Source organism: Salarias fasciatus, chromosome 22 (genome assembly GCF_902148845.1).
Source record: "Salarias fasciatus chromosome 22, fSalaFa1.1, whole genome shotgun sequence".
Lineage (NCBI taxonomy): Eukaryota > Metazoa > Chordata > Actinopteri > Blenniiformes > Blenniidae > Salarias > Salarias fasciatus.
Genome location: NC_043765.1, coordinates 23,930,336 through 23,991,283, shown reverse-complemented (window position 1 = coordinate 23,991,283; position 60,948 = coordinate 23,930,336). Strand labels below are relative to the sequence as shown.

Sequence of the window (60,948 nt, the reverse complement as noted above, 5' to 3'; positions counted from 1 at the left end):
GATTTTTTTTAAACACAGTCAACGTAAACATCATGATACTGTATTATTAGAGTATGTCAGTTAACCCAGCAAAATCACTCATATTTCACTATTTAAGGTTTCAGGGGTTAAATGAAATGTTGATACAATTCGACATTAGAATAAAAATTAAGCTAATGTTGTTCACAATGTGATCAAACATGGTGAAAGCATCAGTCTGGTGAATAGACTGGAGGTAATTAAACTAAAGAAGCTTAAAGTCAAAGTGTCGCGTCAACGCTGTCAATGACATCAATTCACCAGAGGTGGTTTGAAAGAGAGAGGAAATGATGGGTCAGCTACTGAATATGGTCTGCTTATGAAAATGTTATGAAATATCCAGATGAATTTTGACTTTGCACTAATTAACTTCATGTCTCTGAGATACTTTTATAACCCCAGTTTGACGTAAATCAAGAATCCTTCATTGAGGGGGTGGGAGTGGTCTCATGCATGCTGGACTGGATCTCTACACACTAGTGTTACATCTCGGAGCTGAGCCACACAGATGTTTGCAGCGGGGTGGATCAGGGACAGCAGAGAGGGTGAGAGCAGGCGTGTGGTGAAGGACTTTGCTGTCTGGTGAAGGGAAATGGTGATTGTTCTGAAGACTTCAGCGAGTCCAGCAGGACGTCTCCACATTGAACATTTGATGTAAATGTGATTGGTCCAGCACGTCACGTGACCGCATCACGTGGACAGAGTCGGCGCCGTGATAGGGCGATTTAGGCAAAACTTGAACTCCTAATATAAAATCAACAGATTATTTAAAATGATTGAAAATCAGAGTCTGGTGAAGCCAACAAGGTTGTAGAAACTAGTGATATAGACCAAAACATCTTCTGAAACCGGGCGCTTTATATATTTATTTTCACTCTGAAAATCAGCATTTTTGAATGGGTTCCAATGACACCGGGGCTCTTTGTAAAACCAGCATCATCGCCCCCTGCTGGAATTTCCCCGGAATTACAGCTTTTTTGCACTTCCGCATTATCTTCATGTTTTATGAGCGGAGGTTGGCGCTTTGTTTTTAGCATGTTGAGAACTACAAGTATCTTAGATTTTCAAATTCCCTGAGGTACTGACCAAAGGATTAATGAAATTCTATCTTTCTGTCTATTTATTGATTTAGTGAAATAAGTTATTTGCTACTCCGTGGTGTTGAATTTTCCATTCCTTCCAATATGTTTTAAGGACTCAACGTCTGATGTTAGTTTGTTCAATATGCTTCTCAGTGGTATCACTCTAGATGACGCCTTAAACGATCTCTTTTGGTGTTTAGAAATTGGATACCGATTGCATTTCACTCCTCTAACCACATGATGCAGATTAGTTTTTGACGCAGTAAGGCTACATTGAAGCGTGTACTGTGTGTTTGATCTCAACCAGGAAGGAAAAACAAATGGGCTGTGCATCGCAACGCCATGTGACTCTATTCAGTGTTTCTTCTGTTTGTCCATGGGAGAAAGAAAAGGATTCTAGAGCAAACCAACCATGGCAAGAGAAACGTGCCAGTGTTCTTTTCTTTGTGTGCCCAGAGGTTACATGAGAAAAATTTGTTTTTTTACACTGTAGGTGTGTTCTGTAATGTTAGATGTACAAACACATAAGTTGATTCAGCTTTAATTGTTTTTTAACAGGTAAAATAGACCCAGGTGAAATACAAAAATCCAGCATATGTATGTCCAGAGTCTGAAGACAAGTTTCAGCTTGTTCGTCTTCTCAAACACAACATCCACCATTTTTTTGTGACTACAATGAATACATGTGACGTATCTGGTGCCCCGATTGGTTATCAGTGAAACCTGTTTCCATAGCAACAAGTCCAACTTTCCTTTTATTGATACGGAGACAAATCCAACAAGTGGAAAAACTTTTTTTCAAATTTTCAGCCTGTTTTTTTTTTTGTTAATTTCTGAAATTTCCATTAATGTTTATTTTCACTATTTTTGAAAGTTCGCAAAAGAATAGGTGGATGGAAACCCTATTATTGTAAGAGTCTCTAGTTTCAGAAAGAACATAGTCTCCTTTATCCACCTTGTAAAAATGTGCGGAGGTTGATTCTCCCAGCAAAGCTGAATAATCCTTCTGGCAATAAGTTGCAAAGGAAAAGACCTCACGGGTGTTGGCATCCGTCCATACGAATCTCTGTGTACTCCCCATTGTTAAAGGTGCTGTAGGCAGGATTCCGCATCTCCGCCATCTTGCTTAGGGTTACCTAAGCAAGATGGCGATTTGACCCATCCAATATGGCGATTTGAAAACCAGCGCAGCCAATCCTGTCCTGTTTTCTCTGACATTACGCTCTTATGCAAGTTAAGCCCCTCCCACAAGAACGCGCAACGAACGCCCCTCGACCAATCATGGTTAGAGCCTCAGGGGCTCTTCTGATTGGTCAAAGATACCTGGAGCTGTCAAGATTCCTTTTCAGCTCAGAACAGAGACAGATGGAAACGCTGCGTCCTCGCGGTAGTGCAGTTATGCTACACTCCTAAAGGATTATCAATGGATGCTCTAACATTTAATCCAAAGAAAACACAGAAAAATTAGCATTGACTAGCAAAAACCTGCCTACAGCACCTTTAATGTATATGGCTTGTAAACACCTTTTGAGTAAACAGACATCGTTTTCAGAAAGTCGCCGTGTGAATACGAATCATGATTGTGGTTTTTGTGTTGTTGTTTTGTTATTTTTTTGCATAAATGTGCTAAAATGCTGCCTCAAGTGAGGGTTTTGATATGAAGTCTCATCTGAGGTCAGACTGACATCCACTAAACACTTCATGCTAACGGGAAACACACAGCCAGTCTGCTTCATCCTCCAGGATCTGAAACACACGAGGAGCTCATTCAGGAGCTTCCGGTAACGACTGAGAGACAATCTGAAGAAAAGTGAGAGCGCCGAGGACGCGCGGACAATCACGGGCCAATTACTGCCACAAATGGACTTCTCTGGGATTTGGAAGTAATTAGCCGGGACTTCCCCTAACCAGACCCAGGCCGTCTGATCCCTCCATCCACAGAGAGCAGGAGCAGCCCAATTTTCAAAGCAATCTCCTCCCTCTATCATAAGCCAGGGATTTTCATTAGCATCTTGTTACCGCTCAACAGCACTGCAATTACTTCCTAATTGAGGCTCATTTTAAACTTACTTATGGAATAATCGTCCTGATCGCTTTGCCAATGAGCCAAAAAAGCAGAGGAAAATGGGAACTTACTTGATTGCCAGTTGCCAACTGAGTGTGAATGAAACCCTTCTGGTGAAGAAACTGCTTGATGTTTATCTCAGGCAAGGACGATCTGGAAAAAGTTTCAAAGTAAAATGTAAAATTGTCAAGAGGACAATTTGAGCGCAATGCGCAGCATGACAGAAGCTAAGACACCGACTTCCTGATAGTTCCATCCCAAGATGATCTAAGGAGATCAAATTCTTCAACTGATGGTTTTTGACATTAACTGGAAATCGAGAGAACAATACATTTCGTTCCACGATGTACATTTTCAGATCCTGATTTGAGAAATTCAATGTCATATTTTCTGAAATGAGCAAAGGATGCTTCATCAACATGATTACTGATGATGATTACAAGAACAGACGGTTCCTTAGGAGAGTAATATTAGTTACTCTTCTTAAAAAGACACAAATTGTTTGGATGAGATCGAGTCTATTGCTTGTTTTGCCTCATGACTCTTGCATCCTTTCTTCATCCTCAGTTCACCGACTGAAGTATTTGAATTTAAACTGTTTATCAAAAAGCAAACTACGGCATGTTTCCAAATACATTAACAATTCAAATCGTATGTGTGAGTACTGTATTTTCTGCACTATAAGATGCACTGTTTAGCTGATCCTGCGACTTATAGTCAGGTGTGACTTATATTTCAAAACAGATATAATTTAATATGTTTATTTCATGCTGAAGACATGAACCAAGATGTAAACATTACTGTCTACAGTCGCAAGAGGCCGCTCCAGGGTTGTGGCCACGATATGCTGACGTGCTGAGACAAGCGAGAAAGACTGAACACCAACAAAAAGAAAATCTGATTCTGCAGGCCACAAACTGCAGGCAGTAAAAATACATTTCTAAATAAATGCGCCTTACAGTTGGATCGTGATGTTCAGTAACATGTTGTTGTTAACAGAAATCCAGTGAAAAATCTATCCAATTTAGAGTGTTTTTAGTAATAAAAAATGACGAAACCTGTGCAGTGTTTCAGCATGGTCAGACTTTGTGGCATTTAAAGAGATGGACATGATCAAAACAGCCCAGCACCTTTCACCTGTATACAAACAGGAGGGCCACTGCATGGTCAAAAACTTACAATCACAACTGAACTTTAACCTGAATGACTCGGTTTTATTTCTTTTCAGAACAGGGTGACGCACAAGAATTACACATGTACGTAACTTCTCTCTTAAAAGGTAAACATGAACTTTGACTCTGTCATTATATCCCACATTAAATGTATGATAATCATTTACCGGGGTTATATTTCGTTTTTTTATTTTTTATTCTTATCATTTTATAGACTGAACTGAAGCGGAGAATCAACCAATCCCCAACTCTCACACGAAGTATTGCTTCAGAGTGTGATAACATACACTTTAATCGCTCAGTCTAAAGAACTGTTACTTCTTCAACGGCAGTACGTGGCTTGAGAGTGATACATTGGACCAGGAAGAACAGGCGAGATCCTCGCTTGGCTCTCTTCTAAATGCGTCCCATAGATCAGGTCGACGGAGCCAGAACTAATTGAGCACGGCCGGTTCTCCTGCTGGCGAGTCTCCCTCCATGACTGATGGATGAGTCTCGGACGACGAGCCGGGCCCTGCTGCCTCCGTCCCACCGCCTGATAATATCTGCTGGATCAATGTCCAGATTGTCTGATTTTCCCCTTCTGTGGCCAGACGGGATGCTTTATGTGCCGAGACGGCCGCCGGGTCCTTCGCAGCACAAACCCTGCAGCTTCATCCGCTGACCTTATCAACTCAACCGCAGCCACAGAGTTCCTGTATATCAGCTGTGAAATCACCTGACCTGTTAGATTAACCGTCTCACGCTGGTGACAGCTGCCAACGCAAGGCGCTCACCTACAATTAGGAGATGGAACTTTTATAAAAATGTTCCGGGTCCGTATGATTTCATGAAACACTCTGCGCCACGGTCAATCAATCCGCAAGGAGAATAAACCAGATCGAACTGCTGGTGGCATCAGGAGAGCCAAATAGCAGAAAATTAACATTGATCCCTCTTTCAAACCGGCTTCGTCTGATGTAGACTTACGAGGACCTGCAGCCCCAGAGAGGAACTGCCCTGCTAAGAATTAATAACCCCCTCTGTACAGATGACACAACCCAGGATAAAGGCCACACAGCCAGATGCACTGAGCTCCACAATGGCCTCACTGATGGATTAAGTAATGTCTTAAGTGAAATAGTTATTTCAACACGCTTTAAATCCACACATATCCTACCCGGGACAAGGAAATCAAACAAATCCTGATCCTTGGCACAATAACCATTCCTCACACGGACAGGAAAAGCTTCTACAACATTAAGAAATGTGGCAGAAAAACAAACAAGGCTCCAAAGTTCATCATAAAAACTCAAGACAAGTTACTCAGCGTCCCTTTCAAAGTCACCCCTCATAAAAAGCTAAAGACTCACAGAGGCACTCAGCAAAGTGCTCCTCCTTGAGGCTCTTTAGCTTCCTCTGCACAGTTGTTTTGATCTTCTCCACAAAGGCCGGACAATTTCCTCTCTGCGCATTCTGCAGCCCTGGGGGAAAATGAGGCAATGAGAAGGGTGCAGAAGAGTTGTGATCTTTTTGTTGGCCAAAAGCGGCTTTACTCTGAAGAACACTGAAAAACAGTGAACAAGCAGAACGTCCGTCGGGTTTTGGGCGTCCCAACCCTATCCCTAAACACAACCTAACCCGAGGAGGCTCACCCTCCACCTGACAGCGTCCAGACTCCCAGTCCAGAGTCTCCTGGGACCTGGTGGTTTTATAGTAGAGTCTCCCAGAATAACAATCCATCTCTGCCTTCCGTCTGTACACATGTCCGCGTTCTCCCACCGTCAGTGTTTATAGCGTATTCTTCCCTGCACACACGTGAGCAACTGTCATAAATCAAGAGCCGTGAATCCAACGGCAAAGTGGTGCATTGTGTGAAACAGCAGGGAGATCCCTGGTGTCTGGCTCTCCTCGACATCTGCAAGTCAGAAAGCATTTTAAGACACCGATATCGAGGCAGACGCGAGCGCCTCGGAGGCGTCTCCTTCACTTTCAACATGAACCATGTAGTGAAAATTTTAACCTTTTTCGACAAGACATTGAGAAAAATGATATCGGCTTTACACAATTCAATAGATTTTTATCACATATTATTAATATTTAACTGGAATCAGTGTAAAATTTCTAAAACTTTTGACATATTCCTGCGATCTCCCTACTCTACATATGCACGTACACATATATTATTCCTCTCCCTTACAGTCAGCTGCTACTTAATCTTGTTACTAGGAGTCAGTGATATTGTTTTTAATAAGCACACAAGATAAGAGACTGCCACAGGTTCAGCTCCGAGCACTCGATCTCGATCACAGCGGCGGAGATACGGAGCAGACAGGAGCCCTTTGTGTGTTCAGATACAGGTGGAGGAAGTCAGAAGGTTCACACAGGGAAACACACACACACACACACACACACACACACACACACACACACACACACAGGTCAACATATGTGTTTGAGACACACACACACATATGTGGCAGGGAGGTGTCTTCGCGTCCCTCATGTCATTCAAGAGGAATCGGCAAAAATCAAAGTCAGGGAGACGATCTACCAACAAAAGACGGTCCAGTCTGAACGCCGGCCGCTCCCCATCGATTTCACCAACTGTGTTCTAGTTCTTTGTTCTTTTTCGCCGATAAAACTTACTAAACACAAGAATCCATCATCCATTTCTGAGAGGCCGGTTGCAGATTAGCGGCTTTATGGCTGCAACTTCCTGAACTGAAATGGACCTTGTACATGTTTCTTCAAAAAAATCCAATAAGTATTGACATAAATGTTGAAAGCTGACAATGTATCGGAGACGATAGTTGGTCATGCAAAGCAGGAATGAGAGGAGATGCGTCTGGCTGCTGCGTGGCTAAACATCAGGCATGTGTGACAATGAATGGCTGTACTAAAAAAAGAGCGACACCTGACTGTCAAAATAAGATTAATTACCTTTTTTGATGTAACTGCTTCCAATTGTGGGAGAATTTAACAACATCTAGGAACAACAACATGGTGCAAATAATAAAATGTTGTACATTCAGTCACGTACTTTAATCTTGATGCCTGTTCAGGTCGTAAAAGCTTCAGGGTGAGGTTCACAAAAGACAAAATAAACTTTCCTCTTTGAATTGAACCAGTTAATTATCAACATTCAGATCATACAAACAAGAGAATGACTGAATGTCTTTCCAAACGTTGTTAACATTGAGCCAAACCTGCAGTCTGTGGTTTCATTCTCCCCTTTATACCGTCTCCTCAGCTTGCTCATTTTGAATGGTTGAATTTTTCTCTGTAAAATTGCCTTAAAATTTCATATTTGGCGCCACAGAAGTAAAATCAAGGTATAGTCATTTTCTGAATGAGCTCTAGAATAAAACTAAACACACTCTGACTTTTTCATGCAGGTGTTTGAGTCTCTGCTTCCATTTAGGAAGGTGAGAAAGTGGAAACTTTTTCCAGCTCATGCAGCTGTGTGGAAGCAGCTGATCAGAGTAAAACACAAACACAATTCCACCATAATAAATGAAAGAGGAAAGGTGAGAATCATGATAAATATGGAGCCACCGATATCGAAGCACACGTGTGTGGCTGCTAATGTACTTTTTTTTTTTCCTTTTTCGGCTGGATGTCTGCAAAAAGGCGCTTGCTCCCCAGTGACGGATGGTGACGGGATCGCAGCGACTGATGGAGTCGTCGGTGTGGTTTAGTGAACGCAGCCGTCTGTCTGCCCGCCGCGGCAGAGCCCCATTCTTCACACATGTGCAATGACAAGTTTTTATCGGGTGATGAACAAGCTTTTCGCTGACCGGAAATTTCCTGCAGGGAGTCACGGCCTGCCTGTGTGGGCTGGATTAGTTTCTGTGGAGGTTCTGACCCATGAATCACTGGAATTGTGTCCAGAGGTCCAGTTTCACATTTCTGAGGCGTCGTATGTCGAGTCGTCAGGATTTAGGTCAAGAAAGTGCTGAAAGAACATGTCGCTGTTTCTGTAAGTTTGATACTTTTTCCCGACTTCTTATATTGACATTGTAGCAGTGGCCGCCATGACAGTGGTGCTGCAATGCATCATGGGAGCTTGGGATGGGATATTTAGGATTTAAATGTTGTTTTTTGTGGTTTGTTCTCATAGGTCTGTTAATCTAGCTTAGTTCATGTTCATTTCTGATCGGCAGCGAAAAGTGTTGGTCCTGCTGCTGCTCCTGTTGTTAGAGTTCCAAAATAAAAGCTCCTGATTTCTGTGGGGTGCACATAAAAGTTCACGACTGCCTCCGTGCTGATTCTATCCTACACAGGCCATCATAATAATATTGAATGATTAAGGCCTGGTTTTTAGTTGTTTTTAGTTTTAGTTGTAATTAGCATGGTGGGCCAGACAGGAATACGGACAAAACGCGGTCAAAGTACGTTTCTCAAATCCGTCTCTCAGTGTCCTGCTGAAGTTCCTGATGTTTTTTGATTTTATAAGGCGACAGCTTCTTGTGTTGTGTTGTCTACAAAATGCAAGCGGAGTGTCTTCTTCTCTGGTGTATTTCTCTAGCAGAGTTACAGCACCACCTATAGGCCTGGCATATGAACTACACCATTTTGAGTCATTTTCACGATGCCCTCTGGATGCAGACACGCTGTTTTAGTCTGAAATTATTCATAATCCAGGCAAGTTTAGGCTTCAAGCTAGCTTAATCAAACCAGAATGTTTTCTTGACCAGAAATGACCCAGACTTCTTCCAAAAGGTAATAAGATGATGTACAAGAAGCACCATGGAAAAAATATTTTTTCAGCTTTTATTTACTTTGGAACAAAAAGTAGCATGTCCAGAATTATTCACAGCCTTCAATCAATCAATAGAAAAGCTTCATACAACAATCAAATGCTTCCTATAATTGCTGAGCAGTTTTTTTTATGTCTCCACTGTTATTTTTGACCATGATCAGCAATGAGCTCCAGCTCTATTGTTTTTGAACATGTCCTTCATTTAGTCCTCATAGTGTGCCTCTCAGAGGGGACACCTGTCTCCAGGGGACACTACCACTTGGACTTTAAGGTGTTTCCTCATCAGAGGCCTTGCTGTATTTGACAACGATGCTCAAAACTTCTTGAAAATGGCTTCCAAGGTAGAACTTTAGTAGGACAATGGGGGAAATGCCACTCATTTGGCCATACTTGTGTGTTGTGTGTGTGTGTGTGTGTGTGTGTGTGTGTGTCTAAAGATGTGCCTTAAAAACCACACAAACCAAACCTCTTATACACACAGGACTGCAGATGTCAATCTTCTCACAGTAACAGTTGCATAGTTTATTACACAATTTTTTTTTCTCAATCTCCGGAAGGAATTTTTATGACTTTATGGTTTTATTGCATTCAGTTCTGTAAAAGACAAACCTGTTTGAATCACCTCAATGATTTAATCGCTCACACTGTTAGATAACCTGTATTCCTGAGAATGACTGCATGCCAAAGACTCAGGGCTGTCTGGGTTTTTCAGGTCATTAACTCATTTGAGAGATCATTTCCAAAAGTTAGCTCTGGCAAAAAAGAAAGAAAAAAGAAATATACCTGAATAATTCATAGGGATGACTCAGAACCTTTGAAGCAAACAAAGTTTACGATCGTCCATTTCTTTCTCACGCTATGACTCTCCACTCATCTGTAAACGACCTGAGAACAAAACACCCTCCAACACTCATCAACAGTCTTGATTAGAAATTGCTTTAGGCAGATTAGCATAAAAAAAAAAAAAAAAAAAAAAAAAAAAGCTCAGAAGAAAATCGCTGCTTGTTTTCCACCACGTGAACGTGAGGTGGGTTTAGACACGCGTGAGACGGGCCGGTTGCACCCGACGGTTGGCGTGTGGTTGAAACAATAAATGGGTGCTGGTGGTGCCTCTAACCACCACAGCTGACTCCAAGTGACCGCAGCTTGTTGAGCTCACCTGCACGTTTAATCAGCCCATAGAAAGAGGCTTTCAATGCATCAAAAGTGGAAGAACATTAACCACAGACAATGTGATGACCTTGAAAAGCGTACATGATATTATTCAAGCAGTAAACTAATATGCTCGGGGTTTATTTGATCCCATACCAGTGCAGTGTGACATTATCGAACAGGTATATTTAATCTGGTGTGACACTGAGAGGCATCGAACTACTCTTAGAATCACAGCGCTGCAGGCAGCAGCATGTCAGCTCCACACTACTTTTTCTCATTTTTCAAATGTGGAGTCATGGAAGGCAAATCTTCCTCGCTGTGGCTTTATTTGCATTTTTTGAAAATGCCTCTGGCATGCAAAACGCCCGAGGAGGAAATTTGGCACTTCGCTCGTCCTCCAACAGGCTTGGATGTGATAAGACTCACAATATGTATCTGGAGGAGTTGTGAACTATTTCCTGGTGATATGAATGGAATGCATGATCAGATCAGAACTGACGGCAGCGTGGGACACAAATCGACACATTTGCATACATCTGGAGATATTATCTGCCGCTGCCAGTTTCAGATGATCGTCACACCTCTGTCCTGTTTACCTGGAAATGTTTTCAGTGTCCGTAAGAAATTGTCCGCCTGCATTTGTTCTGACTGTCTGTGCATGTGTGTTTGATTTCATTACAAAACCAATGAAAGGCACCAACTAGTGGCCAAACACTGTAATTGCATGATTTTCAACATTTCTTATTTAATTGCATTCATCGTGATTGATTAATGTAGGACTGCTGAAAGATGAAAATCTTTTAATTGTGATTAATCACATAATTAGAGTTAGGGCTTTGTTTTCAGCCTGAAAACTGTATTTTTATTAATGTAGATGTTGTATTTTGCTGGTCTACATTAGCCTCGTAAACCAGACCCGCTCACTCCTCATCCATATTTGGATTTGGAGTTAAGCTCAGTCGGGATAGGAGCCCACAGAAACCTCTTGCAGGGGGTGTCGGTTACTCCTTTGACTGACAGCGCACTTCAGCTAATCAGCGCTTCAAAACAAATACATCATCAAAATGCGTTCGCTTCTCTAAGGGTTAGCATTAGCTCATTAGCTCTCGCTTCCTTGCACGCAAAGACACGCGAAAACGTCTTTTCCTGTTAGAAAGCACAGACTCGTGCTCTTGCTTGATTGTTGTGATTCTTGGTATTTCGGCTATAACTTTACTGATTGCAGCCTTCAGACGATGGTTAAAGTTAAAGTCCGTCATCTACACGCAGCGATAGCGTCACTTCCGGTTTAGCCACCGGAATTCGCCAAAAAAATTTGAAAACAAAAAGCGACAACGCTGATTGGCTCGGCCGTTTCAGGACTGCGTGAAATCCCCCTCTATGGGCTCCTACCCAGACTGAGCTCATCTCCAAAATCCAAACGGATGAGGAGTGGGCGGGGCTGGTTTACCAGGCAAGGTCTACATGGCACTTTATTTGAAATAAAAAATCCATCCAGGTCGAAAAGGAAATTGTTTCACTGTGTTCAATTCCCAATAAAGACGCTCTGGTAAGAAATCAATTGCTCCTTCATTTTCTGAACCTTCTGCAGGAAACTGGCATACTGAAATTTCACCACGTGGTGAATGAGTTGCGTTATGGGCTGAAAACTGCCGTGAAATGCAAAGCAACAGAATTTTAAAAAATGTAATTCAAATCATGATTAATCATGATTAACTGCTGAAATCCTGCAATTAATGGCCATTAAAAAAATTTATTCTTTTTTTTTTACAGCCCTGGTTTTCATTTGAAGCTGTTACGGAACCACAGCCAGCTGCGTTTGGAGAGGAGAGTGGTGGCCGTAACGCCGTAACACCCAGAACGAGGGCCGTGGTCATAACGCATGACTTCCACTGCGTGAAAGGTATGAATGTCATCCGTTGAGGACACATTAAGGTCATGAATGGACTGAATGGCTCTTCACAATGCGGGGAGGGGGCGTCACGCTGCTCGTCTCCTCACAATGGAGGAGGTTCTTGGCTGAACCTGTTCGTCAGGCTTTTTGTGTGGCTTACCTCTGCTGCTCAGGTGTCCTTTGTTGTTGTTGCCCTTGTGATGTGGCGTAAGATTGCAAAAAAGATTGTGTCCTCGCCGCTGCGGGCATCGTCCACCACCCCCCATGCCGTGTGCGCATTGAGACATACTTTTTATAAAAACAGTCATCATCCGTGAAGCGAGAGAATCAACATGGCTCAGCGATGTTTGTGGAAGGAAGAAACAGTTTCCACCTGCACTTACAGTTAGCGCCCCGTACATTTATCCAGCCACACTGATGGCTGTGCAAGGTGCTTTGTACACAAAAGACAGCTATCAGGGTTTCATTCTGTCCCCCACCCCAAGGACATTTCCACCCTGAAAGAGGCGTCTGATGTTCAACATGTTTATATTAGCTGGACATTGCAGAGACACACTGACTGAATGCATGTTTAGCTGGGCTGATGTCAACAAAAGTTCCTGCTTTTGTTTACTGCTGTTTATGGATTTTATCATTGAATTTTAGATTACTATTAGTTAATTTTATTGTAATTTTTGTGGATTTCAGAATACCTTTAATGGACTTCAGAGTGCTTGTAGTGGATTTTAAAGTGCTTTTAGTGGGTTTCAGAGTACTTTTAATGACTTTAAGAGTACTGTTAGTGGATTTGAATGTGCTTTTGCTGGATTCTAGAGTAGTTTTAGTGGATTTCATAGTGCTCTTAGTGGATTTCAGAGTACTGTTGATGGATTTTAGAGTACTTTTGATATATTTTATTGTGCTTTTAGTGGGTGTCAGAGCACTTTTAATGGATTTTAGAGTCATTTTAGTGATTTTAAAGTGTTTTTGCATTGTGTACAGATGACACTGAAAAAATTGTTGTACTGGTTACAATGGCAATAAAAATATCTATCTATCTATCTATCTATCTATCTATCTATCATTAAGATTTGGACTGAGATAACCTCAGAACTGAAAGATGACCCGCTCAGCCAGCTGGGCTACAGCCGCCCCAACAACAGGTTGAGCAAGAGGACTGGTCCTTTGTCGCCAGACAAGCGCTGACTCGTGGCAGATAGAAGAGGGCTGTGAAAAGGGTTTTCTCTCTTTCAGAGACAGTGTGTGGTCTCACCGTCTGACAGACAGACAGAGTCTCTGCTTTGCATCGCAAATCAGTCGTCTATACAAATGTCTGCTGTTTTCTTTACCAATGCACTGTCTTTTATATCAAGCTGCAATTTCTTCTATGGAATTGCACTTCTTTAAAAAAAAACTTTCAATGACACATCAGTCGCCTTCGGGTTCCTTCACCAATCTCCCTTTGTTAGCTTAAGGAGATATTTCAGAAACAAGTCATTGTCAGCGTTGTTTAAGACGGTTAGAGTCCTCCGATCTGAAGATTCTCTCTGTCTGCCACATCTTTAGCAGATTAGAAAAAGCTCCTCCTGAAGGCATAAGGAAACTTCTAGATGGAAGAGTGTGATCTTATTTATAGCTCAGATGGGCGTCAGTTTGTTTGTAAATGCTCTCTTGGAGGTAATTCCCTCAGAAGTTCACACAATGGGACTTTATTTCCTCACGCTATGCTCCAACTTCTGCCCTGTCCCCAGATGACCTCAATTTTCCCACTGATGATAGTTCAGAATAAACTTTTTGCAAGTCATTGGGCTACATTCAGTTTATTGATTATTTTCTGGGATGGCTCAACAACAGAGGCCGAGGAGAGGCGACCCGCCTGTTTTATGACTCAACATAGGCCGGCCGTTCATTTGAGTTGGCAGCTTGTGCCAGTTACTGTATTTGCTTTGAAGGGACGGTTTGCAAGTTGTGTTTAAATGACAGCTGAAAGTAGTTTTAATAGTTGAGAGTCACCTGGAATAACAGTCCAACTTCCTCGTCTGTCCCAACGAAACTCCTCGTACTCGCCATTGTTCATGTTTATCAAGTATTGTTCTCTGCATGCATGTGTGTGTCTGTCTGTGTGTGTGTAAACTGTTAGTTTCTTCGAAAACCAGTTCTTTCACTTGCTATTGGAGGAATTTCTCATTGCTTTCAGCATCAGTCTGATAATAGCTTAATGCAATTGCTGCAGTTTTTGTGATCTTGTTAAGTGTTCATTACTTTAGTTCTAAATAAAAGCAGAGCTGCTGTTCTCTTCCCTAAGGCCACTGTTAGCTTTAGCATTAGCCTCCCTGTATAGTACATGTGGTATTATGGAGGGAGGCTAATGCTAAAGCTAACATGAAAACTTCACTTAAACAAGTGCTTGAAAGTTAACCAAAGTGAGTAGAACACAATGCAGACTTAAAAGACTAGTAACATAAATAAAATCATGCATGAGAAGACCACCAAAATACTGAAAGACCACAACACACACTGAAAGACTGCTCAAATACAATACAAGACCACCAAAACCCTAAAGCCTTGTTTCCATAGCGCTGTTTGTGGTGTTGCGGCACTGTGGAGACGAGGCTTAAAAGACCACAGCAAGCACTGAAAGACCACTAAAATGTTAAAAGACAACCAAAACACAATAAAAACCACAACGCACACTGAAAGATATCAAATCAAACACTTAAAAGACCACTAAAACAAACATGATGAAGGTGCTACACATTTAAACATCCACTCCTTCCACAGTTGGCCATTTAAAGGTATCTAACACATTAAATTTAAATCATTAATCAACATTAAGAGATGGTAAATTGAGTGATTTTTTTTAGTGTTATAGGCAGAGGGAGCAGAGGACCTGAACGCCCTCTTCCTAAACTCAGTCCCTGTTCTGGGAGTCGAGGCAGACAGGAAGTCCATAGAGAGCAAACTTACTGTGTTAGTCACCTGCATACAGAAGCTTTGAGTAACGCTGCGGTTTGGAGACACTAGAATACGTTCTCCTTTCCAGTGAATCAGTATTCAGGGCTCATGCTGGAAAGCAATGCGTTCTTCTGAAATCTCTGCTTTCTCAGCCTTCAGACCGGTCGACATTTAAAAGTCGGCGTCTCTCACGCGGGTGTAGGGAAAGGAGCATGCAAATATGGCCTCCGTGATTGACGACCTGTGAGCTAAGGGCTGATCTCTTCTGCTTGATATCACTGTGCCGTGCACACCCAGACACATTTCAGGCTGACTGCAGATCAGTCTGACAGGATGACTTGTTTTTGAAAGGCTTGATAATAATCACCACACCAAGATGCTGAGATTGTGTGAAACACATCAGATAACATCTTAAAGTAGATTTGTGCTTATTGGAGGGAGATTAATCACAGTGCTGCTCCTATAAAGACAGCCTAACCTGCCCTTTTCTGGTATTTAAAAAGCTCCATCCTGCACCGGGAAGTGTGTGAGAGTGGTTTTGATCACCGACTTGATGTTGACTTTCAATAAGTTTCTCATTAAGGCAAAAAAAATAAATAAATAAATGAATAAAAAAACAGAAACAAAAGGATTTGAAATTTAACCTCGGGGCATCATGTCTTGGAGAAGTTTCAAAGCAGCATGGAGAAGGAAAACCTTTTTTGTAATAACCGCCTTGTGAAAGGTTTTCTTAAACATCGCCGCCAATATCCATCCATCCATCCATCTTTCACAGCTTATCCGGGGCCGGGTCGCGGGGGCAGCAGTCTAAGCAGAGATGCCCAGACTTCCCTGTGCCCAGACACTTCCTCCGGCTCTTCCAGGAGGATACCGGGGCGTTTCCAGGCCAGCCAAGAGGCAGAGTCTCTCCAGCATGTCCTAGGTCTTCCCGGGGTCTCCTCCCGGTGGGAGAAGCCACCCTACGGAGGAAGCCCATTTCAGCCGCTTGTATCCGGGATCTTGTCCTTTCGGTCATGACCCAAAGCTCATGACCATAGCTGAGGGTGGGAACGTAGATTGACCGGTAAATCGAGAGCTTCGCCTTTCGGCTCAGCTCTTTCTTCACCACAACGGACCGATACAAAGACCGCATCACTGCAGATGCTGCACCGATCCGCCTGTCAATCTCACGCTCCACCCGTCCCACATTCATGAACAAGACCCCAAGATACTTAAACTCCTCCACTTGGGCCAGAGTCTCTCCACCCCCAATAGTCCGACTTTGAAATTTAATATGAGTCACACAGCAATGGTAGAGCGTGACGAGACATGAGAGTTGCTGATCAATACAGAGGCTTGGAGTGTTTAATTGCATGCTGTCAGTCTACTTTAACATGAACCTGACATAAATCTAGAGAAAGATCATCTCCAGTCAAGTTTCATGAAAGTTTCTGGATCTGAAACCTGAACCCCAGCAGCTGATTACCTGTCTCTGATCAAGCAGTGGAAAAATAGAAATCCATTTAAACATATACTGAAAAGATGCTGGATGCAGGACAGAAAATCCTGAGTTTGAACCTTTTGAGTTGGGCAACAGTAGACTGAATGTCACTCAGCAGGTTAAAATGACTGAGCAATCAGGCAGATGTTCCAAACACACTTCAAGCTCTTTATGTCACTTGATGTTGTTGCTGATCTCCCTTACGGGCGTTCGAGTGTTATTTATGGCGATGGGACTTATTTTATTCTCCCCATTAGTTTTATGCCTTTATGGGGATTTTTACGAGTTGAATTCCACCTGTTGGGTCGTGCATGGGGGTTTTTGGGGGGGGGGGGGGGGGGCGTTCTATATTGAGCAGGTGAAAGATTAATGTGTAGTCCCTGCCAACCTAACGGTCGATCCCAGCAAGAGGAAATGTCAGCCGATAAAAACGTGTTTGGAGGAATATGTAAACAAATGTGACATTTTCCCCTGGTGGTTTCCACATGATTGCCTTCTTCCCTGCTATAAATTAAGTTTTTTTTTTTCGTTTTGTTTTCGTTGTTTAAATACAGGATGATATCGCCAGCTGTTCATCGCAGTGACTTCTGTTTTCAAACACACACATCATCCAGCTGTAATCGCCCGAAAGCGTTCCAGGTTCTTTCTTTAGTGGACAGATGGACCGGATTAATAAATCTTCAGTATTATCACAGCACAACTGACATTTGCTGTTTTACTGTCATGCCTCCCTGCCAGTGACAGATGCAGTCGGAGACATTACGATTCGGGCTCGTCCATCTGTCTGTCCCTTTCTTCTTATCACCAGTTCTCAAAACAGCATCGAGGGGGATCTCGACCATTTGGACACCGAGAGACGTTCACACTCTGTTGGGAAAGTCATCAAATGCCTCGAAACTCTCCAAACACCACGGATTTAACAGCCTCACGTACCGCCAAAGCTGCTTCTACTTTAAGACGCAGCGTACGGTACATTAAGACTCTGCTTACAACTTTTTCAAGTGACAATGGAAAACTTTCGGAGCAATTTTGGGTGTCCACTGTCCGCTGACATCTCACTCATGTTCTGCACAACAAATTTTAAAGTTCATAGATAAAGGTTGCTTAGATACTGTTTCATCAATTTGGCCCATTTACGATGAAATCAGGTTGAAGTAAAGTGTGTTTGAGTCAGTGTTGAATCAGCATTTGTGCAGGAATACTGTGAGGAATAGAATCAGCCGGGATGAATGGGGGTTGACTTACTGGAAGCTGACTTAAATTTGTCCTCCTGAATAAAATTTTACTAAAATGACAGTGACAGTAATTTGATGGAATTCAGTAAAAAAAAAAAAAAAAAAAAAAACTGCAGCAAGAATGATGCACACACAAACACACACACACTCTTTTGTTATCACTTTTTCCTTCTCCGAAATGAGCTGGTCATAGCATAAGTAGGGGCTCGTCAGGGAACCACATCTGTTAAAAGGAGAGCTGGAAACTAAAGTTATTTATGTATTAAAGTAAGACTTATTAAGTTGTAAAATGCCATCACTTGATTTGAAAAGTTTCTTGGCTGCTCCCTCATTTGGTTTAATTAATAACTGCAGAGAGGATAATTTAAAGGAAACAGCTGCTCACCTAAACATCTCTGTACGGTTCAATGTATGCTGAGACCTTTAATTACGAATTATGTTGTGTAAGTTGTATAAGAATTATACAACAGTTAGGTCACATAGGTAGTAGTGAATCCAGATGTTAGATTCAATGGTGTAGAATTTGTGATCACATGATTAGACTCCTTGCAGGGCAGAGCTTAATATACGAAGGTGGGGCTGTGCAACAATGAGCTGAGCTGCTGTATTGCATGGAAGGGCTCCCAGATCTGCAAACAACAAAGACCACAAAAAGAAGTCTTCAGTCTCCGGATCCTTCTTATCAAAGCAAAGAAATCCACCCATCAGTCTCTTTTAGAAAAAAATGTTTTGAAGAGAGATTTAAAAACTCTCGTCGTTGGTGGAATTGGGGTAAGTTGTGTTGCCGGTGCTTCCTGATTCTCCTGTGTGTTTAGGCACCTGAGACTGAGGTGGCTGGTAGCCACAGACCTGCTGCTGATCATGCTGCACCCGGGGAGATCATTGCACATGAGAGTAAATCGTCAGGACGTTTGGGAGTTAACAAAACTTACAACCTCATTCTCAAACATTTCTTTTGGCCTGGGTTAAAATCTGATGTAACCAAGTTTTCTGCTGTCATGTGTGCCAGGTAGCGATTAAACCGAACCAGAAAATTCCTCCTGCTCTACTCTGTCCCATCCCTGCTATAGGGGAACCCTTTGAGCGTGCGATAATAGACTGTGTGGGTCCACTGCCCCACTCTAAGTCAGGAAATCAGTGCCTGCTCACTATTATGTGCACCGCCACCCGTTATCCTGAGGCCACAGCTTTTAAAGCTAGTCCTCAAAACAATAGAAATTAAACACTTTGTCTCTAGTCCGTATCACTTTGGCATCAGATGTTGAAGTCTATGCTCCGCAAACACTGCTTGGATACAGGTAAGAGTTGTGGATGAAAGAATTCCATTTGTTTTATTAGCTGCTGGTGATGCTGTTTAGGAATCCTGAGGATTCAGTCCTGCAGAGCTCATCTTTGGCCATACGCTGCGTAGTCCACTGAAGCCCTTGAAGGAAAAATTCCTTTCCTCTGAAGCCTCTAGTGAGGAAAATGTGCTCACTTCTGTGAGCAAGTTCCGGGAGCGGTTTCACTGTGCAAATTCGCTCGCTAAAAGTGTCTTCTGTCCTCCCAAAAACTGATGAAGCGTCATTATGGCACAAGTGGAATGTTCTTCTCTGAAACGAGCTGGTCGTAACACCGTATCACTATCAGTGGGTGAAATTGTAATTCAGATCACCAGTTAACAGCAACCTCAGTTCCTTTGCTGGACAGAATTGCCGCCGTTCTTGTCTTTGACCAACCAAAACAAACAACTGAAGAGGTTGAAATACGTCTGATAAAAGAGTAAGTGAAAGGCACCGCAACCGCAACTTTCTGTCAGCTGTGACTAACACATAATCCGTGATTAACATATGGTAAGATGTTTTTCCGAGCCGTCTTTAAACGCACCATGAGAACATCCTGGCTGAAGCCGGTAGGTGTTCATCACTGTCTGAATGGAAAACAAAACATTTTGTTTTACAAACCCTTTTAGTTCCATGCAGATAATAATAGCTAAATTACGGTATACTGCATTACTACATGTCTACTGCATATTTGTGTCGCCTGTTATCTGGTCACTCACTTTGTGTGCTCAGTAATAGTTTTCTCGGTGTTTTATTGAACATTTCATGTTCGACTGATGTGACTTCTTCCCCTGTAGATGTTTGATGGTGATTTTATTAACCCAGCCAGAGACTTCCACATAAAACTTAGTTAAATAATTACAGAAGTAGCTACTGTTCGTGTGACTGTTAGTGATTATGAATTATATGGCCACTGTAGGTTCAGTTGACTGTGAGAGGATGATAAATCCTCCTCTGGCCACACCTTTCTCGCTTTTTCTCTTTCTTTTTTTAACGCCACTTAATTCCTCAAGAAACTTAAGATGTGATGTATTTTCCGTAGAAGTGAAGTCTTGCGCGGACCGTGCGCTCTGGCCACTCCTCTCTGCGCCGCGGGCGCTCAGGTGAGGCTCCCGGCAGGCAGCGCGAGGCGGCGGAGCGGCGCGGCGCACGCGGATCAGCCTCCCTCCGGTCACTCAGCGACGGATCAGACAGGTAAGAAACGACCGGAGCACCTGGTGAGAGGAGTTAAAAGATAAACCACCACCGGAGAACAGCAGCAAGCTGAAGGAAAACGGCGCAAAGAGTTCAAAACTTTGTTGTTTTAATATAGTTAATAACTTCTGCACAGCTTACATTGTCTTTCTATTGGCTTTTTTGAACCACATCGACCTATTTATCTTTATAATGGACCATTTTACTTCTTAGACTCGTTGCTTTTAATTGTGTTTATGCAATTTAAGAGTGATATTAAGATGGCACAATGCACCGTTTTTCTGAATAAAACTGTAAACAATTTAGTCCAACCAAAAGCTTACAGATCCCGCATTGTCCTTGTTGTAACCACAGATGTATACTTATATGTTCATATATGTTTAGAGCCATCCAAATACAGTTTTTTATGCCTAATTATCACCATGTTCATTTAAATAAACTTATAAATCAACCAGTTTTTTTTCGATATCTATGCCTAATTATATCAATGCCTATTTATGCTCTCCTATAAATAGATACATTTATTAATATGAATATAATCATGCTTTGTTCATATTCCTGAAGGAATGATGTGCTTTTCATTGATTGAAACTTTCTGCATAAAAAAACTCCTCAGAACCCAAATTTGAATATTCCCATGTATCCAGTCTTTTTCTTGTTATTGTTGTTGTTAGTAATGATTTGAAAGGGTGTGTATGTTGACGTTAATGATGTGGGTAATTAAAGCCAAAAGCTTTTGATAAACAGGGATGTTAACCATGTTAACAATGTAAATCTGGTAATAATAATATTAGCTAATAATGATGATTGTAATAGACGTTATAATGGAGACGTAATAACCGTTGAATTCAAACTTTAACCTTTGTTGTGACCCAGGTATGTGATGTAAATATCTACACTGAAAACCAAACAATTACTGCTGAAAAAGACTAAACTCACAACAGAAAGCCATGATTTCATGACATCTTTTTTTAAAATACAGTAAAATGTCTCAAAATCTTTTCTTGAAGCTGCTGCATGATGCGTGTTTTTATGAACACAACTGTCTCAGCCTCAGGTCTCAGAGTTGTCTTGTGTCTGCTGTGTTTAAAACAAAAAAAGAAAGTAGACTTTGAAATTTATCTAATTTGATTTCCGGTTTGGCTGATCGGATTGGAGCCTCTTGCGAGCCAGTTTTGGCCCACAGGTCTTATGTTTGACACCTCTGGTCAGGGCAGAAACCTACAAAATGTGGCGAGTGGATTGAAATCAAATGTTCATGAAACATCTTATTTCAGCAAAGTAGAGTAAAAAACATGTTTAAAGCATTAAACTCATGTGAAAAAGGCCTTTTTTAATTTTTGAATAATAAAAAAATGCTGTTCTGACGCTGCCGCCTTGCGCATTGTGGTTGGAAACAACTGTCAGTGTTTTACACGGCAGTCAGCAGAAATGCTCAACATAAACAGAAGCTGGTTGAACGAGCGGATCAGTAAGAAAACCACAACAAACCACGAAGGAGGAGCTTTTCTCACCTTACCAGCTGATTTATGATCACAGAAAGAAGGGCTTGTAAATGCAGGAGCTTATAGAGCTTCATGTAAATGTACACAAATGTGGGGCGTTGTGTTTGGATGAGTGTAGCATCACTGAAGTGCTGTTTGAGCCTCGTTGTTCAGCGTTTGCTGCTGACAGCAGAAATACCTGCCGGCTGGTCGGACGGGTTGGAGGACATGGACAGGTCTTTGTTGGGCCCACTTCACGTCTGCTCGGGGGTCTACGTTGACATTTCAGGCGAGCCCCTGTGTGTCAGGGATGTCAAACATAAGGCAAGAGGGCCAAACCCAGGCCGCAAGAGGAATTGACTTTATCTTGAGGTTGCTGTCGTTTTCAGTCGGAAGTGTTTGGTTTTGTGAAAATATACATATTTGTCACGCTTGCTCTGTGCCACAACAAAGAAAAACTTTACAATTTAAATTTAAAAGTTATTACAGCAGTTTTACAGGGCTATGTGAGATCCCTGAACAGTAAGGTTGTTTGTGTATTTGTACTTATTGCGACCCCATACATTTTTCTCAGCATGTCTGCACATTTCAACCACAATTTCTTGTTTACAGATGCATGTATACATCAGTGTGTATAATCCAGTCTTGCACGTTTTATACAGTTTTAGTTTTTTTCTGAAATATATTTACGGATGTTCACACTTTTGACACAAGACCGTTATTCTCTAATATCTTTGAGAAAAGTCCCGTTTATTGTTGATTGTTAAAATGGGATGAAAAACTGCATTCCTCTATTAATACATTTGCTACATAAGATATGTTTCATGGAGAAAACTTTTTCATTTTTCGCTCCTTCCAATGTCACGGCGTGGCCTGGATTTGGACCTTCGGCAGGCTGGCATCGCTGAATAATTGACACCCGTACATCACGTAGACATTAAAATTAATGTGACTTTACCTGACTGTGTTTTCCTGAAGCTTTACTCAACACTGGACAAATGGAGGAAAAATCCTCTTAAATATTTTAAACGCTGCTGTCTTGGTTTGGTGGTGCTTAACCATGAAAGCATCAACAACGTTATATTCAAAAATGTGTCCCCACATGTGATTCAGATGAATGTGCCGTAAATATTCCCTTTAGAGTTTTGATTATGCGCTAGTCATTCAGAAATACCTCCATTTCTAAATTTGGTCTGATGTTTTGTTAACCCCTCCATCTACCCCTCACCTCCTCGCCACCCTCACCTTTGTTGGGATGTGGAAGTGTCCATCCGGCCCCGATCAGGTTTACCCTGACATACATAATGCATTGAGAGCTAACACCTGCACTGCAGCACAGTTTAATCAACCTGTGCCAACTCCGAGCAGCTCCATTGAGAATATTTTAAATAAAATGAATCTTTCAGTTCCTCCGAGGTCACTTGAAGCATTCGGGATCAAAGCTGGCAGTGACCTTCACCCACCAGGATGTTTTACCGTGAGAATAGTTAGAAAACAAGAAAAAAAAATCTAGAAAACTGAGTATTCCTATTATGTAATCAATGAATATGGTGTATTGTTTGAAAGCTATTTTTTTGGTTTTGTTCCTGTTCATGCTGATAACAGGCCTGTTCGTTAGGCCAGTGGACCCCTGCTGGGACTAAAGACAACCATCATCAGATAATCTCTCTTGTTTGTTTTGATGGATCTGAGATCAATGGCTGACTCAAAGAGGAGGAAACGGGTGCAGCTTCCTTAGACTTGTCCTACTTTATCATAATACCTCTTTCTTCCAGCCTCAGCTTTGTTATACCGGCAGTATTTGTTCCCCAATCAATCTTCCACCACGGCACACTGGAAAAATGTCTATTGAATCGGTTTGAGCTTTGAGTCTGGATAAAGCATTCTGTTTATTCAAAATGAGAGCAGCAAATCCAATTACCTACACCAAATCACAGTGTTGTTGATTTTAAAAATAGTTCAGATGAGGGCCACTTCTTGCAATAAAGGACAGAAAATTGACAGCCCTTCTCATCTGCATAGATATCAGCCATGTATAGACCAATGGAAAAGGTGTCGCTGGAGCAAAAGCTTGTTAACTGCTGTCGTGCGTTGCTTCTACAATATCTTATCCTTGATCAGCACAAATAACCAGACACCTTTCGTGTCCCCTTTCAGACATAACATCGAAGTAGCTACAAGAGGTATTTGGTCTAATGAAGTGGTTTTGGTTTAGGTTATTAATGCACCGACACTGATATCGCTGATACCAGATCAGTTATTGTCCATCTGCTGGTGCACAAGAAATATTTACTACGGCAATGGTGCACATGCACAGTAGCAGCACCCCCCCCCCCCCCCCCCCCTCAAAAAAGTAGGATTTTTTTCCATCTACTCAGAAACAGAGTCAACATGATTTCAAAAAGTTTCCAGGGAGACTTTAGAATTGGAGTGTTTTTGTGTACTTTGGGAGCTGTTATCAAAAAGTTGTGTTTTCATTGGCTTCGTGCACAGACACCCAAAACTTCACAAGAATGTTCTGCTTCCATCTGAAAATGTCGTTTCGTTCTGACCTTTATGTCTGAATGTCATAAATGTTTTGAGTTTAACACAGTCTTTTTTTTTTTTTTTTTTTTTTTCTTGATGGATTTTAAATGTTCCAACTATTCTGCCACTGGAATATGATTTATGGAGTCACCATGATTCACAAATAGAGGTATCAAAGTCTAAATATTATGTATTATTATGTCTTTACATCTGAAATACCCCTGTGTGCATCATTGGGAGAGTAATATGGCCGAAGACGACACAGATTGTCGTTTGTGACGTTCAGGAAACCTGAACATGCTACGATACAAAGGTCTTTGGAATCTTTGAGATGTTGAAACTCTGGATTTTCAACAGGAATGCTGCTCCTCTGTTCTTTGGATTTTGGTGCAGAGCCCCCTCTCAAACTGGTTCTATTTCCAGCTGCATTGGAAGTGACACCGCCCCTCTGTCTTCTGTCCACAGGGTGGAGCTGTGTGCCGATGAAGCGTCCACCATGATGCCAAGAGTGAAGGTCTTCCTCATCCTGCTGTGTCTCACTGGGATCGGAGTACTTTTCAGAACATATTCTGTCTTTTCCCTCAACTGGTTCCAGAAGCCGAACGGGGACCGTTCGTATGGTTACACCCCCTTGTGGGCAGACTCCACAAAGCTCCAAAATCAGTCCCATGTGACTCCAGTACCCAAGAACCAAAGCTTGTGTTCTTGTGTGAAATGTTTAACAGAGGACAAACAGCTGCGTGAGCATCGCTTGGTTTTTATCCAACCTTTTTTGTCAAAAGCGTACAGTCTCTCAGAGGGTAATTTTAATTGGTGGAAGGTAGGTACTTTCACAGCGGCGTCTTCTCGTTCTCGAGGTGAGGTGCTTGTTATGCGGTCGTCTAACACATTTTGTTTGGTGCCTCTATCAGCGCCTGCAGCTTGAAAGATGCAGCTATAACACTTATCAAGCCACAGTGAAGAGTCTGTTTGAGATGTTTCCGCCCGATCCAGACCTTGTAAAACCTCGTCCGGACCACTGCAGGACATGTGCCGTTGTGGGAAACTCTCATAATTTGAAGGGAGCGCGTTATGGAAAGCTGATAGATTCACAAGACGTTGTCATAAGGTAAACTTTTTGCGAAACTTTTTAGTTTTTTTTTTTTTTTGTGAAAACAGATTTATCATAAAGTGTTTCTCCCATTTCTGCCTTTAGAATGAACTTCGGTCCGACAAAAGGCTACGAAGAAGACACGGGAACCAAAACGACTCATCGAGCACTGTATCCAGAGAGCGCTGCGGATTTAGGGAGTACGACTCACCTTGTGCTGTTTCCCTTCAAGTTGCTGGATCTCCAGTGGCTCATGAAGGCTCTCTCAACAGGGTTCGTTGGAAGGTGAGCTTTTCACTCAGACCTGATGCTTTAAACTGCAGGAGTTTAACCCTGCTTTATATAACTGAGGCTCACAGAGAGCTGGAGTCAATCAACGCAAGCTATGTGGACAAAGGGAGCCTGCGCCTCGGACAAGACACTGGTCCACCACAAGGAAAACACAGGGAGACATTTACAGCCCATTTATGTGGCAATATTTCAAGTGAAAACACAAAACTTAGGTGATTTACCTATGGAAATGCTGCTACTGCGCATGCATTCTATGGCTGTGGTCAGTGGGGGAATTTTTTGGTAGATGTTAGCTTGAAGATAACCAACACCACCTGCGGGGAAAAGCCCGCCAACAACCGGGCCCAGGTTGATGGTTCAGGACGGGCCTACAGAGGCTGGAGGTGTGCTTAACGACAGCCCAGAGGTCGCTGATGACCAGGACTCCACCTGCATGTCTCTCCTGGTTAACTCCACCAGCCAGCAGTGGAGAGAATGTCTGTTAAGGATGGAAATTTTGGATGCACAATTTGTAGGACACAAAATTCCTCTGCTTTTGAAAAGATAACTGGCACACACTGATCAGAAGAGTGGAATACTAGAGCTGTAAGCAGCTTCATGCAAAGACCAAACAAAAGGAGATTCTGCCAAACAGAGTTATGTGCCCGAAAGATTTGCACTTCCACGAGGAGCTTATAAGCATAAAGCTCCTCTTGTTAACGTGCTTTCTTACTTTATTTTATTTATTTTGAGTACTGATACATGATATTGCTGGACCTGACAAGGGTACAGAAAGACAGGTAGAGAGACAGAGAGTAAAAGAAACAAAAAATGAACAGGCAAGCAAACAAAAAAAAAAGAAAAGAGTGGAGAGAAGGAAGAGAATCCAAAGATACGACGGTCTTTCAATTAAAGGTGTAATATAGGATTTTCTCGAAAAGACGAAACGTCTTACTCGCTTTTTGAAAAATGCGCATGCGCCAGACAACCGAGGAAACGCCTATCAATGGCAAAAGCGCAGGGAAAAAAAATCCTGAAATGAACAGATGCTATTTGTTCACCTCCATAGCTCATCTTCTCCGGGCGTGCACGGCTCTATTTACAGTTTCTGCGATCGGCCTCGCTCATAAAGCTTATTTTCCGAAACAGTTAGTTTCATTATGTCAGACTCGCCATCAGTAAATACTAGCTGGAACCGAAGCTCACCGGCGAGATAAACACTCTGAATGCGCATGCGCAATAAGTAGAATCTTATTGGCAGCGAGCACGTTCAACGGCTTTACGTAAGCAGCTCGTCAGAATGATTGACAAACAGACCCACCAGTTATTTTGATGATCCACCCGGAACTCAAAGCAAATAGAACATCCTATATTACACCTTTAATATCGACACTCCAGACGACCGGCTACTGCACCTGCATAAAGATATGACAGAGGGCATATCTTGTTGGAGAACATAGCTGGTAGTGACCTGGGACATGCAAGACATCACACAAGAGCATCAGGAGAGACCTAGATCACCATCGGCCTAACCCACCACAAGACAACAGGGTGACCGAGTCCACATGCAGAATAAGAAGATTGATAAAAGATCAGTGTGATCATGTAAATATGACAGTGATCATGCATATATGACCTCTGACCCCTGAGAAGACCAAAAGCAGGCCAGAGAGGCCCTCAGGACCCAGGCATCCGGCGGCCATCCTAGAGCCCAGATCCAAGCCACTCCCCCAGGCAGACATCCACGCACCGGTCCAGAAAGGGGCAGAGGAGAGCCCCGGCGGCCACAGGACACATGTCCCAGGGAGCCAAGACCGGCAGGAGCCGGCCCCACCAGGCACCAGACGCCCAGGGCAGACAGAGCCGAGAGCCCAGGGCCCAAGAGCCCAAGAAGCGATCCCCCCACTCAGGCAGAGGGCCATGACCACACCTAGGAGAACCGGCCCATATGGGCGGCTATCCCCCCCCCCCCCTCCCCCCCCCAGCATTCCAGCTGCATACCCTGAGATCCAGGGTTTCACAAACCCCCAAAACCCTGCCATCCCCTTCCCTGAACGGTACTACACATCCCTGGGCTTGTTTAAAGACGTTCAACTTGTTGAGGGCAGGGGGAAGATCAGCTGTTGTCAGTTTTATCAGTCTGTGTATTGACACTATTTAAAAAAACTGGGCGAGTTGGTTGCAGAGGCAGAGGACGAGTTCTGTGGCAGGAAGTTAAAAGACAAATCACCACAGCAAACATTGGAAAAGCTCCGTATGGCAGGCAGGACATGTCTGTCCACCTGATCAGAGTGTGTGTGGTGGTTTTCGGGTGTATTTGACGTTGTTGAGGACTGGATCAAATTCACATCCATCTTTCTGGACTGATGGAAAAGACCAATGGAAAATATAAACTCCACTCAGAAAGCTTTATTCTGTGAGACTTTCACACACAACATACAAACCGCCATGCAAGAGGAAAGAGATGGTTTTCGGTTTCTAACCATTGTTTTGATCATTTATGCCTTGTGTTTGTGTGAATCAACGGTAACAGTTGAAGTGTAATTAAATGTCTCTGCTCCGCTCACTTTACTACTTAGCAGATCATGTGACAAAATCCCCCGTTTCCCACAGGTCATATGCACCCATCAGAGCAAAGATTCAAGCCAACAAGACCTTGGTGAGTATTATTTCAAACACAAAGAACCTTTTTTTTTTTTTTTTTTTTTTGAATGTAAAGGAAATCATCGCTGAAAAATAAGCATGAAGGCTCATTGTGATTCATAACAGGTGATGGTTGTCAACCCAGCTTTTATGAGGTACGTCCATGACTACTGGCTGGACAAGAAGGGGAGTTACCCATCCACCGGCTTCATGACTCTGGCCCTGGCTCTGCACATGTGCGATGAGGCAAGTTTTAAATAACTTCTCTAAATCCAGATGGATAAAGAAGGTTTACAGGAATTCTGATCTTGATTTGTGCTGGAAATTCATAAACGTTTACCTGCTGTGAATGGCTTTTTTAGAGTTTGGTTTCAGTAAAACTTCATAGTCTTTGGAGAGGAAATAGTTACAATGAGGATGGAAGAAAAGCTTCTTCAATAAAGACACAGCTGGCCAGCGTCTCTGAAGTCTAACTGAACAAGACCTTTTCTTTTTAACCTGAGTTGCACGTTTCCTCTTCCATTCAAGTGAGTGAAACCTGATCTGTTTACCAGTAGATTGATATTATAAAGACTGGCCCTGTCAGTGAAAAGAACATTTGGCACACACCTGCTCTCACACTGTGGTAATCCTGAGGTAAACAACACCTGTAATGGTTTGACTGAAATAAAAATGGTGTTTCCAAATTCACCAGAACTTCAAAATGATGGACTGCCACACTTTTTGAAACCTACAATGAATCTAAACACACTGGATTTGGAGCTGGTACCAGGGAGAAGTAGATAGACGCAGGTAGAACAGGCAAACCCCTCATATAAAGATCCCAAAACAGGAAGTGAGCAATGTCTTCGAACCATTCTCTGCTAAACACAACATTCGAGTTACGCTGAGGCACCATTTACACAACTTGTTTAGTGAAAACTGACTGTTGCTTGGAGTCACAAAAAATGCAACTTTTTTAAACTGACACCCGAGATAGACCTTTTTGAAAATGCTCCAACTCTGTCTCGCAGAAAAGTGTGAAAATGTGACTTTTTGAAACCTCTCCTACTTTGCCTCTGTGTGGAATGTGTGCAACTTTTTGAAAATGCTTGCCATCTGTTTCCGTGTAGAAAGAAAAATGCAACTTTTTGAAAATGCTTGCCATCTGTTTCCGTGTAGAAAGAAAAATGCAACTTTTTGAAAATGCTCTGACTCTGTGTCAGTCTCGGTGTGGACGGGAAAAAAAAGGCAACTTTTTGAAAACGCCCATCTCCATGAAAACAAGGGCAATGCACTTTTTAAGAAGTGCTGCTAGCTAATGCACGTGTGCACCGCGGTCTCAGTAAACAGTAATCTACCAGTTTATCCTTTCATAAAATGGATGCAAATGCTGATAACAGAGAGGAACATAAAGGCAGCTTCTTCCTATACCATGAGACAAATGTATCTATTACAGTCAGTTATAATTCTTGTTAATCACTTTATTTAAAAAAAAAAATAAAATGAAAATTATGTAATAATTGTTGTGGTAAAAGGATCAGTTGTGATTTACCCTCAACCCTTTAAACTGAACAGCAGATGGCAGCATTGTCCTTGAATGATCCATCAGTGATGTAGTAGTGAAAACTGTGGCTTCACAGTCGACCTGTGAAGGTCAGTCCGCTGCTGAGGGCTGCAGAAATCACAGACACACTGAGAAGCTCCTGGAAGCATTCAGAAGAGAAATGCTGTGGCAGATAATAGCGATATTTCAATTGCTTTTGCAGATTTGGAGTGTTAAATAAATCACAAACTCAAAGAAATTCTTGTGCTTTATAAGGACAGTATAGGCTTGTTTGTTTTTTAATTGGTTTGCAAAACTAAGAATTACTACATTTTTTTATTTTATCTTATTTTATTTTATTTTATTTTATAACTAGAATGTGGGAATTTATACTTTATGAAAGATTTCTCAAGGGTCAAGCTTTCCTCAACAATCAAACATCAACACCATTTTGCACAATTTATTTTGCCTGTTACCCATAAGACAGTAGTAAAATGATCAAATTATTGCACATTCTGCATTTTATGATTTACAGCTGATATATCTGATTATTGGGACAATCACATTGTGAACAATATTTTTTTGTCATGTTTAATTCAAAAAACAAACAAAAAAACAACATCGCCCTCTAGTGGCCTAATGTTGAAACTCCGTCCTCTTCAGTGTTGTGTAAACAGGTATTGATGGAGCTTCCATGTAAAGCGTGCCGTTGTTGTACAAACAGGCCCTCAGGGACTGAGATTATAACAGGAGCTGGAACTCATTCAGCCGCTCCGTCGTTCCTCCATGACGTTATTGTCGTCATTGTGTCGGAACTCTGATATTGTATTTCAGTGAGATTAAATGTAACACATAAACGTTATCATCTCACGTCACCGGAACAGCAGGTATTTGTTCTCACTGCCAACAATGGCGTCTCACTGTGTGAGTGATATCCACATAGGTTCAAACAGACACATCTACACCCGGTTAAAGAATCACCGATTTATCTGAAACACATGTTTTTGGACTCTAAAGCAAACGTGCAGCCTGTGTGGACGAGCTTCCAGCTGGAGACGATGAACGAAATAACCGCAATGAAAGAGTAAATAAAAGTTTATCGGCCGTGTTCTTTTCATTTTGGGCGCTAGATATGTTTTACTCCACCAGACAAATCCGCTGAGGTGGAAAATTACTTTTTTGTTTATGAAGGTCGCAGAACTCTGCGAGAGGAAATGTATCGGCTGTTAGTGTGGAAGTGTGTGTAGATCAGTATAAATTATGTCAAAAGCTCCAAAAATGACCATTGTCACAAATGCAATGTGAAAATGTGCCACGTTCGTTAAGCCGTGTGCTCGTGTGTGTGTGTGTGTGTATGTGTGTGTGTGTGTGTGTGTGTGTGTGTGTGTGTGTGTGTGTGTGTGTGTGTGTGTGTGTGTGTGTGTGTGTGTGTGTGCTCTCTGTCTTCCCAGGTCCACGTGTTCGGTTTTGGAGCGGACAGCGAAGGGAACTGGTCTCATTACTGGCAGGCGCTGAAAAACAGCCAGTCGGTCAACGGGGTGCATCCTGCACGACACGAATACGATGCGATTCAGCGGTTATCTCAGCAAGCTAGAATCCAGTTGTATAAAGGCGTGTGATTATGCTTGTTTTATTTAAAGAATTCAGGATTCAGACGGAAAAATGAGATGACAGCGAGGCCGAAAGTCTGAAAGCTTCCAATAAGTCAAATCGTCACTACTCCCAAAAATAATGCCATTTTGTATGATAGGTGGCAGTAGTGAGTCACCATTTTTAATTCTGGTCAGAGTTTAGTTTTAGATCCAAGAGATCCGATCTCAGGTTTGTTTACTTTTTAATTGAGTCAGGAGAGAATAAATGCTGGAAGCACAAGAGTTGAAGGCCGGTAAAGGTGCAAATTTAAATACCCATGCCAACAGCCATTTGGTATGGATATTGTTGGCAAATATCAAAATATTGTTGATTTTGTTTTAAAAAATCTTTTTTATTTAAAAACTCTCCAGCTGCAGTGCCACAACTTGCCAGCAGAGGCACTCATGCTGAAAGCTCAGGCTTAATGGCAGCATCTCGCATGCAGCTCAGTGAGTTGCTGAGAGGTGGTTTGGAAATGAGAGTTAAACTTGAACCTAGTGAGACTCTGCAAAACTATGATGAGAGGCATACAGCCAGTCTGTAAATGTTCTCTTTCTGCATTGTTTTGGGTTCATTTATTGTTGTTGATTTTTTGATCAGAGATTGCTCTTTTGCGATGTGGGCACTGCACTGAATGTGTTTGTGTGTGTGTGTGTGTGTGTGTGTGTGTGTGTGTGTGTGTGTGTGTGTGTGTGTGTGTGTGTGGTGTGTGTGTGTGTGTGTGTGTGTGTGTGTGTGTGTGTGGGAAGTAGGTCCGGCCATGACCAATCCGGCACCCTTGGCAAGATTGTAGGTGGCGACCCCCCCCTTGCATTGCCAGCATATACTGTATACATACAAGAAACTTGATAGCTTTGTCTTTGACAATTTGTTTTATTTAAAGAAAGCAAAATCCCAGTCACCATAGTCATCAAGATATGGATCATCTTTGTGTTCTTGTGTTAGATAAATGCAAAAGATGAAATGGATGAAATTTATTTCCTATTTATGCTTCTGGTGTGGCGGCGCCCCCTGATGGACGGCACCCTGAGCAGCTGCCTATACTGCCTATGCCACCGTCGGCTCTGGTTTTGAGTTGTGACTGTATATTTAGGAAGAAGGGGATTTTTGAGAGGTGGGTTTGATGTCCATCATTGTGAATGAACTATTGGTATGAAACAAGCCAGATTTGTACTTTTCTGCAGCCTGAATGCTGCGGAGAGGCCTTCTCAGGTGGAGTTGACAGCTTTAGCTCTGTTTTTGCATAATCAGGTTAATCCAGTAGAGACCAGAACTGTGAAGGATCTATTTCTGGCTGGAAACAGACAAAAAAAAAAAAAATCCTTAAAAGTTAATATATATTTTTAAATGCAAATGTATAAATTACCAAAGATGAAAATCCTGAAGTTCTGGTGACTCCAGAAATCCAGATGTGGTTGCAAAGTCCTCTTGATTTTAAGGGGTATATTGTTATTTATTTATTTATTTTCATTTTTAATCATGCATCTTTTGTGGTGATAAACTGGCAACTGGAAGTCAGAAACTGTACAAATGAAGTGACAGCAAACCACCAAACACCTGGAGATCGTGTGGGAACCCAAAGAGTTTGGAGGAACTCATCATCAGAGAATAGAACAAAGACAGTGCGATGCACATACATGAGTTGTGTCACGAGGCTCCTTGATTTCCTTCAGTCGCATGGACAACTCCGAGCTCTGCTCATCTCTTCCCGGTGGCTTGATGGGACCCAGATGGGCTCTTTAGCCTTTTCTTCAGGATAATCTTAGAGGCTCTTCAAGGAAAACCTTTGTGAACCACTGCTCTCAGTCTTCTCTATATGTAATTTGTGATTTTGTAAGCAGATGCTGTATCTCCATTCTGTAAGTATGTCTGTGGCAGGAAAAGACAGAACAAATTCAAACAGACAGCGCAGCCTCAATGTTTTTTTTTTTTGTTTGTTTTGTTTTTGTTTTAAACAGATGAGTCATCTACAGATTTGTTGATATTTATGTCTTTATGGTTTGTGTTCTTGGTGCACTGTTGTGAATTGTTTTATTATTATTCCTCTGCCCGCTGATGATGCTGCTTACTAATTGTACCCTGTGGCGCCTCCAGAAACTTTTTAATAGGGGTGGCCAGATGGGGATACTTAGAATCTTGGGGTGGCACGCCAAAAATAAAAGCCCAAAATTCAGGACATAATTAAACTGCTGTAGTAAACCGGCCAGTAGAAAACCATCAAGACTTAAGGAAATCCCTACGATATTACTTTGGTTTATTGCGTTATTTTTAATATTACTAATGATCTGATGTGCACAAAATAATAATGCTACAGTTAACATTTTGAGTTCCACAACAGCTATGTTTTATTGCGTAATGTATATATAAGGCATGGGGGTAGATTTATTGTAAACAAAACAACTACTGAAGAGAAACAGATACTGGCATTTTTAAATAAAAGCAAGTACAGAAACAATCATATCTTCCTTCATGTAACAAGAATTTCCCAACAGGGATCAATATTCTGATTTTGACTACCACGCCATACATTATATGTAAGAAAAACACATCTTTGCTTAATGTAATACAAAAAAACTAAAATCAATTTCTGTTCCGAAAAGATTTTCAGACAAGGAAAATTTAATTTTCATTATTAAGGCCACACAGTCACAATTTCACCTGTTGGTCCAGGAACACGTCGAACAACTGCTGTTGTTGAGTCCTGCCTGACTTCTGTCTCTGTGCCTGGCTGTGTCCTGCTCTGTTTCTTCCTCTACTCCATCCTCCTCCTCCTCACTGAGTCTCAGATGCTCTCCTGTCGCCTCTTTCTTCTTAAAATAAGAAGAGATATCTGTGAACTTTAGCTTCATTGTCTGAAAATGATTGACATAACATACACAAGCAGTAGCTAACGTTAGCTATGTGACGGCGAAACAAAATCTGTGAAAGAGCTGCTGTAACAGGTGCTGAAACAGTAGTATTTAGCACGTAAAAAGCACATGTTACGACGCATCCCCCCTCCTTTTATTTTAGTAAAAAATATTTTGACTTATTTACTTACTGGTGTATTTACAAGAAGTGGTCACGTGCACATTGCTGTGGGAGCATGCAACAGTGGCCGGGTGCGGGGGCGGGGGTGGCGGACTTTGAGAGACAGCAGATCAAGAGCGGCTTGCCTGGCCGGCTGTGCATTTGGGATTATATGCAGAACTGACACTACTACAATCGATGCGGGGCACTGGGGTGGCCAGTGGGGTGACCAGTACATTTACAGGTGGGGTTGCCATCCCTTGATTGTTTGTACCGTCAATAAAATTGATTCTACTGTGTCCTCCTGAGTCACATCTTCAATACTAACACACTCACTCAAATGAACAGTAACTGAACCAATGTCTAAACTGAAGGCAAAACTCTCAGGCTGAGCTAAAGTACATTGATCTACGTTTACATTCATCAACACATAATTAATTCCCATATATCTAAGACTAAAAAGACTAAATGAATCGTTTAATGAATTAGGTTTCTTATAAGAGTAGAAATATTTTTCATGTAGTTTTTTCCTCGCAAAAGACGAGTGGCTCATAAAGCAACTACCAACCGCTTGTTATTTTCTGTTAAAAGAATTTAGTGACTTCTTGTATCATATCTACATTTCTGCAGTTTTTGGACAAAACTATGAGAACATTCTTTGAAAATTCAATAAACAGTTATTTTAATTGTGTGAGGAGGACGTCATTCTTCAATTGAAGTAAACTCACCGGAGGAGAAAGTGGTCCTCAACCAATATGGTGGCTACACTGAGAAGTCAGATCCAGTAGGCAGCGCTTTGGCTTTTTCAAGGTTTATGTCTTTTGGTGCAAAATTGTGATGCCGTCCCTCTTCAATGATGTAAAATTTTAGTACCACATGTGAAAGTTGGGTTGGATTTAAACTAGTTTTTTTTTTTCATGTTCTTCAAGAAAAAAAAAATCAGACATGAGTCACACATCACCCTGTTTACACAACAACACCAACGTTCTAAGTGAAAACACTTAATTTTTCATTTTTCAGTATTGAAAATCGGGCCTGTTTCAATGTTGAAAGCGTCATGGTCATGTTGGGCCTTTACCGAGAGCTGCTGGTTGTTACTGTAATGAAAACACGCACGTCCGCAGAGAACAATACACTAGAAACATTAAAGATACCCAGATTGACACACTGGATTTACAGTGGCCAGAAGTCCTGCATCCTGCATCCGGACACGCCACAACCACACCAGAAACATGAAAACTTTATTCTAAGTCCAGATAAGCTGACACAGCTGCTAGATACAGAGTACTCCTCCCATTTTTAGTTACTATAAGCATAGTTTAAATACAGTAAAGCAAATCTCTGTTGACTTTCCCCGTTTGATTTGACGTATCTGACGCGGTGATCTGTTGTTAGAAGGTGCTCGGTGGTGTAAAAGTTACATGTTGCTGTATTTGGCCTCTCCTTCAAAATACATTGCCATAATAAAAACAGAAAAGTCTTTTTCTTTTATGACACTGTTCACCTCCAGATGGAGCCACAGCATCTCTTCCTGAACCTTTGACACTCCCGCCTCACTCAGCTGAGAATTGAACTGCCAACTCGCCCTCAGAAACGCCTCCAGGGAACCATTTAGTGCAACAACTCACCTCTCTACAAAGCAAAGTGATGCATTTTTCCCTGATCTGTCATCATCGTGGCAGAGAGGGTGAAAAATTAGAGTATTTCTGAAAGTGAAATTACTTGTCATCAAAGGTCAAAAGAAAGCAGTAAATATTGTTTGGTACATGTTGAGATAACCAAGAAAAAAAAAGGAAGTTGTATCCACTGCAGTTAAGTCAGCTGAATTCAATTCAATTCAATTATTTGTGCCTTTCACTCCAGCATAGTACATAAATCACGGCATGAATCCAGTAATGTTTGTTTTGGGACGTGATACCGCCTGAGAAGCCAGTCTTTGCTCTCAGCAAACAGCTGAGCTCTTGCTTTAAAAACTCCTTCCCTGCAGAGCGCATGGTTCACCAAGTCTGATGCGAGAATAAGTTCAGTAAACATCTGTCTTCGAGCCTCTCACACCACATACAAGGCGTTTGTTTCTAGCTCGATGAAATGCCTGATTAAGCAAAAAGGAAAGAAACAAATGAGATTGCTGAGTGACTGCTTTCACACTGGAAATGCTTTATTTTTAAAGTTTCACTAGTTTAGATTATGTGCGTAAGTACAGTCAGATTCCATAGTTTGCGTGGGAAATAAGGTCACTGAGTGTGTGCCCAAGCCACCTCCACTTCTTTCTGAGTATTTAGTGTGTCATTCTTTCCTGGTTGGTAATCTCCCATAGATCTTCCTTCCAGATTACCAAAGACCATCAGCACCCAAGACAGGACTGCAGGCACCGGTTAGCAAACTGACCCTGTCTGCAGTAACGCCACGTCCTCAGTCTCAGAGCCATGGGACACATCATGAGGTGGCCCCCTCCCACACTCCCCATGGCTGGCACGAACAAGTTTTTAAAGGACATCAAAAGGAGTTTATTTCTGAAGACGTGAGCAGGGTGAAGATCCAGGTGGTTGCAGGGCAGAAAGGCGAAATTAGAGGCCTCGACTCCTGCCAGCTGGTGGCCTTCAGTCCCGGCTGCTGGCTCCAGCAGCACTTTCTACCTGCCCAATCAGCCAATCATATTCACACACACGCACACGCACACACGCACACACACACACACACACACACACACACACACACACACACACACACACACACACACACACACACACACACACACACACACACACATAGTCAGGGGGAGACTGCAGATCGTCACTTTTAACCACACTAAAGTTGAACCACGACTTTTCTTCTTGACATTGAGCCAGCGTCCTCTGTACATGTGGAAGCATAAGTTAGAGTGGCATTTACACAAATGGACGACACGTCTGAAGTCAATCTACTGTTCTTCCAGCTCCTGAAAGCCATCAGAAAAGCCGTCATCAGTGAATGATTTAAGCCTGAACAAACAGCCTGAAGCGGCATGTTATGGAAATTGAAATCTTGCGTCAGCACACATAGTATGTAGAAGTCAGAAATGTTTATCTTGTACTGTACTTAATTAAAAAAAAAAAAAAAAAAAAAAAATTCAAAGCTTTGTGTCAGTCATTTTCACTGTGAACAACATAAAGGGCTATTGCTATTGCCCTTTATGTTGTTCCCCTGTGCTCGAACATGGTGTTCGTTATGGACAAACTGTGACTAGCACAGAAGTCCAATAACAGAACACCACTCGGGTTCAGATCAGAGAGGCCATGCGATCCAATCACCCCCTTCCAGGTCTCACTGTCGCTGCCCACGTGGGCATTGAAGTCCCCCAGTAGAACAATGGAGTCTCCAGTCGGAGCACTGTCCAGCACCCCTCCCAGGGACTCCAAGAAGGCCGGGTACTCTGCACTGCTGTTCGGCCCATAAGCTGAAACAACAGTGAGGCACCTATCCCCGACCCGAAGGCGCAGGGATGCGACCCTCTCGTTCACTGGGGTGAACTCCAACACATGGCGGCTGAGCTGCGGGGCTATAAGCAAACCCACACCAGCCCGCCGCCTCTCACCGCGGGCAACGCCAGAGAAGTGGAGAGTCCAGCCCTTCTCGAGAGGTTGGGTTCCAGAGCCCAGGCTATGTGTGGAGGTGAGCCCGACTATATCTAGCCGGTATCTCTCAACCTCCCTTACAAGCTCGGGCTCCTTCCCCCCCAACGAGGTGACATTCCATGTCCCTAGAGCTAGTCTCTGTGTCTGAGGATCAGGTCGCCGGGCACCCTGCCATCGGCTGCCACCCAATCCACATTGCACCCAGCCCCTACGATTCCCTCGGCGGGTGGTGGGTCCACCGGAGGGTCGGCCCACGTCGCCCCTTCGGGCTGAGCCCGGCCGGGCCCCGTGGGCAAAGGCCCGGCCACCAGGCGCTCGCTTGCGAGCCCCAACCCCAGGCCTGGCTCCAGGGTGGGGCCCCGGCTGCGCCATACCGGGCGACGTCACGGGCCTCGATTGTAATATATTCATAAGGGCTATTGCCCATAAGTGTCCATAAGTGCACTTGGCACCAGGACACCCTCGGGCGGAGGTCGATGATCGACTTTGTTGTCGTGTCATCTGACCTTCGGCCGCGTGTTTTGGACACTCGGGCGAAGAGAGGAGCAGAGCTGTCGACCGATCACCACCTGGTGGTGAGTTGGATTCGCTGGCGGAGGAGAAAACCGGACAGACTTGGCAGACCCAAACGTATTGTGAGGGTCTGTTGGGAACGTCTGGTGGAACCCTCTGTCAGCAGGGTTTTCAACTCCCACCTCCGGGAGAGCTTCTCTCATGTCCCGAGGGAGGTTGGAGACATTGAGTCCGAGTGGACCATGTTCTCCACCTCCATTGTCGAAGCAGCTGCTCGGAGCTGTGGTCGTAAGGTCTCCGGTGCCTGTCGTGGCGGCAACCCCCGAACCCGGTGGTGGACACCGGAAGTAAGGGCTGCCGTCAAGCTGAAGAAGGAGTCCTATCGAGCCTTGCTGGCTCATGGGACTCCCGAAGCAGCTGACGGGTACCGGCAGGCCAAGCGAACTGCAGCCCGAGCAGTTGTGGAGGCAAAACTCGGGTCTGGGAGGAGTTCGGGGAGGCCATGGAGGAGGACTATCGGTCAGCCTCGAAGAAATTCTGGCAAACCGTCCGGCGCCTCAGGAGGGGAAAGCAGGTCTCCGCCAACACTGTTTACAGTGAAGGTGGGGAGTTGCTGACCTCAACTGGGGATATCACAGGACGGTGGAAGGAATACTTCGAGGACCTCCTCAATCCCGTCGCCACGTCTTCCGTGGAGGAAGCAGAGGCTGAGGTCTCAGAGGTGGACTCGTCCATCACCCAAGCTGAAGTCACCGAGGTGGTTGGTAAGCTCCTCGGTGGCAAGGCACCGGGGGTGGATGAGATTCGCCCTGAGTACCTCAAGTCTCTGGATGTGCAGGGACTGTCTTGGTTGACACGTCTCTGCAACATCGCGTGGCGGTCGGGGACGGTGCCTCTGGATTGGCAGACCGGGGTGGTGGTCCCCCTGTTTAAAAAGGGGGACCGGAGGGTGTGCTCCAACTATAGGGGGATCACACTCCTCAGCCTCCCCGGGAAAGTCTATTCCAGGGTACTGGAGAGGAGGATCCGACCGATAGTCGAACCTCGGATTCAGGAGGAACAATGCGGTTTTCGTCCTGGTCGTGGAACAGTGGACCAGCTCTATACCCTCCATAGGGTGCTCGAGGGTTCGTGGGAGTTTGCCCAACCAGTCCACATGTGTTTTGTGGATTTGGAGAAGGCATTCGACCGCGTCCCTCGTGGTGTCTTGTGGGGGGTGCTCCGGGAATACGGAGTCCGGGGCCCCTTGTTAAGGGCCGTCCGGTCTTTGTATGACCGGAGTAGGAGTCTGGTCCGCATTGCCGGCAGTAAGTCGGACCTGTTCCCGGTGCATGTTGGACTCCGGCAGGGCTGCCCTTTGTCACTGGTTTTGTTCATCATTTTTATGGACAGAATTTCTAGGTGCAGCCAGGGGTCGGAGGGGGTCCGGTTCGGGGACCACAGGATTTCATCTCTGCTTTTTGCAGATGATGTTGTCCTGTTGGCTTCATCGAACCAGGACCTACAGCATGCACTGGGGCGGTTCGCAGCCGAGTGTGAAGCGACAGGAATGAGGATCAGCACCTCCAAATCCGAGGCCATGGTCCTCGACCGGAACAAGGTGGCTTGCCCTCTCCAGGTAGGTGGAGAGACCCTAGCCCAGGTGGAGGAGTTTAAGTATCTTGGGGTCTTGTTCACGAGTGGGGGACGGATGGAGCGTGAGATTGACAGGCGGATCGGTGCAGCGTCTGCAGTGATGCAGTCGTTGTATCGGTCCGTTGTGGTGAAGAGGGAGCTGAGCCAAAAGGCGAAGCTCTCGATTTACCGGTCAATCTACGTTCCCACCCTCACCTATGGTCATGAACTTTGGGTCATGACCGAAAGGACAAGATCCCGGATACAAGCGGCCGAAATGAGCTTCCTCCGTAGGGTGGCTGGGCGCTCCCTTAGAGATAGGGTGAGGAGCTCAGTCACCAGGGAGGAGCTCAGAGTAGAGCCGCTTCTCCTCCACATCGAGAGGGGCCAGCTGAGGTGGCTCGGGCATCTGTTCAGGATGCCTCCTGGACGCCTCCCTGGGGAGGTTTTCCGGGCATGTCCCACCGGGAGGAGACCCCGGGGAAGACCCAGGACACGCTGGAGAGACTATGTCTCTCGGCTGGCCTGGGAACGCCTTGGGATCCTCCCGGAAGAGCTGGAGGAAGTGTCTGGGGACAGGGAAGTCTGGGCATCCCTGCTGAGACTGCTGCCCCCGCGACCCGGCCCCGGATAAGCGGCTGAAGATGGATGGATGGATGGACAACATAAAGAGACAACGGGAAACCGTGACCTGTGGATCTTGTAGGCCAAATACAATATTGTATATTGATTACAAATTTCACAACTACTATCCTAGTTGTGACATTTGCATGATGCTTATTGAAACATTGTGTAAGAGCATTTTTTTTCTTAGCGATGGTTACCGCCCACTTTCCTGTAAAAGAGGGTTAATAATACTGTCTACTTAAATTTAGAGGCCCAGATTTCTCTCTTTAAAAAAAAAAAAAAAAAAAAAAAATATATATATATAATCATTATTATTAACAACTAATGATGCATTCTTTATCACAAAGACATTAAAATTGTAAAGGAACAAGTGTGGTTTTGATTTTTTTTATCGGAGTAATGCTGTGCAGGGAGAAATGGATGCGCGTTTTGCAGAGCGCAGCAGCGAGCTCATCAGCGTATTGGCTGCGTTGAACCCAGAGGCCGACGATAATTTCCAGGACCAATCAAAGGTAACCCCTCTAATTGAACTAGTAGGAGCTGATGTGATTGCGTCTGAATATACCGTGGCTCGTGGCTCATGAGTATCTGATGAAAAAAATGAACGATACCCAGAGATGGCAAAAGTACCCCAATTCTTTACTTGAGTGGAAGTAAAAGTATCTGTGTAAAAAATTACTTTGGTAATTACGAAAGTACTGGTCCACATATCTGCTCAAGTAAAAGTAAAACGTACAGGCCCTGAAATGTACTCAAAAGTATTATGAAAAGTAAAAAGTATTTTTATTGCACGGTTCACTTCAAAGTTAGAGACCGTTTCAACGTTGTGTGAATACTGACTTATGAAACTTAGATGGACCTGGTTTCTAAACTGTAGTGTCAAAAATCATGCTTATAGACCTAACTCTTCAACTTTTTTTTTCATAGTACATCAATGCAACACTGTACATGTTTATAATTCACAAAAACATTAAAGCATTTGCTTTTAATTCAGCTTTTTTAACAAAATGAAATAAGATTAACATGAAATGCAATGATTTACTGTGTAATTCAAACAGCGTTCTTTTTTAACAAAAAAAATACAGTTTTTAATTCAAAGAGCTCTCTTTTAATTCACAATGAACTTTTTTTTTTTTTTACATATTTTAACCTGAGTAACACAAAACACACTTGAGAGCCCCCTCTCTATCGCTCTACACGACTCCACTCCTCTGTGTGAGTCTAATGTAAAGTCAAACACATCTAACAAAATTGTTTGTTGAGCTTTAAGAGAAGCAGGTTTTCAAAGTTCTTGGGACATAGCCTAGCCCTCTTGGGTCTAAAAATCATTCCTGCTGTGCTAAAAAGCCTCTCACGGGCAGCTGAGGCAGGTAGTGGTGTGTTTAGCTTCAGGTGGCAGACAGATTGAAACATTTTCAGGACGTCCAAGGTGTCAGGTGAACTGGTCAGGTAGGACTCTAGTTCCTTGGTGTGGCCGTCCCGCTGATCAATCTGCTTCATTGTCGAAAAGAAATCCTCCTCCGATGATGACAAATTGTCACCTGACTGCAATGCACTCTGCTTCTGCAGGTGGGATTTGATGTAGTCAAGGCCTTAGGGGGACACAAAACCAAATGAACAGAATTAACATTAAAGAGAAGGGGATGAAGAGAGAAAGGAGGAACCTGGCGCATGAGAGGACAAGAAAAAAAGGGAGTAAAGGATGGAGAAGAAGGCATGAAAGGGTATTGGGGCTCCAAGTTAAGTGGTATTTAGTTTTCTTGTTCAAGCAGGACCCCATTTTCCCCCATCCACTTACCTCCATCCTGTCCCTGACTCCGCTGCTGCTTGACACGCCATACTCCTGTTGTTTTGATTAAACCCCGGATGTATACAGCGCCCTTAGCACCCGCCCACATCACTCCTTAGCCAATCAGGACACATGTGACTCACCCGCTGTCATATTTTGAGAGAGCTCAATTCTCCTGCCGCCCAGCTCACAGTCCGAGGTAGATTAAACTCTGAGTAAGGCGGCCATTTCATTCTGAGTAATGGTAACGGCATTATTGAAATGCTGCATTACTTACCCTCAACAGACTGTGACAGCCAACGTTAGCCAGCTTTGAGCATAGTCCAATTACAGCAGACCTCGCTTATCCGCCCCAATTCAGCAGCTAACGTTAGCACAATGTTACTACCCAACGTAACGTTAACACTTACCTCTATGTGTTTTCTGAGGTTTGACGGCGAGTTCTTGAACGCCAACACTTCATGGACCTTAGGTTTGCATAAGACACAGCGCGTTCGACAGGAATTACCCCTGGAGCCGACAAATTTGAACAGTTCTTTAAAGGCCCCATCCACACAAAGACGAATCCAGGCCAAAACTCAAAAATATTTGATCAATTCACCCTGTCATCCACACAAATTCAGCATTCTGTGGATCTGAAACCGAACATTTTTGAAACCAGGTCCCAGAGTGAACAGATCCAAAAACTGTTGAATCCATGGCTCCGTATTTACTACTATTTTGGAGTGTTTCCTGATACGCTAGCGTCATCGCGCTAAGTCGTAACAAATTTGCAGAACACTGTAAACAACAATAACAATGGCGCTGTGCAGAGTAGCAGAGGTCCTGCTGAAGACTGCGAGCCTTTTGCCGCTTTTACTGCAAAATATTGCACTCCTTCAGCACCACCGGATACAACAAATCAACATGGAGAATGCGATGCTTCATGTGATTTTTTTTTTAATGTTTAACACTTACATAATAAACATTATGCCAGGGGGTACACAGTAAGCCATCAGTTTCTTTCAAATGGTTTAAATTTCTCAAAGATACTGATAGTTTTTACAGCCATTTTGTTTTCAGAGTCTTTTAAAATTTTTATACAAGAGAGCACAACATTTTTGAAGAGGGTAAATGATGGCCTCTGCCTGCTATATTTGTATTTATGAATACAGAATTTTGATTTTAGAATTAGTAAATTGATGATGAAAAAATCCTTCTTTCCCTGTTTTCTGAAGAAACAAACAAAAAAAAAAGTTCCCACCCCAAAGTAAAGTCCTTGTATACATTATTAATTACAAAGCGACAGAAATGCTTCCAAAAGATCTTGGAGTCATCACATGTCCAAAGAGGTGTTGAGTTATTTCAGGGTGATTTCCGCAGAAAGAAAAATTCACATCAATGTCCCTTTTATATTTTGTCATGAAGTGGTTAGCAGGATGCTTCATGCAATGTTGGATCGACCACGAAAAAGATCAGGGCTACTAGGCGGAAGCGCTATGATATTGCCATGTATGAAGCACCACCTAACAGCCTGGGATGTTATTGCATTTGAGCCGTTTTGAAAACAGTCATGTGGATGGTCATAAATATTAAATCAACTCCGTCTTTGTGTGGATGGGGCCTAAATAAGGCCATGGGAGCTCGAGTGGCTGGTCCTCCAATTGTGTCGCAGCAATATTTTCTCCTTCACGGTCGCCTCCGCTGTCCATTTTGTATACTTCTGGCTTTATCCTGCAGACGCTCTGACTAACTGTGACTAGCTGGCGGGAAGGCAGCCGTGTCATGCGCGTCTTTCACAATTTTAGCCCGGATCCAGAAACCAGTTTTCCTCACAGCCAAAAATAAATAAATAAATGAATTAGTAGTATATATTTAAAGAAGTAACATGCTTTTTGGGAAAATGTAAGGAGTAGAAAGTACCGATATTCGTATTCAAAATGTAGGGAGTAAAAGTAAAAAGTCGTCAGAAAAATAACTACTTCTAAAAGTAAAAAGTACCTGAAAATTCTACTTAAATCTCATGTCTCGAGTTTCCGTTCGTTTCCAATGTATGTATTATTTTTTTTAACCAAGCTTAAATGTGTTAGTCTGGTTTGATGCTATAATATAATATTAGCATAAAGCAATATAAAAATTTATTTATGAACCCTGCCTTCATCTCATAGACCCCCATGTTATCAGCAAAAGTGCCGGTCAGCTTCAGCCAATTCGAGCTTCCGCTTTGTCATGCTGTTGTTACCTCTCTTACTCCCAGTCTGTCCCCGAACCGTAGTTGGGATAGCTGGATTATTTACCGTGGCTCTTTGCTGGTAACCGGCGTCTCGGGTTCCCGGTGGTGTAGAGGGAAGAAGAGAGACGAAGGAGGTGCTCCAGCGGTGCCACATTTATTTTGTAACTCCACAGAGGTGAAACAATCCACAACTTGGGCCAGTACTTGTCTAGACACTGTTTAAGCTACTTTCAAACTGAAATAATACCTGCTGCTCACTCTGCTGCATCACTTCTCTTCTCTTCTCTTCTCTTTGGCAGCACAACTGGTGCAGATGTGACACCACAGTGTGACATCATCTTTCATGTTGTACCAGAAATACCTGGTCTTGAGGCGTGCCAGAGTCCTCTCTAAGCCAAAATGGCCACCCACCGGGCCATCATGCATTTGTTCCATCACAGGGGCACGATATTTTTGAGGCAGCAGGATTTGGGGATAGAAAACTTGGCCCTCGGTGCAGTAAAACTTCCTCAGCAACACTCTGTCTTTCTGATACAGTCTTTTCCATTGCGCCCGGTAAGCCTTGGTAGCTGGGGTGCAGGGTGCCACATCCGTCCACGGTGTTCAGTCCCCTGTATCCATCCACTCGTTCAATGGTGCCATATCTGGATCTGTTAACTGGGCATCATTCAGCTGTTCTTGGCTCCAACCACAGAACAAGTTGATTTGAGGTACTTCACTTACCCTGTGGATACTAGGATGGGCTAGGACGTAGTCACAGCTGTCATAACTGGAGGTGTCCTCTAACCCCAAGGAAGGAGACTCTGGCTTAGATGGTAACAGGCCCCCACTGCAGCCATCATGTTGCACTACCCCCACTGGAGGTTGCCCTGTGGAAGTTACCACGCCAACCACTTCGGTTGGAATGTCATCCGGGCTGCACTGCACCGCCTTATGCTGACACTGGGCACCCACTTTAGGTTCTGGCACACTGCATGGACACGACTCTTGACACGGCCTCCTGAATAGTGCATCAGCGTTTTGGTGGTGCCTCCCTGGCCGATGGACCACCTGGAGCGGGCAAGCTGACCCTCTGGCTCTTTCAGCCTTGTCAACCAGCGCAGGCTGCTGTGGTCAGTCCGGAGGGTGAATGACCTTCCCAGCAGATACTGCCTGAAATGGTTGGTGAACTCCACTGCTGCTAGGAGCTCTCGTCTCGTGGTGCAGTGATTTTGCTCTGTAGCTGACAGTCGCCTGCTCCCGTAGGCTAGGACCCTCTCTCCCCCTTGAATCTGGGAGAGGACTGCTCTGATTCCCCAATCACTTGAATCAGTGTCAAGAAACAGCTCGCCACTATCGAGGGGATAGCCCAACACAGGCGCAAATGTCAGCCGGCCCTTCAACATCTCAAATGCCTCCTGGCATTCGTTGGTCCAGGTGAAACAGGCATACTTTTTGGTGAGGTCATGGAGCGGCTTGGCGAGTGAGGCAAAATCCTGCACAAAGCGTCTGTAGTATGAAGCCAAGCCGAGGAACTGACGCACCTCAAGATGTTTCGGGGTGCCGGCCACTCAGCCACTTTCTGTACCTTCTGGGGGTTAGTAGCGACACCTCTGGCAGAAACAATGTGCCCCAGATAAGCCACTTGTTCCCCAAACAGGCAGCACTTGGAAGGCTTCAGCTTGAGATTGGCTTGACGCAGCCTGGTGAACACCTGACCGAGACGCTCCAGCATCTCAGCAGCATCCCGCCCCAACACTATGATGTCATCCAAGCACACTAAACATGTCTCCCACTGCAACCCCGCCAAGACTCGATCCATAAGCCTCTGGAACTTGGCTGGCGTGCAAAGACCAAACGGCATCACGTTCCACTCAAAGAGACCTTTCCGGGTGTAGAATGCAGCAGCCTTGTGGGCCCTCGGTGTCATCTCCACCTGCCAGTAGCCTGATGTTAAATCCAGTGTGCTAAAGTATTTCGCAGTGGAGAGTGCGTCGAGAGTGTCCTGAATCCGTGGCAGTGTTTAAGCATCCTTAATGGTTCGTTCATTCAAAGGTCTGTAATCCACACATAATCGGCTCTGGTCTTTCTTCCGCACCATCACTATCGGTGCAGCCCAGCTGCTGTTACTGGGTTGTGCTATACCACCCTCCTGGCTCTGCTGCACCTGGTGGTCCGCTGTGAGCTGCTTGTCGTTGGCCATTCGACGTGGCGGCTGCTTCACTGGCGGCCCTGGCGTGGTCAAGATATCGTGCCGAACGAGACTGATGCGACCAAGATCAGCAGGCCCCGTGGAGAAAATGTCACTGTATGACTGCAACAGGTGGGCCAGTCCACCACGGCCACTTTCAGGCAGGCTGACACAACTCTCAGCATACAGGGACTGCAGGTGGCTGGGAACAGAAACAGAGACAGAATTACCAGAATTACCAGGCTCAGAGACTGATGAAGGTTGGGGCTCCACTTCCCCCACAACCTTAGCTGGCTGAAGGAGCTCGTCCACAGCCCCCTTCTTTAAGGTGACAGGTTTAGTGCCGAGGTGGAAGACCCTAATGGGCATGTTGGTAAATTGCTGTGTCTGACAATGTGAGCCACTAGCACATGGTGTTTCTCGATGAAGCCTTTGGTGGGACTCAACATCATGTCCCCTGCAGTTGCGAGGCGGAGGCGGGCAGTGCCAGGTACCACATACTCACGGCCTGATTCCAACACTGTGTGCGGGCCACTCTGACCATGTGTATCTCAGGGCGGTGGTTTGGGTTAAAGCGGGGAACCTTTTCACTGAAAAGAGTTATCTCCCTGTGGCCATAGTCCAAGTGGGCATGTGCCTGCTGCAGAAAAGGGTGCCCCAGGATGACCTCAGTGCTCTCAGCTGTGTCAGCCATGATGAAGTTCACATTGCGGTGCGGTGCAGCCAGGCCGGCCTGGAGACCTCCGGAGACTCCGTGGAGCAAGCTCCAGGCCGTTTACCCACCTCGGCCCCGACTCGGACCAACTCGGCCCTGGAAGTCAGACGCCTGCGCGACTTGACAGCCGAGGCCCAGCCAAAGTGCCTCTCTGCTGGCGAGAGAAGCTCCGCGACGTTCCCATCCGATCTCATTGTGGCTAAGTCAGTGAAAACTGTCAGCTCGTCAGCTGAGCTGACACACCTGAAGACGGTACACGAGCTGACTTTATGATAACACTGGCGATGGATGAAAAAATATAGCCAAAATGAGCGACTTTGCAGAGATTATGTCCCGCGCTGAAGCTCCTTTGCCGTGGCTCCCGCTAAGTGCAGTTAAATCGGTTGGATCTAAATAACTTCTGAAGGACTCCGTGCTGCACAGTGTTTGTCTGAGTGAGTATATGATCATGCACACACCTAGAAATAAGGTCCAGATGTCAAAAAACCGAAGTTGCCCTTTAAGTACAGTAACAAAGTATTTGTACTTCGTTACTTGCCATCAGTGCTGATACTCCACATGCTCCAGAAGCGCAAGACCCAGCTTATTCAGCTCACCTTTGAAGAGGACCTCACACACAAATTCAAGTCTGAGTGGAAAGATGCACTGATGAGGAGGTTCAGCTGGGAATAACGCCGCCTCCCGTATTGACCAGAGGACAGCGCTACCTCCACTCAAAGTAGGTTCCAAGTGTCTGTGTTTGCATGCCGCATGCATAATGGAAATGCATCTTTTGAGCAATGCTTCTGGTGTCACATCTTTTATGGATATTTTTGATAATTCATTCTATCTATTGTTTAAAATAATGAAGCCTGATGTAAACTGTTGCTGGATGTGCTGCTGGTGGTTATGTTTAATGTGCATTAGTGCTGTGCAAATATATTTTACGGGTAATATAAGAATTGTGCCCCTCCCATGCATTTGATATGCCACACTTGAAACTGATGTCTGGCGACAGGTCTGATCCCACCTATCTGTTTGTTTTACCAGTAAGAGATTAGATATCTAAAATGCTGTGGAAACACTTTCAGCGGTTCCTTCCTTCCACACCTTTCCTGCAAACACATTTTATGGGCCATGACAGAGGATCCCTCAGAGCACAGCTGCTGTCATCAGTCCCACTGTCAAACAACTCTTAACTAAATGCCACTAATAAAAAAGGCGAAGACCGACTGGAAGAACTGGCACAAGTTACATTTTTTCACATTCGTCTTTAATCAGGTGTAATAATTGCATAAAAATGAATGTATTGCCAAAAAATGATCTCTTCTTCAAATGGAACTGATTTCTGCCCCAAAGTTTTTTTTTCTTTTTTTTAAAAAAAGTTTAATCTTTGGATTGCACTGTTTACATTCAGAAACAAACCACCAAAGGTAGACTGAAGGTCCTCAGTTTTGAGCATTTCTATTGGGTAGTCAAAATAAGAGCAGCATCCACCTGGCAAACAGATCAGCTTAAGTGGAAACAAATTGAACAGAATCAACAACAAACTAGTTATTTTCAGATTTGGTTGCAAATTCAGAAGACAAAAAGCTGCATCCAACCAATTTATAACCAACCGCCCCACCATTCAAATCCCTCCAAAAGCAGCATTTGGGAATCTGTTTAAAGACGGAACTCTTCAGTCATCTGAAGAACCCTCGTCAGTATTGACGACACCACACCCATTTTTTAAACACCTCCAGGTAAGACACTTCATTATCTCCGGTCAGGTGGCCATTCTTACCCATTAAAAGAACAGCTGTTGCATAAAGTTGTGAGTGAAAGACAGGGAGTGACGGGATTTATATCCTATTTTTATTTCACAGACTAGCAGGAAGAGCTAAGAGTGAAATCGAAATGAGAAGACCTGGAATCTCATCTTGAAGAAAGTGATCACTGTGTACCAGTAGACAATGTTTCTCTTTTCATACAGTTACACAATACAGTCCCATTTATATAGAACATACCATATACTCCTGACATACGTATTACATGAAATAAAACCTCAGTTATCTCAGTTCCCAAAATGCATCTGGCAATTCCTACTGGGTGACTTACTTTATTTATATATTCATTTATATAGCACAGCTGAAACAAAGTGCTATCCTTGGATAGGCAAAAAAACAAACAAACCAAAAACTCAAAGTGCAGCATAAGATATAATAAAATAATAAAAACAGCACAGGCGAGACTGAATCCGAAATAAAATCATTGCAGTAATCCAGCCAAGGTGTTATAAAGACATGGATTACTGTGTCAAAGTGCTGTCGTGCAAGAATTGGTTTCACCTTTGCCAAATCCCTGAGATAAAAGAATCTGGTGTGCTTATAAAATCTCATAGTCCATCATGATGTTACAGGACTAACCAGCAATCAATAACAAACTTTTTTTGGAAACAAGAGGAAATTAATTCTTGCGAGGAAAACAAGGTAAGACTCTTTTTTCGCATTTTCAATTGAAATCAGAAAAGCTGTCGTTGTGTTTTGGGTGTCTGTTCACTGTTGGGTTTAAAGAACTTCTTGTATAAAGTGGACATTTTAGGTTTGACTTGGGAAAGGACTCAACATGCCAGACGTTACCATTAAGGATAATTTTATTTCGAAAGGCAGAACCGAAAATCCTTAAGAGACAACAAAAAAACAGTATGAACTCACAACCAGACACTTAAAAGACACCCCAAATAAACCACCGGTCACACACTGGACACAGGTGAAACACATCAGGGCAGCAGTCACACACCAGGAGGGGAAGTCAAGGAGAATGAAACCACAGACAGAATGATAATTTACTAACAAACCAATGTAGTGAAACGTACAGCACGTACGCACAGACGGGTGGAAATTAGAGATGCGCGGATGGCTCATTTTTCCATCCGCAACTGCTTCTTAAAATCTCCATCCGCCCGCTATCCGCCCACACGAAAGATTTTTTTATCAATTTTCAAAACTGAACCCGCCCGCCATCCGCAGAATAGCGTTTTGTTGCTTTTTTTATTTGAGTGCTTCAACTGCAACCCACCCGAATGTCATTAAAATCTTAATTTTTCGACACATAATCCACCCGATCCGCGGTTATCCGCGGGCTCCGCGGGTGCAACCGCAATCCGCGCGTCTCTAGTGGAAATACATAAAAAGTCAGTGTTTACAGTTGTCAATGGTTCTTCAACATAAATGGAGCAATAAGTCACTAGAAATGGTTATCTGTGAAAACTCTGGCCAAACGGGGGATTTAGGAAAACTCCACCCTTGAACTTGCATATGGTCTTGAGGGTGGAAGCATATTATGTACGTGACCTGCGTTTACAGTTTGGACTGATCCTTGTGCCACTACCGCTGACGGAACAGGAATCAATTTCTGCCATTCTTTGTTGTAGCTTTTTCTCGGATTCTGATGGGCTCTATGGATTTCTGCTTCCTATTACACTGCCACCTGGAGGTCTGGAATTCTCATAGCATCTTTTAAATGATCTGGGTTGAACGGAGTTATTTTCAAAATGTACAGGGAGAACATCTGTTCTTCTTAAATACCCGGATATGTGTAAACATGACCTGAGTCTCTCCTTGCTGCAGGTGCGTCCAATCAGCCGATTGCTGTGAGCTTCACATGCACACACATGGTCAAACTCACACCCACCTGCAGCTGTGCAGGGCTGGGAGTGCGGACCGTGAATATATCTCGAAATGAAACTGTTCTCACAAAACTATTTTTCTCATTTTCCATTTTTTAACCAGTTTTACTTATTTCACATCCCTGTTTGACATTTGCTTTTAGAAATATTTGAAACACCGAACAGCTCCAGCTGCACTAACAACACCTATAATAGTTTCTTACGAAGGACAAATACAGTGACAATGGAGTGAAAGGGAGAAGCTTTATTTAAAAGGTGACATCTTCTGGACAGTACAGATTTGTCAAACGCACCACTGATGAAATTCTGAATCTACTGGGGTATTAATTTTGCTTTATTATTATGATTGACTTGAACAGAGCTGTAATTTGATGTTCATTTGAAGCTGTTTGTATTGCTTCAGCCAGTAACTTGAATATAGAAGGTGCAGATTTCTCCAAAACCCACTGTGGCTTTTACTTCAGCTGTCACCTCTCAAATAAAAGTCATGGTTTTGGATCTGAATTTGTAAATTATATTTAAAAAAAATTGGATAACGGTGTGTGGCGAGAGCTTAGAGGTAATTATATTAGTGTCACTCTCAATGGGTCTGATTTATTACTCTTTCATGAAGCGTGCTAAACTGCACACTCATGCAATCAATTGCATTTTTTGTATTTTTTATGTATCCTTGATATCAAAAGTCAAAAATGCACACGAGATCATGAGTGAGCTGCAAAAACTCTGACACGTTAACTAGTCAATCATTAAATAAGGGGACTAGTTAACGAGTGCATACAATTGCATAATACTAGAGAAGGCAAAAATACTAGTTCACTAGTGAAGAGCAATATGCTCACTAGTTGAATTGTTTTTTTTTTTCAACTGAACTAGATGGACCCAGCATGTTTACTAATCTATTCGTAAATGTAGGATACTTGTTGACTAACCTTTTTTCATCGGCACATATCACCTCGTGAGGCTGAAAGTGTATACTAGCTTACTCGTGCCAGGAAAAATAAGAACCAGTTAACTCATCACAGAAACAAAATTAATAATAAATTGGGAGGAGCATGCACTGAGGCTTGATTGGCTCTCCAGTCCATAATGAAACATGACAACCAATTAAAACTCAAGCTTGTTTTATCCCGCCTGCTTCAGTTGCACTAGTTCACTCAGAAAATGCATCACATTTACCCCTAAATTCCACATCCTCCGGTCCGCTCCGTCTGCGCTCAGCTCAGCTCCGGTCCGACCGCCGCAGCAAATACGTTGCTATTTTAATGACTGTAGCTGATTTCATAGCCTCCGCTCTGCTCCGGTCCGCTCCGCTCCGCTGCGCTCCGCTCCGCTCCGTCAGTCCAAAATAGAGCCGAGGTCTATTTTTCTCTCCGGTCCGGTCCGTCAGGTCTCCGTACGCATAAATTTCCACAGTTCAGATGCACCAAACAGGAAAGAGAGCTCCAACAACCTCCGGTTTTATACAAAATAAAATCATTTTGTCTTTATTAAAAACTTTAAACTGTTAAGACTTTTTTTTTTCCGTCACATTAATTGTCGGATATATCACGAATAGACATACCATGCTGATTAAAATATACACTTTAAAAAGCGGGCAAACAAAAATTAAAGCACACTATCAAATTTTATTTGACAAACTTCTGTTTTGCCTGTAATCAAGCTATAGTCGAACGTTTCTGAATGTTTACACAGCTGCATATACGGCCCATTTGCAGGCTATTGTCCATAAATTTCGTGTTTTCTGCAAAATACATAGCCTATTCAGGACCGTGTATGCATTTTATTCTGAAAGGCCCGAATGTCAACATCCTGTTGCACGAAATTCAGCGTGTTGAAGCACAACAACCAGCATGAAGAGACGCTGATTTTGGAAGTGGAGAATCATAAAATTTTATATGACCCCATCATCCTTTCTACAGGATGTACAGAGAAAGATGCCAGTGTGGCCCAGACTGCTCAGCTTTTGGAGGTCGATGTGAAATAGCGCATGCGCTGCTCTGCTTCTCCGGCCGGGCGGAATAGAGACGCAGCGGAGCAAAGCGCACGCTGTGGGTGTTGAACAGACGGAGCGGTCCGGAGCGCAGCGGTCCGGAGCGCAGCGGTCCGGAGCTGAGCGGAGCAGAGACGCACGCAGTGGAATTAGGCTGTAACTTGGCAGTGTATCTTGGTGTGCACATGTTAACACTTGAAAGGAACAGTGCTTACCAGTTTACAAGTTCGGGTCTACTGTGAATTTGCATGTCAACGAATAGCATTTCAAATTTGTACATTACAACTACTGAGACCCCTGTGTCCACTGCTTTTGGTGTTTCTGCCTTTACATGTTAATGTGTGCATTTTTTTAGATCTAGTAAACTAGTTGTATCTAGAAAAATGAACATGTGAACCAGCAGTGCAGAATTTTTTTTCTTCCAAAATGTAAATGGTAAACTACACTTATATAGCGCTTTTTACTCTGCACTGACAGAGCCCAAAGCGCTTTACACTGCAATATCACATTCACCCATTCACACTCACACACCAGTGGAGGCGGCTGCCATGCAAGGCGCTCAGTCCACCCACTGGGGGCGATGTAGGGTTCAGTGTCTTGCCTAAGGACACTTTGACATGCAGAGACAGGAATCAAACTAACAACGTTCCGAGAGACGACTGCTCTCCCCACTGAACCACAGCCGCCCCAATGTAGTGGAAAATATTTTGTATCACTATTTAACTAGTTATGCAACACAATTTTACGAGATACCGTTCATGGCAGTCGCACCCCCTCACTAGATAACTAGTTTAATTATTTCTGCTCCACTGGCTCACTGGTAAACAGTGTTGGGCCAGTTACTTTAAAAAAGTAATTAGTTAGAATTACAAATTACTTCTCCCAAAAAGTAACTGAGTTAGTAACTCAGTTACCTCATTGAAAAAGTAATTAGTTACTCAGCAAAGTAACTGACGTTATTTTTCATGTTCTATATCATCTATAACATCAAAGATGATTATAGCAACTGATTGAAGAATAAAAACACTTTCTACAGTATTTCATTTGGTATTTATTTGAGCTAAATTGCAGCCTGTTAAGAAAACACAAATGTAAACTTCTGGTCATTAAGTAGTGCAAATCTCTGTAACTGTACATTAGGCCTACTGTGTACCAGTGTACTTGGCATCAGTGTGTTCAGCTCGGCTCTGGCCGCCTGCTGGTTGCTTGTTTTAGAGCGGCTCGTCTCCCTCATGGTTGCATTCAGGCTTGGGGTGAGGTTAGCAGCAGCAGCAGCAGCAAGTGTCATGCCAGCATGTGTTGATGTGAGGTGCTTCATAAAGTTCCAGTTGCTTGAGACCAGAGTGGGGTATGTAACGACAAGTAATGAACGAGTAGTGTAACGGCACTTAACTCAGGAGTAGTTAGCGTTACAAATGAAACGCTACGATCGTTACTTTTACAATGACTGCAAATAGAGCAACCAAAATATTATTATTTAAGTGGAGTTTTTTTTTTTTTTTAAACCACCAGTAGATGGCCATACGAGCAACTACTCGCTGTCTCTTCCGGGTCAGGGCTGATGGAACCGTCAAAGTAAAATTTGTTCCCCACTGACAACACTGCTCTCCCTCCTACTGTAAATGCCCCTTTTAAATGAATACTCCGAAAATTAGGGACCCACGCCATTTCCCTATCATTGACAAAGTTAGACAAGTTCTTAAATACCTTATTTATGTCTCTGATCCAGTGGCTGGTTCCCAGCTGTTAGCATCGTAGTAGCTTAGCTCGAAGCTTAGCTGGAAGTCAATCAGTCAAGTGGACAAAATACTCCTTCCAGTGGTCCAGGGGACGGCGTATTAGCACGTGAAGTAAATCCGAAAGGTCATAAAACATTTTAAAAGACGTGTTTTCTTTTCAATCACTTAAAATAACGTTTTGATACACACAGACCTGCGCATGCGCAGTGCTCCGCGGAAGGATATACCGGAGCACAGCTCCGCAGAGTACAATGCAGTAACGAGTAGTGTAACTTCGTTACTATTTCCATGGAGTAATCAAGTAGCGTAAGGCACTACTTTTTTTCAAAATAATGAGTAACGGGTAACTCTTTACTTTTTTGAGTAACGGACCCCAACAGACAGACGTGGATAAAGTCTTCCAGTGAGACTTACAGTTTCAGAACGCTACCTTTGAACGTCCTGGGCTTGAACTCCACGCCATTGTCTCTGTCTTGTTGTGTTTAACGGTCATCATAGCATGCAGCAAGTGAGACACGTGAGCAGGGCATGATCCGCCCACCAGCCAATCATCATCGGGTCTTCGTCACCCTGCCCCCCCCCCCCCCCCCCCCCCCCCCCCCCTGCTCTCTCCTGCAGCTGATGTGAGCGACAGAAGCGGACACTCGCGCTTCATTCAATCTGTAGTCACGCGCCACTTCATATTCTCAGTAACGGTAACGGCGTTGCAACGAAGGGAAAAGCAATTAATTAGATTATTCCTTACTGAAAAAAATAACGCCGTTACTAACGCTGCTATATTCTAACGCCGTTATTACCAACACTGCTGGTAAGTAAAATGTGTATATTAATAGTGAACTTGTTGCTATTTTAGGCGTTACTAGTTCACTAGTGGGAGAACATGCATGTAACCAGTAAACTAATAGGGTGATTTTCACATTAAGCAGTGAAAAGTGAGACATATCGACTTTTACTAGTTAACTCGGGAATATCTGTACCCCTCTCAAAATGGACAAATAAAGCAAATTCTGGCAGACGTGAAAAGCAGACAGAAAAAACATATTTGGTTTTTGCTCCGGCGGCCAGGAATTGAAACACTTTCTGTCTGGGATGACTACATTGGCAGGACACCGGGCTTCTATGCCCTCGAGCCAGGCATTCGGAGTTTCAAGCTGTCTCTCCAGCACCTTTGGTTTGTAATTTGATACTTGGATCCACAGCTTGCTTGTTCTCATTTTATCTCTGTTCATTTGATTGGTCACGCCTACAGCTTGCTGTGTTAAACCCAGCCACGCCTTCTTCTTTTTGAGTTTTCAGAGTTTTCAATTATTGTTCATATTTTTCTGAGTAAGGAAAATATATGCCTGTTACTATTGAAATAATTAGCATTTATGTTGTGTATTTAGTAAGTGAGATGTTGCTCAGTTTAATTTGTTCAAGGAAGTTCCACAGCTTCTCTCCTAACTGTTAGCATGTCAATGGGTTTTCCCATAGCAGTTAGCATGAAGCTAGCAGACCCATTTTGTTTATTTACTGTGTTTTATGTCCTGGGGTCATGTCCATGCAGAAAGCATAATTCATGTTTGACATGATTAATCTGCCAGTCATGACACAGCACAGACACTTGACAATATCGTTTGCAGATAAAATTCAACTCATTTTCAAAAAATGCTTTTCTATTAATCAGGTGAAATTGGATAATTTCAAACCACATCCGTCTTTAATGATAGCACACTTTTCATACCACAAAAACACAACACAATATTAAAAACAAAAGTCAGTATATATAGAATAAAATAAAAACATAGCCACACCTTCACCAAAATCACACGCATACACACACACACACATGGACACACATACAAACACACACTCCCAATTTCATCACGTGCATTTGGGAGACATGGTATGGCACTGAGCATCATTTGAAACACCACCAATTTCCCATGGCACGCCTGTCTATCTCTCATGGCAAACTACTGAACAAGTAGAAATCATACTTTTGCTAGTTGTCTAGTAAAGATGTTGGGTCCCTCAACTTCTTTTGTAAGCTGAAAACAAGGCTTTAACTATAACGTTTGATATGTATTTTATTAGTTTTTATATCAAGGGTATTGAGGATGCATAACTCACTTGACTTTCCACAAACAACACACCATCACCAGGGAAAAACGAACAAGTCTCACGACGGTCTAAACCCAACTGACGTTCCCTATTGGGCGAACTGTGAATGCAGCGCTTAGGGAATTCTGCTTCACAATGGCAGGAAGGAAGGGAGGGAGGAGCAGAAGTTGTCCTCTGATCACCTCCAAGAGAGAAAAACCTTTCCACATGGGAAAGCATTGGCCACAGCGGAGAGGTAAAGTCTCTTTACAAGAAGAAAGAACCAGACTCAGAGGAGACTTTCTGCAGAACCAGACTCAGAGGAGGAGAGTTTCAGACAGACAGAGCATCATCATCCTGTTTCGGGGTGTTTGTCTTTAAGTCGGCTGAGCACACAAGCTATTACGGGTTCAGTTTGACCATATTTGCCTTTTGAATTGATATTTCACGGCACGTTCACAACGCAGCTTTATCCATTTTCGGCTACGCCCCCACTTTAAACAGACGAGACTGCAGAAGACAATAGATGCATTCGGTCTCTGGTCTCAAGTAACTGCTCCTACAATGCCTTGATTTCTGAATAGTCACCACAGTTTATTCACAGTTCATGTCACAGAAAAACACACGTCACACACAGTGTTTGTCAACCCAACTTTATTTGCTTGTGAAGCCTACATCCTTGGTTTTTAACCGTTACCTCTTTGATAAAATGAATAAAATAGCATATTTAAGTGTGTCATCTCAACATTTTCATAAAGAATTTTGGGAAAAAAGACACCAAAACCTATGGACATCAATTTTTCTTTGTTTTTGTTTTTTGTTTTTTTAAGGGAGTTTGACATGCTCCCTTAAAACTTGTATGTGCTCATGTAATCAACTTTACGCATGGGCGTAAAACTTTGAGACTTTTAAGGGCATGCCTTAAGTTGCTTACATAAGCACATAAAAGTTTTAAGGGAGCAAATAAAACTCCCTTTAAAAAATGATGTCCCTTTAAGGGTTCCTTAAAAACCTTAAGAGATGTGTGCTTATATTATTAAGAAAAAGTCTCAGTTTAGTGACACCCCCTTGTGTCTCAGCTCTTGTTTGACATATATATTCAGAAGAAATATCCGGCAAATCTCGATCCCTCCCTCCACTCAGTCTGAGCTGCATCCATGTAAATCCTCCGTCAGTTTCTTCACTCGCCTTTTCTGGCTGCTTTCACTTCACCTCCTGTCCGGTAAGAGGAAAACATTAGCACACCTCGCATCTGTGTAGTTTTAAAGCTTATAGTCTTTTTGTGTGTGTGTGTGTGTGTGTGTGTGTGTGTGTGTGTGTGTGTGTGTGTGTGTGTGTGTGTCTTCCTGTTTATGTGCACTTATCAGCTCCGAAATGATTAACTGGTTGATTTTCATTTTGATTACCTGAGCCAGTAGTAATTTATCATTGTCATATTATTGTAGTCATGCTTCACATGCTTCACACTTTTTTCTTTTCTTTTTTGAATTTTTTTGAACATATTTTATAATATTTATTTAGCTGTATTTTTTTCACTTTTCATTTTTTTTTTTATCTTTTTTTCATTCATTATTTTTTTTTGTTTTGTTTTGTTTTGTTTTTTTTTATTTTGAGCCAACAGTGTTGAGCCTGGGTTTTAATATGGACAATAGTTTTAAACTAGACTCACAGATCAGTCCAGCGGTTCAGTCTCGCTTCCTCCACCTTGGAAAGTTGGCACTCTGAAACAGTAATCCCTGCTCGACCAGATCACTGCGTTGTGTTCTGGATCCAGAGAGTGCTGGTGCCAATGCATTTAAATGCGCTTTGATAGTAACTCATACATTGAACTGTATTCTTTAAAACATGGTTCGGAAATGAACTGAGCATCATGTAATCTGAATGAAATTCTATCTCACTCAAACACACACGCACACACACAAAAACACAAGCACACACACCATTCTTAAAAGAACAATGCAAGAAATTTGATCATTTTGAATGCAGTAAAGCAAATAATGTAATAATGGCCAATGTCGTAATACATTTCTGAATGGAATCAAGCCAATTGCAGAACAAATTGCTTCCACTGCAATAAAAGCATGAAGCATATTTTCCAACCACAGAGTGCTTTTCTGTTTACTCAATGAACCAATATGACGACTCTCCCGCCCATAGCGTCTTTTCTTGATGATCAAATTGCACAAAACCTGTAATGAAAGGCTTATGTGCAATTAGATGCAGTTATTACATTATGAATGGATGTATTTAATGTGTCTCTAATTGATGTCTTCAATAATTCCATTTCTGGCTGTTGGCTCAGTTAATACTTTATGGATTTTATCACTTTATTAAAAATATTCCAGTATTTGTTGTGAGAAGGTACGTCCGCAAGCTTGAACTAAAACAAAGCCTTAAAATACCCATAAAGTGAGCGGCGCATTGACAAGGTCTGATTAAAGCATCTGGGTTGGAAACTCACCTGAATATTCCCCCTGACAGATTGGACCAGGTCTTGGTCCGAGCTGCCGGGATGCGCTGCAGATTCCGACCCCGCATCCTGACGTCGGTGCTGCTGTGCGTGGCCACAGCTGGGCTGTTCCTGGGCTCGATGGGGAACTTCCCAGTGCCGCTCTCCCTGCGCAGCCTCTGGGGGTCACGTCTCTGCTCCTGCAGCAAATGCCTCCCGGAGCGCAATCCCTGCTTCACCGAGATGATCCAAGAAGCGCCGCATCCATTTTTGACCAAGGAACATGCCATCTCTGCAGCAGACTTCAAGTGGTGGAAGGTAAAGCTTTGAATAACACAGATTGAATGTTGGAAAAGTGACTCAAAAACAACAGTCGATAACCAAATCTGGTGCCTTCTTCTACTTTTTGTTTCTTTTAAACTGATGACTGATTTTCACTGCATGATATCAACTGTTTTCTTCAACAGATTCATTTTTACTTTGTCAGTCGCTTCCATGCAAGGTCAATCCATCTATTGGAAACAATTTAGGATTCAGCATCTATAGACAGGAAGGGATCACTGAAATCACTGAAAATGCAGCTTTTAAAAACGCTGCTATTCCGTCTCTGTGGAAACGGGTAAATAAAACTTTTCTGGAAAGCTGCTGCTGCACCTGTACAACATGGAGGCAGTGGAACGCTAACCCTACATGGCGGTCACCCCAGGTGTGTGAGGGAGCTTTAGCGCAGGTCCTTCCTCCCTGCTGCCATCAGACTCTATAACCAGCGCTGCTCCAGCTAGACCAAACACACACACCACACACTCTCCTACATGTCAAGACAATCTTAATCTATCATGTGCAAACATTCAACATCCAACTCCCTGTGTATATATAATTTTGTGTTTCTCACATTTTGTCTAGTGCATTGTAATATGTGTCTGTCTCAAATTTATATTTAAATTATATCTAATTTTCTATGTATGGTTGCCTTTTTAAATTGTAACATTTCTATTCTATTTATATTTCTTTTCACTGTTTGCGCTGCTGGAGCACTGCAATTTCCCCCTGTGGGACAGATAAAGGACTTTCAATTCAATTCAATTCAGTTCAATTCAGTTCAATAACAAAAGCGCAAATATGCATCACTCCATGTGAGACAAACTGAAACACTCCTGCAGCAGACGGGCTAACCTCAGTACTAAACCTCACACTAAACACACGACAAATCGATTTAAGAGGTGTTTCACTCAGAGCTATGGTACATTTGTATTAAATGTGGATAGAGTCATTGTAATGCAGGTGTTAAAAGTGTATTAACACTCATTGCAA

At 43.2% G+C, this 60,948-nt stretch overlaps 2 protein-coding genes across 3 annotated transcripts in view; both read left to right on the top strand.

Annotated features, from left to right (window-relative positions):
* The first annotated feature begins 20,138 nt into the window (after positions 1 to 20,138).
* Positions 20,139 to 34,773, top strand: LOC115409922 (CMP-N-acetylneuraminate-beta-galactosamide-alpha-2,3-sialyltransferase 1-like). The gene is made up of 7 exons (XM_030121259.1): positions 20,139 to 20,295; positions 24,771 to 25,125; positions 25,217 to 25,413; positions 25,501 to 25,680; positions 28,279 to 28,324; positions 28,435 to 28,554; positions 31,285 to 34,773. The coding sequence occupies exons 2-7, from the start codon at positions 24,802 to 24,804 to the stop codon at positions 31,450 to 31,452; spliced, it is 1,035 nt and encodes a 344-aa protein (XP_029977119.1). The 5' UTR covers positions 20,139 to 20,295; positions 24,771 to 24,801; the 3' UTR covers positions 31,453 to 34,773.
* Positions 34,774 to 55,821: 21,048 nt separating this feature from the next.
* LOC115409574 (CMP-N-acetylneuraminate-beta-galactosamide-alpha-2,3-sialyltransferase 1-like) overlaps positions 55,822 to 60,948 on the top strand; it is a 13,191-nt gene continuing 8,064 nt past the window's right edge. Inside the window, exons 1-2 of one of the 2 annotated variants that reach the window (XM_030120813.1) lie at positions 55,822 to 55,914; positions 59,670 to 59,955. In XM_030120813.1, the coding sequence (XP_029976673.1) occupies positions 59,701 to 59,955 (255 nt within the window). In that variant the 5' untranslated portion in view covers positions 55,822 to 55,914; positions 59,670 to 59,700. Of the gene's footprint in view, positions 55,915 to 58,337; positions 58,411 to 59,669; positions 59,956 to 60,948 lie in introns of those variants that run through there. The other variant, XM_030120812.1, reaches the window with a different exon arrangement.

Excerpts from the sequence above, each read along its gene's own strand:
- LOC115409922 (XM_030121259.1), top strand. The coding sequence starts at position 24,802 with ATGATGCCAAGAGTGAAGGTCTTCCTCATCCTGCTGTGTCTCACTGGG. Across the intron at positions 25,126-25,216 it reads GTAATTTTAATTGGTGGAAG|CGCCTGCAGCTTGAAAGATG; the intron begins GTAGGTACTTTC and ends TGCCTCTATCAG. Across the intron at positions 25,414-25,500 it reads TCACAAGACGTTGTCATAAG|AATGAACTTCGGTCCGACAA; the intron begins GTAAACTTTTTG and ends TTCTGCCTTTAG.